General features: G+C 40.1%; 6 protein-coding genes, 2 long non-coding RNA genes and 1 pseudogene across 27 annotated transcripts; 3 read left to right on the forward strand and 6 right to left on the reverse strand.

The window, feature by feature from the left end:
• Window positions 1–27,016: 27,016 nt before the first annotated feature.
• On the reverse strand, window positions 27,017–32,045 carry LOC124209630. The gene is made up of 2 exons (XR_006881008.1): window positions 31,481–32,045; window positions 27,017–27,053 (listed from the first exon to the last, which is right to left on the reverse strand). It is a non-coding gene; the product is annotated as an uncharacterized LOC124209630 (long non-coding RNA).
• A 2,220-nt stretch (window positions 32,046–34,265) lies between these two features.
• On the forward strand, window positions 34,266–38,054 carry LOC124188297 (calmodulin). The gene is made up of 4 exons (XM_046580829.1): window positions 34,266–34,510; window positions 35,078–35,252; window positions 35,541–35,783; window positions 36,449–38,054. The coding sequence occupies exons 1-4, from the start codon at window positions 34,508–34,510 to the stop codon at window positions 36,475–36,477; spliced, it is 450 nt and encodes a 149-aa protein (XP_046436785.1). The 5' UTR covers window positions 34,266–34,507; the 3' UTR covers window positions 36,478–38,054.
• LOC124188296 (E2F-associated phosphoprotein-like) lies at window positions 37,706–39,204 on the reverse strand. Its single transcript, XM_046580828.1, has 3 exons — window positions 39,060–39,204; window positions 38,476–38,988; window positions 37,706–38,392 (listed from the first exon to the last, which is right to left on the reverse strand). Exons 2-3 carry the CDS (start codon window positions 38,973–38,975, stop codon window positions 38,143–38,145), a joined length of 750 nt encoding a protein of 249 aa, XP_046436784.1. The 5' UTR covers window positions 38,976–38,988; window positions 39,060–39,204; the 3' UTR covers window positions 37,706–38,142.
• Window positions 39,205–39,373: 169 nt separating this feature from the next.
• On the forward strand, window positions 39,374–41,176 carry LOC124188293 (protein MEMO1-like). 3 transcript variants are annotated; one of them, XM_046580817.1, is made up of 9 exons: window positions 39,374–39,471; window positions 39,539–39,621; window positions 39,704–39,785; window positions 39,896–39,964; window positions 40,032–40,144; window positions 40,202–40,313; window positions 40,399–40,615; window positions 40,672–40,776; window positions 40,836–41,176. In XM_046580817.1, exons 2-9 carry the CDS (start codon window positions 39,573–39,575, stop codon window positions 40,971–40,973), a joined length of 885 nt encoding a protein of 294 aa, XP_046436773.1. In that variant the 5' UTR covers window positions 39,374–39,471; window positions 39,539–39,572; the 3' UTR covers window positions 40,974–41,176. The 3 variants fall into 3 exon arrangements, with proteins under 3 accessions (XP_046436773.1, XP_046436772.1, XP_046436774.1); XM_046580816.1 differs by having other exon boundaries at window positions 39,403–39,621; XM_046580818.1 differs by lacking the exon at window positions 39,374–39,471 and having other exon boundaries at window positions 39,601–39,621; window positions 39,896–39,930; window positions 40,012–40,144.
• A 1,240-nt stretch (window positions 41,177–42,416) lies between these two features.
• Window positions 42,417–46,355, reverse strand: LOC124188294. 18 transcript variants are annotated; one of them, XR_006872275.1, is made up of 12 exons: window positions 46,194–46,351; window positions 45,683–45,896; window positions 45,399–45,532; window positions 45,134–45,320; window positions 44,880–45,047; window positions 44,615–44,820; window positions 43,855–43,927; window positions 43,735–43,788; window positions 43,446–43,642; window positions 43,212–43,382; window positions 42,843–43,142; window positions 42,417–42,768 (listed from the first exon to the last, which is right to left on the reverse strand). XR_006872275.1 is itself a non-coding variant. In XM_046580823.1 (12 exons), exons 7-12 carry the CDS (start codon window positions 44,662–44,664, stop codon window positions 42,592–42,594), a joined length of 825 nt encoding a protein of 274 aa, XP_046436779.1. In that variant the 5' UTR covers window positions 44,665–44,820; window positions 44,880–45,047; window positions 45,134–45,320; window positions 45,399–45,532; window positions 45,591–45,661; window positions 45,726–45,896; window positions 46,194–46,354; the 3' UTR covers window positions 42,417–42,591. The 18 variants fall into 18 exon arrangements, 9 of the variants coding, with proteins under 9 accessions (XP_046436779.1, XP_046436782.1, XP_046436783.1 ...); XR_006872272.1 differs by having other exon boundaries at window positions 43,480–43,642; window positions 46,194–46,350; XR_006872274.1 differs by having other exon boundaries at window positions 43,455–43,642; window positions 46,194–46,350.
• A 105-nt stretch (window positions 46,356–46,460) lies between these two features.
• On the forward strand, window positions 46,461–48,061 carry LOC124188292 (cytochrome c oxidase assembly protein COX18, mitochondrial-like). Its single transcript, XM_046580815.1, has 6 exons — window positions 46,461–46,783; window positions 46,846–46,983; window positions 47,051–47,198; window positions 47,252–47,487; window positions 47,553–47,728; window positions 47,808–48,061. The coding sequence occupies exons 1-5, from the start codon at window positions 46,478–46,480 to the stop codon at window positions 47,721–47,723; spliced, it is 999 nt and encodes a 332-aa protein (XP_046436771.1). The 5' UTR covers window positions 46,461–46,477; the 3' UTR covers window positions 47,724–47,728; window positions 47,808–48,061.
• A 2,152-nt stretch (window positions 48,062–50,213) lies between these two features.
• Window positions 50,214–51,377, reverse strand: LOC124209363 (annotated as a pseudogene).
• A 676-nt stretch (window positions 51,378–52,053) lies between these two features.
• On the reverse strand, window positions 52,054–52,931 carry LOC124209371. Its single transcript, XR_006880894.1, has 2 exons — window positions 52,156–52,931; window positions 52,054–52,084 (listed from the first exon to the last, which is right to left on the reverse strand). It is a non-coding gene; the product is annotated as an uncharacterized LOC124209371 (long non-coding RNA).
• A 2,695-nt stretch (window positions 52,932–55,626) lies between these two features.
• On the reverse strand, window positions 55,627–56,833 carry LOC124209377 (cullin-2-like). The gene is made up of 2 exons (XM_046607329.1): window positions 55,969–56,833; window positions 55,627–55,905 (listed from the first exon to the last, which is right to left on the reverse strand). The coding sequence occupies exons 1-2, from the start codon at window positions 56,277–56,279 to the stop codon at window positions 55,716–55,718; spliced, it is 501 nt and encodes a 166-aa protein (XP_046463285.1). The 5' UTR covers window positions 56,280–56,833; the 3' UTR covers window positions 55,627–55,715.
• Window positions 56,834–66,927: the final 10,094 nt, after the last annotated feature.

Below are 66,927 nucleotides of genomic sequence, written 5' to 3' on the forward strand. Positions count from 1 at the left end.
TAAACCAAATCTTGGATGCCGACGATAACATTTTTGAAAAAGTATGCATGTTATTTACAGAAGTGTCTTTGAATATTTTGATAGTTACGCTTTATTATTAGACGTTCTTGTTCCAGTCTTTTGTCCAATGGAATGCTCCAACTGTCTAAGTAAAGGGGAACAAAAATACCTCGCCGGTAATAAGTCGATTATGGTCATTACTTTTGATGGTATTACTGATTGTTAAGCAAACATATATTTTTTAATGAAACTAATTATTGTTTATTACGAAGGTTGATTTTATCTTTCAGATTCTTTAATCCAGTGTACAAAGTGTCTGCATAAAACAGAAGCCACGGTTGAGCTCTATCTCCAATCCGGTTTTTGGCCCGATCTCACAACGTCCTTGATAATATCTGTATTCGGAAGATGTTTTGGAATACTTGATTCACCTTGAGCATCAGCTACCTGGATCTTCAGAAAGGAAATGCTAAAAATTTGTGAAGTACTATAGAGAAAGAGAGGCAAGTAAGTTACAAACTAAAATAGATTTTTCTTACAAAATGTATCTGTAACTTACTTTATTGAAAATACTGAATTAAGATCTAAAAATCATATTAATGAAGGACGGCTTACTATAAAGAAATTTGATTTCATGAGTAGTGCCAAAAAACGTATGCTGAGTTGAGAGTTCTAGAAATTCCGCATAACCCGGTAAACCAAGACATAATCAAACAATATGGACCGGACCCCTCTAAAATCATTCGTAGAAAGCAGAATTCTCTCTCCACTTCTACCATTTATCAATAAAAAACTTTGAGAGACCGAATTTTAAATAATTGAAATTCTCTTTAGTTTTCAAGATTGCGTTATTGTCACGATATCTAAAAGATTTTGTACCAGAAGCTAGATTATGTTACGTTTTTTTTTTAATAAATTGTATACACGCTAGTAGGACATCTCGTAACGTATGATGCTACATATGACTCTTAAATATACTAGGTAAGCATCCATATACAAAAGGTTAACGGAGGGAAAGAGTTGTAATGTAAAAAGATGTGCGACCAACGACGCCCGTTGCTTCGAATCCTACCTAATATCACTCACTGTCCTGACTGCTAGTCTTAGCAGAAAAACGATCGAATTACGCTTTGCTAATCGTTGACGAGCAAACATTTATTTGTCTTGAAAACAGACGTACTAGTAGGAAGTTTTTTATACATTAACGAATCATAATTACAATAACGAATTATCCTATTGAAATAGACCATTGGTCAACGAGACCTTTAGTGATAAAACTGATAATGGGTGATAAAAATTTCAGACTCGTAACTTAAATAGAAATTATTAAAATATTATTTGTACATAATTTTACGTTTTTCAGCCTAGTTTGGAAATCCATTGGCTGCAAATATACGTCCATTTTTTTACGTTCATTTTAAGAGCAAAAAATGTACGACAAATGGACATCAACCAGGCTTGAAGCTAGAATTTTTTCTATCAGTTTTTGTTCAAAAACGTGGTTTTTGGGACGTCCAAAAACAACAAAAGTAACGTCCGCCTAGAACTCCAGCTCTTACTTGGTGGACGAGTTTATTAACAAGCGATCCACGAATCAAGTAGACCAAAATCCCGGAGCGGCTTTCCTGATCTAAATCCGGAAAAGGCATTAAAAATCTAAAAAAAATATAGCGATGTTCGTCTTCGCACGCCGGATTTACCTGCGTTTGCAGAATGACGATTTTCCCCCCCGTTTAGGAGTTATTTAGCTCTAAAGTTTGGTTTTTTTGAATTTTGTCAGAAAGTGGGGGGGCTTTGACATCCATTTTCGAAAAAGTGGGGGAGCTAGGGAAAAAACTAATTTTTTGAAAAGGTTTATTGCAATCTCAACCACCAAAATCCAAAAGGAATTTCCTTTCCGGATTTTATTGGTTGAGATATTACCAATTTAGTGAAAGGATTATTTAGCTAGTTTCCCTCCCTGGCTTGCAGCCATTTTTTCGTACGGTCCGCTGCGCTCCTGGCGGAAGCCAGCAGAAGGTCTTATACATCGGCCAATAAGAAATCTGGGTTCACTATATATGAAGGCCTGTATAAATGCAATGGGTCTAAAGTGAAGGCCGATATATAAGACCTTCTGCTGGCTTCCGCCAGGAGCGCAGCGGACCGTACGAAAAAATGGCTGCAAGCCAGGGAGGGAAACTAGCTAAATAATCCTTTCACTAAATTGGTAATATCTCAACCAATAAAATCCGGAAAGGAAATTCCTTTTGGATTTTGGTGGTTGAGATTGCAATAAACCTTTTCAAAAAATTAGTTTTTTCCCTAGCTCCCCCACTTTTTCGAAAATGGATGTCAAAGCCCCCCCACTTTCTGACAAAATTCAAAAAAACCAAACTTTAGAGCTAAATAACTCCTAAACGGGGGGGAAAATCGTCATTCTGCAAACGCAGGTAAATCCGGCGTGCGAAGACGAACATCGCTATATTTTTTTTAGATTTTTTATGCCTTTTCCGGATTTAGATCAGGAAAGCCGCTCCGGGATTTTGGTCTACTTGATTCGTGGATCGCTTGTTAAGCACTGAAATTTTCGACAGGATAAGCGTAGGTGTCAGTCACAAATAAACTTCTGGATCTAACTTGTTAGCTGCTTGTCAAAAACAGAAATAGGGTGGGTGCATGAATAAGGGATTCGTTTGAAAAAAATACCATTAGAATCAGTTTTTCACGCTGATTCTAATGGTATTTTTTTTAATTTAAAAAAAAAATTCCCACGTAATCTCATTTCAAAGTTGAGATTAGCTCCCCCCATTTTAAAACGGACCCTACGCCATTTTTGGTGGGCGGTCCTTAAAATGTGATAAATTTCCCCCTTTCCCCCCCCCCCCTTTTCACCCTTTTTCGTGCTGCCTATACCCCCTCTTTTGCCCTTAGGGCCGAAAGTCGAAAGACGAAAAGGGTGAAGTTTAATTGTTTTTAAAAACCTTTTTTTTATCTCCATAAAAAAAGTAAAAAATAGAACGTTTTAAAATTCCATGATGTATTCTCACTCAAATATTTATTTGTGTCCCGTAATTACCTGTATTTTAGGAAAGAATTTGTTTGCTTTTATTTTAATTCATTATTCAATCAACTTTATTTCGATTTTTACCATTACTCCCAATTAGATGACCTACCCTAGATATATTTTTGAAGAAATGTTAACCTTTTGGCCAAGCAGTAAGTAATAAATTATAATTAAACTTGGAATTCCCACTTAATGTATCCTATTGCGCCCTCGAGTAAGACAATTTCAGCCAAAAAAATGCCAGCCAGACAATGCGGAATGGTACTACGGTGAGAAATATTTTTACTCATAGGAGGAATTTAATTTGGAGACATTTATCACTGGGGAGGATTCTCACGAAGAAGAGGATCTTGGAGAGGTTCACTTCCTAAAAATACGCGAATTATTCCCTATCCTTTTCTCCCCTTGCTTCCAACCTACAGATCCTTGGAGGGCTTCCTTTTATTCAAAAGTCACACAAAATAGGTTTGTGATGAGTAGAAGTGGGGACAGGAATCATTTGCGGGCACACGGGCTGTGGGGAATATAAAAGCATCCACTTTTGTTGATATTTTAAGCATTCAACCAGTTAAGAATTTTGTTATTGTCGGGTAGTTTGCAAGTGAATGTTTCAGGGTAACTACCATTATAAAAATTTTCAAACGAACATTTATTTGCAATTAAATTGAACATTGACATTTTTTTTTTCATTCTAAAAAGTGTTTGTATTTGGTCTCACCGTTGTTTGTGGTACTTTCGTAGGGAAACACACACATTAATACCACAATTGTGAAAATGATTACTCTTTTCCTTGTCATATAAATCATCCAGAATGAATGTTTTAAGTATGGTGAACTTGAAACCTCAAGAGCACCGTCCTTTTGATGGAAGATCGTAGCAAAGTATTAGCACTATTAGCTATTAGGTATATAGTATTAGGACTTATAGGACCACTTAGAGATGAAGAGGATAATCCACGTAGATATGAAGTTTGCTTATCCAGAGCCTTCCCCAACTCAACTGTTTCGTAATAGTTTTTTGTTGGTACACAGAATCCATGGATTAGGTCCTTCATCTGAAGCTGATGGTTTAGACTAAGCAACCGTACCGTAGAAATATATCACAAATAAATTAAATAAATTAAATACATGGATAACTAAACAAATGACTAAACCTTACATTTGATGTTCAAAATACATGTCAATATTAACAATACATACAATATTTGATTTTCCAAATGTTTTTTTTCAAGTTAAGTAATGGAATTTACTAAAGATAGTTACGAGATTCAGATAACTTGGGTAATAACATGAGCAGGAATGAATGGGCAGGCAAGAGGTGGGTTATCTGGAGTCTGCTTTCTGAATGACTGACTGAAATTTCAGATGTTAGCCAATACGAATTCCAATAGGATGTAGTTTCTTTTGAATTATAAGTAGTTATATACAAAATTATGCCAATGTTTTGTACTGAGCGATTTACGTAAAAGTTTTCAGACGGCAAACGAATACTTATAATAGTTATCTTAATTTGTGAAAAAGTTCAAAACATGCCATTTCGTGGAATCTATAAGATCAATAACAAATATTTTGTAGTTTTCCAACGTGTTTTTCCAGACAGGAAAACAAAGGTTGTAATAACTTTTTAATTTGTGTAACAGTTGTGTTATAACTGTTGCTAACCACGTTAGGTAACTATATGTTCTCTTAATTAGAGTCTATCATCATTATCTACTGACAATAACGTGCACATCACGCAATAGCTTTTGCTATTATTTGCATAAGCCACGTCAACGTTTTCTGCAGTTTAAAAGTGGATTCTTTCCCCAGACTCCGCAGAGAGTACCATCAACATATGTACTAATATCCCTATATAATACACAGATCTATAAATGCACTCACTATAAAAACTTAGGCAGGACAAGTCGACGGCCAACAAGGTAGCGCAGAACACTGGCCCGTCTGGGCCATCTTTCTTACTTGGTGGGATGAATTCCCATTGAATTTAAACCAACAGTACTGAGGCTTGGAGATTGCTTAATCAATTAAATAAGTCTATCTCCCAGTGCCAGTCCCATGGGTGAGCGCTCACTTGCCACACCTGTTCACCCGCGGGCTCCCAATAAGGGGGAAATCAATCACAGATTCAACACGAGAGTAGATTAGAACACACCAGTAGGTTTTAAGTCAAACAAAACAGGATCACATAATACAATCACTATAAACTTAGACCAGTGGTTCGCGATCAGTATTTTGAGAAGGATGAGCAATACAAACTGAACTTCGGTGGGCTTCCCACCACTTTATAAATTGAAAATCAACATCGTATCTTTTACTACAACGCAACGTCCGAATTGTGTTAAGGTTAAGGTCGGTCCGACTTTTTTACTTTCTTTCCTGGACGTAAGACCGTAGTCCACTTTTAGGCTGGAACCTTTTGTAACCCTTGGGGTTGAATTGTTTTTACACTCTCTCACTGGTTTATACTCATTTACACTTGTACCAAAACTGGTATATATGTAAATATTAAAATCTAAATTACCTTTGGGTAATTTAAGAAACGTATTGAATATCCTATGAAAATTAAAAACTGCCGTTCCGTGGCATTTCCAATATGTGCAGTTGTGACTAAAGTTAGTTTATGCTACGTTTTCATTTTTTAATGAAATATCAAGAATTCCTTAAACAAACGTAAAAAAAATGCCAAGTGGAAATTTTTCAACAAATTTTATTTAAAAAGAAACAAGATAGTCAAAACGGCGAGTGAGAAACGTAAATTTTCTTTTACAAAAGTTTGAAAAATCAAAAGATCAAAATTTTAAAAAATCCTGTTATCAGGGTGCTGAACTGTAACAGGTGGAATATCTGGACCTGGGAGAGGAGCTTCTTCTTCTTCCTCCGAGGCGTTAAATATGTCAAGGATATCATAGTCGTCAATAAAAGGCGTCTAGAAAACCGTCCATTTCCGATTCTGGATATCCTATTTTTTTCTTTTACTTTGTCTTTTTTGTCTTTCTCTTCTTCAACATCATTATACCCATCCTTTGTTACTCCAGATTCTTGTTCAAAATTTCCCTTGACTGAAACATCCTCCTAATTTACTTTGTATTATTCTTCTTCGTTCACAATTTCATTTTTAATGTCAAACAAATCTGGTTTAGAGTTTCTTTATTGTCAAAAATTTCTGGGTAATTATTCATTTTTGGTGACTAGCGTCAAATAGTTAAGACCTGATCCAATTCCACTTATTAGCGTGAGACAGGTCAATAGGTCATAACAATGTCAAGAAATTAGCAGAACGAGACTCTTCTTTAAAACTAAGTCTTAAAACCAAGTAATACCTCTGTAGGTTTGTCTAGTCAACGTCTAGTCAGCTGATAATTCAACGTTAGGTTACAGATGCCAAGCTGCCCACGCATGAAACTTTCCTCACCAGATTAGATACTGATACTGAGCGTTTGAATACAGTAATGGTCTATGGTGTTCATTATTGGATTATATGCACTTGATAACTTTTTGTTTTTCGTCGAGGAATCCCCTTATTTTTGTATCCGCATCTTTCGCAGAAAAAATAAGAAAATAGTAATTATAAATCATAATCAATATTTCTTATATTTCATGCACAAGACAGCAGATGTATATAGTCTTTAATATTGATTGAAGTAAACTTATACTTATAAATGTACTTATAGTGAGTTTTCACCGTAAAAGAAGCGCACCTTTATTTCCATTTATTACAGTAACTACCTACAATTTCCTCGCAGCCGAGAGAAGCTTATAGGTGAACGGCTTTTTTTTAAATCGCAAAAAATCAAGTTTTCGTCAGACAAAAACGATTTTTGGACACGTCGTGAACAAGCTTCCGCATTTCTTCCATAGCCATTGGGCTGAGTTCAGCTACACCATCATGGATCGTCTTCCTGACCTCTTTGACCTGAATAACTGGCTCGACAACTGCGTCATGGCTGAATGCTGTGTTCGAGCCGGCAGTGATCGTGCTTTTACTCCCAACACTCATCTGAATGACCGCCAAGAGCAGAAGGGGGGGAGGTCTATAGCCAGTGGTCTTCATGAACTCGACACCTGGAAGAGCGTTGGTGAAGAAGGAATTCCTCAGTGTGACAAACCGCACTTTACAAGAGACTGCAAAAGATTCCAAGACAACTTAGTGGAAGAAAGATCAAAAGTGGTTAAGGAAAATAATGTTTGTTTTAAGTGTCTGGAATCATGGCACGCCCTCAAAGACTGCGCAGTTGAAAAAAAGTGCGGGGTAGATGGATGAAAGAGTGGACACTATCGCTAAAGACCACTAACCACTAAAAACATTATTTCTAGGGAGGCGACTTTGTTGGATAAAGAAATACAACGCATCAATCAAATCTTGCAAGAAACAACCAAAGATAAGAAACAAATTGAGCTGGAAGCAGGACGGGACAAAGCTTATTTGGCAAAAGTTATTCGCAAGTAAGTTGAGTTTTTATCAAAAATGGATTTGTTTTCTTAATGGTTCTAATTTTTTATTATTTTTCAAATAAGTACAATAAAACCAATGGAGACCTCATTCAAGCCAATAAAAAGTTCCAGCAGCTTGAAAAACGTTATGATCAGCTCAAAGAGTCCCTTGATCTATTAAAAGGTGGCATGGTCAGAGCTAATATGGAACACAAGGTAATTTCCATAGTCCCAATTAATAGTGCGAGTATAATATAATTTTTGGTCGCCGGCCGACCTAGTCGCTCCGATCGACGCCATAAAAGAGTACGGCAAAACTCTGGTGGCCGCAGGGGACCCTAGGGAGTGTTGGCGTCTACTGGAATATCTTTTTGAGCTACTATTCTTCCACCTTATCAACGCCCAAGCAGCCTTGGCGCTACTGGAACCAAGGCAAACACCACGGAAGGTGCTACAGGCAGCCAGACGCCTGAAGGACGCGGTCGCTCGGCTCCCCGAGGACAAGCGTAGAGCAATTGAGAGGGAAGACCAGATCCTCGCCGACAACGCCAAAATCGCCCGCGAGTCGAGGTTAAACGCCAGGGAGGAAGCCAAACGTAAGGCCATCATACACGAAGAGGCCCTCCTGGACCACGACGCCCTCGACTTAGAAAAGCGGTTCCTGGAACTTGACGCCAAGCGCAGACGCACAACAGACGCCCCACTCCTTGTGCAGGCCAACTGCGCCCCAACGCAAGGCGGGCTCATCCCGGCCAAGGAGCGCGTACTGGTCGAGGGCACGTTCATTGGACCACCAGGCCCCCAAGCCACGACCATCGGGAAAATCACAGCCCGACTCCGAGCTGAAAGAGCGTTGGAAGAGCGCATCGCTCGGACTGGAGCCATCCGCACGGGGATCCTAACTCCGCCGGTAACACCATTACCGCCACTACCAACCCCAGAGGAACTGCACGTCCCGTCGACCGAGACTCTTCCAACAACTCCCCACTACCGTCTACCCCTAGACGCCCGCGCACTGAGGAAGAGCTGGTACAGAGCCTGACCAAAGACGGTTGCACTCTCCGCCCGGTTTTAACTCGGATCGCCACACCGACAGAGAAACCGAATAAAGGAAAAACCCTCCGCAAAGGATCAAAAACCGACGCTGGGACATCACAGCCTGTACCATCATCAAGCTCGATCAAAGAAGCCGAACTCGAGGCGCTGAAGATTAAGGTCATAAGGGAGGGCACACCCAAGAAAACCCGAGAATTCTGCGTGATTGCACCAAGATCCAAGACTCCGGACAATAGGCGAAAAACTCCAACTGCAGAGGGGCGACACCGGAGCAGGTCAACCGGACAAACACCAAGGCAGCGGGAATTTTTCGGGCCAGAAGACGAGGAGGCCATTCTACGGGACCCACCAGCGGCAGCCAGTACTACTCCGGCCTCTCAATCAGGTACTAGGCGCCCTGCCACTCGGAGTCTCTCTCGGGTCCGCCGCATCTCAACAGAAGAACTCGAGATCCTCACCGGACCAAACGACGCAGAAGACCTGGTCAGCCGGGCGCTTCGACTTGGCCTTATCGACGACTAGTCCCGCTAGTCTCCACCTCGGCTTCGGCCACACTTGTTCTTCTAGTTGAAGGCTAAATTGCCAGTGTATCAGAAACAGCTCAAGGGAGTTTACATCGAAGAAATCCGGTGAGTTAATCATTCCACGAGATCCTTTTAACTCGTATTAATGAATTGTGTAATTCTAAAAACAGATTGGAAGTAGCGCCCTACGCAGAATGCTCCTCTAACGCTTTCTACGATTTAAGCATCAATTTTAGTCTCACTGCAAATATTAAAATCGATGAAGTTGCATCTGATGGAAAATTCATACGCCTCATCAATAAGAGCGAAGAGGTAAAAATGTTTTCTTTAGATAATATGTAATTTATCCTGAAAATGTGTCGTCAATTTGCAGGAGGAGGTATTTTTGAGTGCGTGGAGTTTGGTTCACGAAACCCCGAAAGACAGAACAGTCTACAAATTTCATCGGGGAATCAAAGTTGCTCCTGGCGGAACACTGTCTGTTTGGTCGTCAGCTGTAATTAATCATCATTGGTTTGGCACAAAACATGCAAAATTGAGGTTTTAATTATAGTTGTCTTTTCTTTTTAGACATGGGACAAAAACACGAGCCGCCTTCCACTCTGGTTATGGATAAACAGCGTTGGTACACTGACCATGAAATGGTCACTCGCTTGTACGATGAAAAGGAAATGGTAAGCAGTTGTCCGAAGTTGGAACCCTCCCATATTTATTAATTGTAATTTGTTTGTTTTTTAGCCCCACCGTAGGAAATAGCTAAGCAAGAGAGCAAACAAGAGCAGCTTAATACAAGCCAACTCCGTCGAAGAAGTAGGTCCACCCACAACTAACCCGCCCGAAACAATAATCGTGCAGTATGGTCCGAAAAAATCCGAACAGCGATTTTATTTTGAAAACCACCTACCCACATTGCGGGAAACTATGTTTAACTTTTGGTCCTAATATAGGGGGCTAGGAACAAAGCGAAAGGTGGGAAGAAAGAAAAATGAGTAATAGGCTCATTTAGCCTTTTTCTTCAATTTTTTTTTCTGGCAACGTCGGCGATGCACCCAACAATGTTATTCCATTTCCCACACTTTCCAATTTTGACAGCTAAACAGCTGTCGGAATTTAATGCCGCGAAGCTAAAAAAAGAGCTCTAATATAAGAGCATTAATCAGAATTCTGTAGGCAAACGACAATGTCGCACGTCAGCCAGAAAAAAAGGTAGTCAGTCAGAGTCAAAGTCAGTCAGAGAAAAAAACAACAACTAGCAGTGTTGCAGCAACAGAATCGGAAATATTGCAGCAACACTGCTAGTTGACATTTCTTCTGACTTTTTTGAGATATCAATAATTTTCGCTGCTGCAAAACAAGCAGAATGAAAGAAAATAATAGAGCCAAGATAATTTATGAAATTTTGAAATTGTTATTGGACTCTTTCTCGATTTATAGTTATAAAGGTTGCAATTATGCCAATTCCGTGATATATCGAGGTATCAGAATCATTATCACCAACATAATTTTTTGCATTTTGAGTTTTATTCAATCTGAATATTCTTCAAGATCTAGTTGTTATAACAATTGCAGCGAATTCCCATCTGATTTTTCAGGAGCTTTAGTTTTTTTCGGTGAAACTGTACTCTTTGTCAAGGATGTCATATTTTTTGGAGAATATTTTTTCTTCGTAACTCTCCTCAGTCACTATCTCTAAATAAGATTCTTCTTTGGAGTCTGAGGATTGTTCCCCAGATTCTTCATTAGAATTGTTTCGGATCGGATTCGTCTTCGGAATTTTTGTCTGCAAAAAATGTTGTTAGGGAAAATTACTTTTTTATTATTTTGTTTTAAATTACCTGTGCTACATTTTTCAGCCAACTCTTCTGACAATTTGTCAGTATCCAGTTTCATTTTCTTCTTTCGTTGGTTATCCAACCATCTCTGTTAACATGCTTGTCTCCTCAGCTACTTTCTTTTATGTTTCTCCTCCTTCCTCTGCGTGCCTTCACTTTCCTCATTTTCTTGTTCACTTTTCTTACCCTTGTCGCCACCTTGCTCATCTTTATTGCTTTCCTCATCATCTTCTAAACCTTCGTTATCCGCCTCTATACTTTCCCTTCTTCCTTAGGTGATGTAAGAAACTATCTTCTTCGCTGAGAACAGTAAAATAGTATAATTTTTTTAACAAGATTAAATGTTACTTAAGTATTTGTAACATATCGAGGTATAAAGAACATTTTCATTTTATTTTACAATGTGATACAGGATTGGTTTAATATGCTATACTTTCAACGCTCTCTCTTTTTTCCACCTTTACCATAATTTGTGTGACCTAATATAGTAGAATTATTTATATTATCATAGTTTTTTTGCAAATTGTTAAATTGGTACCTTCCAAATACAATCAGTACTACTAATGTCTGTCAACAAACTGAATTACATTTTTTTTTAATTCGAAATTCATTGGTTTGATACAACATAAGTACAAGGAATGGCATGCCTTATTTTACGGGTGCTGGTCGATTCGGCAAAAATTTGACTTGCCGAATCGACATTTTGCCGAATCGCCGTTACAATTCGACAAAATTTCAGAATTGTTTGTCAATTATAAATGCCCAAATACACATTAAAATTTAGAAACATCTGAAGGAAATTGTATATTATTTTCATACATATACATAGATATTATTTTGACACAAATTTACGGAGAAGAAAAGTTTGCAGACAATTATTCGCTGAGATCGTCTTTGTCATCATCATAGCATCTTGCATCATTTAGTTCGTTGATGACACTATCATAAATTTCAAAGACTTTTTTAGCAGTTGTTTGCAAGAAATGGATGCTGGATAAGAATCCCACAGTTCAATAAATTTTGCATTTACAACAGCTGTAACTTTACGACAACGTTTTAGAAGTTTGTCTCTACAAAGCAACCTTTTCTGCAATGGGATCATTTTGGCCTCCGAAAACAGTTTTGGGACAAGTTCATAAAAATTTATTTTTGCCCTCGCCCTTTCATTAATGCGATTGTGCCATCCTTCGGCATCGTTATTGGTTCGGACATGTTGGTTGAAAACAGACCATTTTACGGGAAGCCACACAGTTCCGGCAATCCAGTTCACCCGCATATACGAAAAAAAATTTGTAGACCAATACATGTTCATTTTTTTACGATAAAGAGCATTCACCTTTTGAAACAATTTTTCCATTTCTTTTTCTAAGTAGTTGAACATTTTTGGGATTTTTTCATGTGGAATAAGGTGGAGTGACATAACGCGTTTCAATATTTTATGTGCATACTCGTTCTGCTTATAAAGCTTTACAAGGCCAACCATTTTAAGATTTCTGTAAACAACTTGACACCAGTGAAATGCACACCCAAGAAATTTTACTCGTTCAGGTAGTGCGTTTTTGGCACCGCGTCAGATTGCCCGTTCAAAATTGGTTACGAATTCTTCCACGGAGCATTCCCCACCAACTATTTCGACTATCTTTTCAAAACCTTTTCTGTAGTCCCTTTCCGTCCGCCCAGACATGAAGTTAAAACAAAGCGGGATCTGTTTAAGATTGTGTTCCTTTCTTATGAAACCATTGATTGAAAAAAGCTGTGTGAATGGTTTGTCTGAGATGATTTTAAAAGTTCCATCGACATACCACCTCACAGCATATTTCAGTAAAGAAATGTGTTCTGCTGTCATGAAAATGAGATGACGCTTACTCCCAACCAGAACTTCCCCACGGTAAAAATCATTCGGAATGTGTACATGTTGGATTTGGAAGAAAAGATCATTCTGGTTTTTTGCGAATAATTTTGACTTCACCCTTGAAACAGCTCTGGCTAAAACGGCCGGCTCCATCGGTTCCCAATTAGGGTTATTTTCAAGCGTCTCAACGATAAGGGGTTCTACAATTTTCAAGGGGAGCTCCCTTACATTGTTTAGGGCGTAGGCCTTAGCACGGGAAGACAAAATTGTGTTGACCTTAAGATGTTGCTTCGGCTTACATGTATGCTTCCGCTTTTCGACGAAGTGGTTGCCAACTTGAGCGACGAGTCCTGGACAGGAATTTATTTTGGGCCGATAATTGCAGAGCCAGATGACCGTTCCACAATTTAGTGTATTTCGTTTTCCAAGTCCACGTTTGGTATCGTCGATGAGCATGGGATGACGTCTACGTAATAAATAATACAAGTGTTATTTGTTGAATTTTATATATTTTAAACATTTTATATATTTAATACATATTCTATATTCGTCTATATGCGTCCGTCAACATAAGTCCAGCTTGTAGTGAACGCATCATCCCGTCTCACACCACGTCGCCTGGATCGTCAAGCCACGCCCGCCGCCATCTCACCCAGTCACGGCTGCATCCCGCCGGATCACGACCGACCGCTTCACCCGCACCTAGCGCCAACCACAACTACCACCGCCTACTAGATCGCCACCTCCCTCACCTCACCGCCGTTACCCCCTTTTGTAACATGTACCAACAGTAAGTCCCGAAATTATTGTACCCCCGAAATTATATCACCCATAATAGCTAGCATCGCATGAAGCCTTCGTACCCAGACCTGGTAACTGTCGGCCGAAAGTAGTGATCATGCGGTCAAGCCTTTCGGGAAACAGGTCGGGAGACGGGAGAAGTCTTTCATATGTTGGCAGCAATCCAGTTTCCTTCCCCCCGAATTTTACTGGTCAGATCTATCAACCTATGGGACCGCCGCCGCTACCAAGGCAAACCTCGCTTATAGCTTTCAATTATCATGAATCCCCCACCCTCCTTTAAAAAAAACTATCCAAATCACTCAAGAGTTCCTTTTTACGCAAACACCCCGAGGGTGCCACCGGCACGTCCAACCTTCCCCCCTGGAAATCACGTAGAAGTTCGAAAATCAGCAACTGGGCATAAACACAACCAATCACTCTAACTGGGAGGCATTGGGTGCCAGGCCTAAGGTACCCAAATTTACAGCGTCACCCCCAACCCCTCACGCGCATCAAGGGAAAGAAAGAGCCGCTTATCAATATCTAGCGGAATTAGCTCAGCAACTCAAGGGGTACGACCTCTCACAGGAAGCAGAAAGAAGGGCTCTTTTAGCCAAAAACGAGACCCTTATCATCGAAGCCGAAAACACCCTGACCAATTCCTTCAACTCTCAAAAGTTCTTTCTGAACTACGGGAACCATCCCATAATAGACGTCCCACAGGACGAATTGTTGTTCGAAGTCAAGCACCATTTTCTTGTTAATCATAGGGAGCTATTGACTGACTCAGAGCTATCAGAGATACTTCGGGCACTCCTAATTACGCGACCCGAATTAGATACATCTATAAAATTATTGAAATATCTGGAGCTACAAATCAACTATTCTCCTCTACTGTCCCCAACAGCAATCACTTGAACATACTACCCCGCCTACCATTCATCATATTCCATCCTGTTCCACAGGCAACAAAGCAGCCGTACCGTTGAAAATCAACGAATCTCCTACAGAAAAGAACACTTCTTTTTATCCCTTTTCTCCCCCAGTAACTCACGTTTCGCCCTGTGAGACCACGACAGAAAAGGACGCACCTTTTGTCCTTTCTCTCCTCCACCAATAACGCAAACTCACGTACCCTCTTGCGAGCTTACGTCCGAGAAGAACCCCCCATCTCATCATTGGCCCACCTCCTCCATTCCTAACTCTCCAACAAGGGAAGCCCTCTCAGTAGACATTAAAAAAAGTGCCCCAATTCGACCAACGGCCCCAGTACTAGAAACCACTCCAACTGGCATCCTCCCCATCACGAAAACGGAACATACCTCCAAAGCGAATAGTAAGGTAACCTTTTTAAACCCCCCCCCCTCCACAATGCCGTACCAAGACATATTCGACGAGACTTACTCTCTGGAATTAGAACATTTGCTCGCTTCTGGCCTCAGCCACAAACTCGCCGTCTCAACTGCCCTGTCATTAGCTCAGACCGCAGTACACGAGCTATCCTCTTCCGCACCAGCTATTCCGGCCCAACCGAATCCCACGTTCGTCGACCATTCAAATTCCACCACACCTGATGTACTCCCATCTACGCAACAAACAGGATCTCTTCCCACGGGAGGATTTCAAAGTTGGAGATCTATTATTTCTCGTGCCACTGCCGCCTCGCCGAGTATAAATTGCCTGTCCACTTTAGGCAGTAACAACAATCAGATAAATACCAACCAGGTTACCACCCCATATCCAGCTACCCAACCGACCACTTCTCCTTCCGCAGGGGGTTTCCAAAATTTAGGATCTTCTACAATACCCGTAGTTTTCACGTCCGCGCCAGGACCGGTCGTTTCCCTAACACCCATATATGATGGATAACGGTCACCCTGCCACACCCCAGTAGAACAAAATGAACCATCACAAGACCCTACTCAAAAATTAAGCAGTTTTTTCTTGACTCCTGAAGAGAAAGCGAAAAATATTAAGCAGGCGCAAGCCATGCAGGCACTCATCTCGGTTACAATATTTTGTGATCGGGATACTTCTGGCCGCTTTGACGACTGGATAGCTCATCTGGAAGCCGCGTTGGCCTTAGGGGATTTTGATGAAAGTAGAAAACTGCAATTGATGTGTTCCAAGCTGTACGGGGAAGCTGCCGCAGAGTTTGATACTTTTAAACTCGACAACCCAATTAGGGGCAGGTCGTATACCGAGGTTAAATCTCGGTTAATGAAGCTGTTTCACTTTATGGAGACGAGGTCTCAAAGAAGTGTTGAATTTAATAACATGAGTAGGGAGCCGGAAGAGAACATGAGGCGGTACGCTAATAGAATGAGGAAGGCGTTTCACTTGGCCCATCCATTAAAAGGCACTCATCTAGACCCCACCACAAATGCATCACGAGAGCAAATAATGATGGACAGATTCATAGAAGGCCTCCAATCCGATATCCAGGCTAGGTTAAAACACAAGGAGTTCCCATCTTTTTAAAAATTAATTGACAGTGCTGAGTTGTTGGCTATGGCGTTGGAAGAAGCCGAGACCAGGATCCAGGTACATATTAGGACTAGTGAAAGTAGGGAGTTCTAGTATTCCACTTTCGTTTGAGTTTTGTAGAGAGTGGTTTCACATCTCAATGCTGCTCTTTGTGCATCATCCCAAGTAGAGACTTTTTGGAGCATTTGGTTCAAAACCATGAGTGTTTTAATCGGCTTCAGGATGCCTTTGAGGAGGATCTTGACGAGTAAATCATTTTTTATCGCTAAGTTATTGTTATCCGTGTCATCGTATATAGCGTTGTAGGAGCTATTATTTTTGTCGATAAACATTCGGACAGGTTGGTTGGGTTTTTGGGTCAGGTTCTCTAGTTTTTGTATCTGCTTGTCTCTGTCGGCTGGATGTTTGAAGTGGTCTTTCAGAGCTTGTTTCCATACGGCGTAGACTTCGTTTGGGTGAGCTCGAGTGCGCTGAGAATGCCATTTTAAGGCAGGACCTTTGAGTCTTGAAGCAAAATTTTGTTTTTTGATTGCATCGTCCCAATTATGGTTGGTGGCAACTTCTTCTGCTTCGAAGAGCCATGATGATATGTACTGGTCCGTTGCGTTGCCGCCAAAGAAGGAGATGGCCTGGATGTCTTCATGTCGGTTTAGTGCCGTGATAATAAGGTCTTGTAACGCGTCCGCATGATTGGAGAATTAGATAGGTTCGGGTTTGGTTGTAGGAAGAATGTCGATAGTTGAGGCTATGGTGAATCAATGGGTAATAGGGGGTGTATGGTTGGAGTTGGTAGTTTAATGCTGAGTGGTGTGGTATAATTCAGGGCTAATGCATCAGAACAATGTAGTGTGATGTCAGCTAGATTGTTCTTAACTCACGTTGGTGCGGGGACTGAAGACGCAATGAAGAAGGCGTCCACGATGTCGAGACAAGGGCTGTTTTGAAGATGATGGAAGTTTTGGCCTAAAAGATGTTGAAGATGTCAGCTTCACTCCAATCCACACGTTCACCAAATGTAACAGCACGTTACAGGTAGCAAAGACACGTACACGGAGTTAGAGAGAGCAGTTTGTATTGATAAGAAACAGGTCTAGATGATACATACAGTAACAGTGTATATCATATGGTCTCGGCGGAGTCTCAGGTGGGCTCCGCTTAAGTAGTGGTGAGTTACTGACGTGGCTGTGCCTTGCAGACACAGACTGGAGATCAGTTCCCAGACGCTCCAGATACGTGTTGATCTTGTGCATCTGGCTGGTAGCTTTACAACTACTAACTATTGAGGAGTGTGTCGAGCCTGTCGCTAAGTGAACGGTTAAGGAACCGTTACAAAAGTATGGGCCCCCTTTTTATCATACTTTCCTTTTCTCCCTTTTCTTCCCTCGGGCCGATTCTCTGTGGATTTGGTCTATAAAACCGTAAACATAACGGAAAACATTTAAATTTGACGGATTTTCTTTTAAATATGTCACATCAATTTATATTAAAATGTAGCTTGTTCAATTACCTTTCACATGAAATTATTCCATGTTGTCTTCTTTTAACTGAAACGTTTCACGAATATTTTTTCGCGACACCCTCTTTTCCCTATGCAAATATCGAGAGAAACACGAAATTGGGTGAAAACATGGCGGATTCCACAGCAGTGCGTTCACAAACCAGGGGGTAGGCGTCAGTCACTTTCTCTATATGTTTTAATTTCAATAAGTACACTATTCCTCTTTTCTATTTTTGAAGTATAAAAGTATCACAATAACTAACACAAAATACAAAGCGTGAAAGGGTCTGCGAGGGTCAGCGGGCGGAGCCCGCCACCCCCTCCCCTTAATTCAACATACCGTATCAGATTCATACATTTAAATTTTTAGTTTATCTTTTGATTCTTTATATTTATATTTTATTTCATATTTCATATTTCCTACGGGAACCTCGCACACCGGAACGGGATGCCAGCATTACGTATAGTTACTATACGTGCTACTATAGGGGAGACAGTTCCCACTTTGTACACCGTCCCATGTTATTCAGTGGCCTAAAAATATAAATAATCGAAATAAATTTTTGGTTCTGACAGGAAAGTTGTTTTTATTGTCCGCACATGGTGTGAAAATTGTAAACACTTACGACGAATATTTTATTAGTTATTTAAAAAATAAAAAACAGTAGGGAAAATTCGCAAAATTTTTTTCTCTTCTAGGTGAAATTTTTCATATTTATTATACAACTATTTATTCAGTTAAAACTATTTTAAAACTCTAGGTTCGCCATTAATAAATAATTCCTCAAAAGGAAATAATTTTGCTCCTTCAATTTTATTCGCAATCTTGATTTTTCAAAATGTTGTTTTTTGGGGGGGGGTCAAGTTAAACACTAACGAGGTGTGACATTGAACTATAGGTGGGCGTGTTAGGGGAGGGTCAATGTCAAAGCGCCAATCATGGCGATGGCCCAAAATCGATTTGAAAGATACCCGTAAGGTAAAGATCCAAATAAGTTAAACTCCTCCTTTTCTCTTGTATCCACTGTCAAAAACTTCAAGCATAAGAAAACTTTTTTATTTAACAATATTTCTTTAAGAAATTATGTTTTAATTGATAATTGTTCCTTACTTAAATAACTATCGGCTCAATTTTTTTGTTAATTTTTAAATGGACTCTTTCCCATTTTTCGACCCCGTCTAAAGTGGGACAGGCGTCTGACCAAAGTCACCCCGGTATACAGGAAAAAACACCCAAAAATTAAAATCGCTATAACTTCGGCAATTCTTATTATAGGGCTGTTCGACATCTTTTTTTACATGTTGCCATCGCGGCAACGCAGCATTTAAGTCAAGCTGATGTCTGCTACAATTGTCCACCCCATCTTTTCTGACCAATTGGCGTAGGTCACATGATGTCAGATTTTGTCTGACGTCATCTGACCTTCGTCAGTTGGTCAGACAAAGCCAGACAAAGCGGGGCCGTGCGTTGCCGTGATGGCAACAAATGTCAAAAAAGATGTCGAACAGCCCTATACCAGAGCTAAAGATGATGGTAGAACCACTACCTGTAAAATTTTCCTCTCGAAAATTTTTCCTAAATTTGCAGCCAATATCGCGAATCGAAAGTGGAAAAATGTGCTTAAATATCGATTTAGACCTAATTGTCAGCGCCAACAGCGGCCATCTACTGAAACTTTGTTAATTTTGGTATTGGAAAAAAACATGTGTTTCCCAACACACCCGCTGTGGCTCTGTAACTAAGGTCTCCAGCCAGAACACTTCCAGGAGGAAAATGCAATGAAAGGCCTTTCGGTTCTACCATACATCTATAACTCTGCCTATACAGAAACGAAAAAAAAAAAAACAAAAACAAAAAAAAACCAAAAAAAAACAGGAGGTGAGGGAGGGATAAAATTATTTGTTTCCAAAAAAGAAACGAAATCGTATTAAGGGTCGGGAGATAATGGGGAAAACCGGAGGTGTCCAAACTTCCAAAGTGGGAACCAGAGCCATTAAAGGGGAGGTCAGTCAATTCCATAAGACGGGTTTCCATAAGGCCACGAGACAGAGATTGCTACGAGTACACTGCTGCCTCTTTTGGTTGTGTGGTGAACTACCACCTACGAACGGGAAACTCAGTCTTTCTAGTCTAAGTCCTTGTAGATATCGCACTAATGTTTAGGTTACTGCAGATACGTAAAAGAAGCGTAAATCAAGTATTATTTTTTTCAGCTTAAATTATTTGAAAATTAAAAGACAAAAAATTTGAAAAAAAGGAGTGTACAATCCAAGATTAGAACATCTGTACTCTGGAGTCACAGACTAGGTCTCGAACTACTACGAAAGCCGATTGAATCCTGGTGACGAAAATGTTAAAAACACATACTGTTTTACAGACGTTTCGTTCGACTCTTTCCATCTCTTCACATCTTTAGCGCGAGATGGCAGGAATTTCTCGTAGCAGTAGGAGGATGGGAAGGAGGGGAGCTCGGAAAAACCGTCTCGCGGCCCAAGGGAAAATTTTCTTGGAATTGACTGACCTCCCCCTTAATGGCTCTGGTGGTAACGGTCTCCTACTATACTATGTGCTACTGTATATAGTAGCACACTGCACACTCCAACAGCTGTCACCCGCTGACAGAATATTTTCTATTCCAGTGCATAGATGGCTCTGGAGTATGACAAAATTGTAATTGTCATCTGGGTTCTTGCACGGTGTATAATAATAGCTATCGTTTCGCTGTTGCAGCCTAAACGATATGTCCTTATGACCTTATCCTTCATTTCTTCATGGCTGAAGTGTGCTCATTTTTCAAACATCACTTCATTATCGCCGGCCATGTATTTCTATCCGGTATTGAATCAACCTCAATTCATTATACCGTCTGCGGTCTGTCGTTGAAAATGTTAAGAACAAGCGAAAGCGACTACCACTGACGTGTGGTTATCACAGATAAAAAGAAGATAAAAGAAAAAAAATTATGGAATGTCCGCTGAAGAAACTGCCAGTGTGGTGACAATATTGACCACAATATCGATGAAATCTAATTTTCCTTTACTCCACAGCTCATTTCAGAATCGGTACACAAAACAAGTGAATGAAGTTGCATTAAATTCTCAATGATTGATTTAGTTGTTTGTCCAAAAATGGGAATTGTCGTCCCTGTTTAGTGTCTCGTCGATAGATGGGGACAATATCGTCGAAAGTCGATCGATAAAGAGGCTATGTGCTGTCGCATTAAAATTGCCAGAGGACACACGAGCGGAGAAAGTAGCGCTAGACCCCGGCGGGCCACGCTCTCTCTACGGAGATATTGATTGGAATGAAGCAGCCCCTTGGATGAGAAGAAGAGAACAAGAGAGATCAGATGAATGGAGGGGGCCACTAGAGCGGCTATAGAACCCACGCTCTGTCTCCGCATCTTGTTTTATACAGACACACCACCCCAGCTGCTTCTAGATAGTTGGCCGCACCTTGTTGCGGTATATTTGCCTGTGTCGCAGAGAAAAGTGTATTATGTAACATCCACAGACGATCAGTCAGCAACCACAGGTGGTCGACATCTTTTCAAGTCATCAGGAGAAAACGATCAAGATAAACAACACGTTACTATATAGCAGAGCTTTCGGGCGCATCATCCGTGTCAAAACTTGGCCGTTCAAGGATTCGTGATCGCTCGTGATCGGTTCCTCAATACATTCGAGCAGCGCGTGTTCATCCATAGTCTAAACTTTGAAAAGTTAACATTTCCCCCCTTTTTTGTTAACGTTTTGTCCATTTTGTCAAACTAAAAAAAAAAAAGATTGGGAGAAGATTAGATTTAGATGATTAATAATGTAATTTCTCTTATACTCGTATATTCTTAGCGACTAAATATCTTTTAAATTGAAATCTGAAATATGTATTAGTGTCATCGATTTCGTTTCGGAAGTCGTACGAATCCAGAACAATCGGATTTTGTTTAAAAATAGGAAAAGCCTTTGAGCCCATATTATGATATTCATCTCGTATATATTAGTGTACTGTATTATCATACACATCATTTGGCAGTGTATAATATCTATGTACATATAACATTTAGATAACTGCGCGGCTCATCTAGTTTTATACCTTCAGGGATGGACTCCACCCCGTTGGCGACAAGAGATGGTGCACGTTGGTCCCTTTGACGGCCATACTGTTGAGTCCGGAATTCCGTCCGTGACGGAGCCATTAGCAACTCACCACTCTCGTATACATTATGGTCTGGCACATAATTGGATCAATTAGAGCGCGCGCAACAAAAGGTTCCATCAACCGACCGAACGTAATAGCTGCATGCATGTACTTTTCTCGTCCCTTATTTATTTGCTTTAGGAAGAGAAGGCGAATAAAGTCCGGCCAGCACAGCAATTAAGGATGTGCGGATTACCAATAAATATCCTACCGTATTTGACATTGTCATTAGGTGTGGTCTTCATTTATCTGACCACATTATAGTTTAGTGTTGTATCCTCAATCGGCATCATCTGTTGACGGAGAAAACATTTCAGAAAATTCAAATGACGATGTTTAATTCGAAAGAAGTTTATGTACAGGACACCATTAATAATTCCAGATAATTGCTGAAAATAAACAAGCGATTACATTGGTGTGGTGAAATAATGATTTGCATTTCGAGTGTATCTTCCTTCGAATACTAAATGGAATGTTGACACGGTATTACCTCAGGCTAAAATTTCTAAAGAAGAAAAAAGAAAAAATGACGACGTTTACCGCATCTGAAAGTTATGAATTCGAGCGGCATTCCAATTACTACGCCCTCTAGACGGAGCTGTTCTTCGTCACCAAGATAATTATAGCGTGACAAAATAATCATTTCCACTAGCTCTCAACCTTTTATAGACTTTTGTGGGGACATCTGCATAGGAGAATTGTCATGAATTTGTGAGAAAACCACAAACCAGCACAGGAAACGCGTGTGAAGATTTGATAAGAGCACGACACACCATTTCGGGATCAGTGTCATTGCCGCTGTGTATCTTGATAAGGATCTACGTAAACATGTTGTAGCATATAGTACAGTCTATAGTTATATGGTGATGCGCTGGTGATGCGGAATTGGGCAAGTGGCTATGCTGCTGCCGCTGCCGCTGCTGCGGTCTGAGTCCCGCACCGAGTCTCGGGATATACGTTAACTCTACCGTGAGCACCATGGCGGCAGCTAGTGGCCGATTGACGTCATTGTCGATGTGTTATACGCTTGCCACCGTAATCTCGGTCTCCTTGCTCTCTCTCTCGTCTAGCTGTATAGCTCTCGAAGAGGATGGGTGGGTGGGGGAGAAAGGCGACGCATTGCGGAGGCTTTGCACGAACGCGTTCGGATCCAGGAGCGAGGGCCAACGACGAGCGAAGCCGGAAAAGGACATCACTGCCGCACACAACAACAAAAAATGGACACACACAACCCAGAAGAGAAAAGAAAAAGAAGGAAACAATAGGAAAAGAAGATTGAAAGAAACGGTCAGCACAACGACATGAACAGAAGAGCAGAATCCCCCCGGCCGGATAGCTTGATGCTTCACTCTTGCAAGGCCAGCCAAAAATCTTGGCTTCAACCTCCAACAACATAATGTAGATGAATAAGACAGGATGACTTTTGTCTTGTTGTTTTTCTCTTCTCTTTTTTGTTTGGATTTGGTGCTGGAGCCGACCGTGTTGGTTCTTATTCTTGATTTTCTTCTTTCTCCTTGAGCTGCCGCTCGGGAGGATCACCACTTCCCCCTTAGCTCCCGCTCCCGCGCTTGATCCTTTTAGATTTTTTAGTCTCTATAATACTATTTTTAAAAGTAATAATATTATATACAAAAGTGATTGATTTGACGCCAGCGCGGAAGATGAAGTGAGAGAAGAGGGAGCGTTCAATTCTTTTTTTTTTTTTTTAACCCCCCGGTATTATACAACTATACACGTCCAAAAAAATGGGCAATATAAGAAAGAAAATTCTGCAGATGCCAGAAATTTATTAGCGCATCTTTTGGCGCATCCGAGAAATTGTAATTCGATATCTTGAGCCGGCTGCGCATCTCCAATTGATTGTGAGAAATCACGAAACCTGCAAAAATGGAAATTCGATTTCTAGATGTTAGACGTACGTGGTACGTCTAATGGCGTCTGACGTGCAGGCAATCTATAAATATAATATACGAACATCAAAGATGAACTGCACGCGACTTGCGTGTCAAATCGAATCGAAATGTCGGCAAGGTCATTGCGATTTTTGCTAACGTTTTGTTAAAACGTACATTACGGACTGGATTCCACCACGTGTCAAGTTTGATAAAGTCGAGCGAGTGACTTATAACATTGTCGTCTTAACTAAAATTGGACAATTCTGACATATGGGGAGTGAAAATTTGTGCAATCATTTATTACACCATTTCCCTGTTGAAGTGTTTAATTTTACGACGTGGTTGATTGGATCTACACCGATACGACGATGGTGGTAATTGGCACTCGCTCGTTACATAATAGTCTGTTTTGTTTGACCATTTTCTCGATTATTTAATTATTCTCTTTCTACATGGAATTTCCCAAGAAAAGCCTATACAATTATCATTTCAACAGGAGTCATTTTGAATAACTATATCTGCCTGAACTTTCTTTTCTGAGCAAATTCATAGTACCGCCGAATTGCTTCCCAAAGTCGCCCAAATGATGGAAACAAGTTGGAAAATTAAAATTGACATTTCAATAATTATATTCCAAGAGCGTCGCAATGGGTTATTAACCGGCCAGTTAGAAAAAAAGTTCGCCTTGCATTTTTATTTTTGGAAGCTCATTTTTTTCCTCATTGACATCCGCCTTTTAGATTTTTATTTTTATTTTGTTGTTGTTGTTGCATCAGCCGTGTCGTAACAGTCTCGGCGGAGATTCCGATCCGACAATTGGACGGCCGTGCCCTCATAAAAGGAAAAGTTCAAAAGGAAAGTCTCTGCTGCTATTAGACATCCGGCAGTGCGGATTCAAAATCAAGCCACTATACACACATGGCCGCGGGTCTATAGGCTGTATAGACGTGTGTGTGCTGGGGGAATAGCTATTGCGTTGATTCCCGGCCGTCGTACTGTGTGTTGTGGCTATTGCTGCTCGACATGTCTGTGGGAGAGAGAGAGAAATCCGCAGAGAACGCGTCGACCAAGCAAGTAGCTGTCGACCATAAAAGTTGATCCGCGCCGGACCGGCCGCCGTTGGTAGGTGCTGGGGGGTCTGAAATGGTGATTTCTCAGTCGTAGTCGTCCGGCTGAACAATAGAGCAAACTGGCGTCGGTTATAAAGAACGCGAGCAGGTCGTTTGATATCTTGGTGTTGTTTTCCATCCGACCCATAATAATGCAGAGAAAAAAAGAGTCACTGCATACTCTATGTAGACGGACAGTGGAGATAGAGGAAGCGGGGCCGGGCAATTGTCGTGCGACACACCAACAAAATGTTGATTGTCCTGTGCTGCTGATCGCCCCTCGTCCAATAAAAACCGGGTGTGGCATTTGTGCGCTGCTGGATGAGGAGGCCGCCGGAAGCAATGATGACGTCTGACATTATAGCTGTATACTAGCCAGTGTGTGTCGTCTGCTGTAACATTCCGCTGTGGACTGCAGTCGTCGCAGCAGGAGGGTCTTCGCACACGAACATCTATAAATTGTCGTGAAAACGACAATGCAGATCGTTTTCAATGGCTTCTCCTCGTCGGCCAGTCAGTTTTCCGCAGTCGCTCCTTTTCCGCTTTGCAGATCATCGATTTTCCTCGTTGTGTTATGATTCACTCATCAAACGACCCAGCCAGCAGGCACCACCACAGCAACACGAGTGCGGAATGCCAATGACGTTTAAGTCGACGAACAACCCCCCCACCCCATCACGGTCCCCCCTCCCCCTTACTACCTTACTATACAATAAAGAAAAGAAAAAAAGAGTCGAATGGGCGTGTCATCTTGCCCGGCCGCGTCGGGAATCGTCAATCCAAGGATCGTCAGTCTCAGTCTAGTCACGGCTTATAACGACCGCAAACTGTCTACATCGCTGCACGCACTCGCCCCTGCAGAAGAAAAGAATTAAAGAAGATATCTTTCATTTTCTATATAGCCTATACACCGGACTACAATGATTAGAGAAAACCTGCCATAGCGATCATATCATGTGTAATATATATTCCTAGGAATGATGAATGATTTAGACGCTCAATGCATCTATATACCTTTTATCTATAACTCTAGTATAATAAGAGAGCTGCTGCTGGTCGGGAATGATTTGTCAATAATTATTAGCTGGAGCGATGCTGCTGACGTTTCGTGCTGGGATGTCCGCGGGAGCGCACACACAGCACACACGATTCCGGAAATCAAAGGAGATTTGTGCGCTAGCTGCTGGGTATGCTGGGCTGCTGAGTCGACCGAATAACATTCGATGAAGGGAAACTGAAATTGGTACAGCAGTTCACGGGGAGGGGACATTGGATATAGAGCGGAGAGAGAATAATATAAAAGAAGAGACAAAAAACAAGAAGAAGAAAATTTGAAAAATAAAGAAAGAAAATGGGAGAAACCATACGGCGGCGCTCTCCCTCTATAGAGACGCGGGATCGTGTCCAAGTGACTATACAAGATTTGGCAAACAGACATGGGGGGGCTATATGTTGGAATATATTCTATTCTATTATTCATTGTAGGGTCTTCTGCCTCGGAGCGGTTGGCAAAATTCAATAAGCGTTGACAGAATAGAGTTGGAAAGCAGAAAAAAAGGAAAAAAAAGTCCTTTTCATCTCAGCTGTGCTCGCCAGCAATCGATAGATATATATTTCCTGACGAGCTGCTGGGTGTTTGCGTAAGGCTACTCTGCTATTACTTTGGGACGGAATGATTGTTGTTGCCGGCCTTGAATTATGGTGATGGACATTTGATTTGCGAATAAATGCGTCACACACGACATGTAACACACACACACAAAATATTCACGTCTCACGACAAAAGAATAATAATAAAATAAAAGGTAAGATATTTTGTATTGGCAGCGTGAGAGAACTTCCAAAAGTTAATTAGCCCGTCGTGAGAGTTGGACGACTCAACTATCCGTCAAGGCAAGTTAAAAGACTAGCTAATTCATCTTAGGCACACTAATATCATCCAATAATGATTCGAATTGTTCAAACGAGCTACTACTAATTATGAATTTAGCCATTTTGGAAACACAAGCCGTCAGTGGAGATTAAGGGATTTATAGCCTATCTAAACTTTATTATTGAATCTCCGCCCTTCATTCTTTTGTGATCCGCCGTATGGCATATAGCTGTTGTTCCAGTCTGTTTGATGCCGTTCGCGTGTCCTACTAATTACATTAACTTTCCCCTTGTGCTGCTGCTGCTGGATGGGTCTGTTGCTGTCCGGCACACTGGACAATATTTCCGTTTGGTTGTTTTTCGGTTGTTGTGTGTTTCCACCTATATTTTCTTCTTCTTCTTTTGTGTTGTACGATGTAATATTTTTCTTTTTCTCTCTCTGCTATCCATGTAGATTCTAGAGGGGTGTTTCTATGGTAACGAGATAAAAAGCAGAAAGGGAATCATCGACCGTGTCGTCGTAAAAGTGCGCAACGCATCGCACACACACCGGCAACCTAATCCATAACCAAGTACAGTCACGGGAATATATCAACAAATAAAAGCTCATGAAATAATTAAAATGAAATAAAAGAGGGGAAGTAGAGAGCCGAAATCTCGACAGTAGAGAAAAACAGCAACAGCCACCAAATTGAGAAAATAAATCAGGCGGTCGGTCTCTCGTCCGGTTGGCTGGTCGGTCCGGAAACTGTTGCTCTGCTCGTGTGTACATTCACAACACATTAAACAGAAATAAAACAATGCGCCTCTTGCATACATAGAAAATATATATGGCCAGCTGGGCCGGGGGAGTTTCAGCGCTTCTCTTTATATCCCCTTCGTTTCTCTTTTGTTTCAATGATGCATGTGTGGTGTTTAACTCTTCTTTGTTTCTGAATCAAAATCACATATAGACTCGCAGTTTGGGCGTGTCACTATATACCAACAGGAAGGCAGCCATATAGAACGGTATCCATCACACCAAGGTCCGTAGAATATTCTATTTGTTATCTGGTCCTATAAGATCTAGTGTTGGAAGAAGAATGGAAGAAATGGCGCAGACATCGTTTATGCAACTCTAAGTTAATTCCTCTGAAAATTCAGTTATTCCTATAAAGGGGAGACGGGGAAATTTGAATTTGTTAATTGCTGATGTGAGTCAATAAGAAAGTGGAATTTTTAATGAGACTGTGTGTGTTGTTGTCGTCTGCGTTAATCCTCCATTGATTTACAAATAGCTACAGATGAGCGCAACAAAAGATCGGGGTCCCACGCTCCCAAAAGAGCGACAGCTCTCATTTGCATCGCATCCCCCGCGATCTCATCTAAATATTGTTTACTACGCCATTTTCAGATGACTTAAATCTGACACAAACGAAATCGAAATCTGAATCTCCTAAATGATTTGCCCGGCTCATACTAGTTATTCTCTCTTGACATTTATCGCCCGCTCGCAGAACGTTTATTTCTAAACATAAAAGCTCTCTTCATTTTGATTGCTCAAAGTATCGAATACGAATTTTTAACAAAACGAACAAATAATGCCAACGTTGTGTCTTTTAGGCTGATCCGGGTGATAACAAATCAAATGATTACGTCAGCGCGTTATTAGGAAACAAAACATCAGATAAGATCAAATGTCACAATCGAATGAAGAAATCGTGAAAGAACCCAACGACGTTGATTCAATTTATTAAATTACACATTAACTCTTATTCATTCGACTCTGTAAAAATGTGCGAGGGCGATTCTCATCAAAGATAAAAGTGCGCTAATTCATTGATGTACATCAACCTCCCCCGCGCTAGACGAGAGAGTGGAATATACATGTTTCGTTCATGAGCGAAAAGGTGGTCATTATAAATGTCGCCGTACCACTGCATCACACACACCCATACTGCGGAGGTGGACGTGTGTGTCTCCGTCATTCTACCGCATGACAGATATGATGCAACCAGTGCCGCCTTTCGCCTGCTGCAGCAAGGTGTGTGTGTTATTCAACAGCATAGCACAGTTGTTTGGGTGTAGCAGCAGCAGCCGTTGGCGCAGCGGTGAAACGAAGCTTATAGAGCTATAGCTAGCTGCTAGCGCACCCCAACCGACCAACTTGTCCCGAGACGTGTTCACGTTCGGCAGTAGGGTGAGGGGGGTTTATACTCTAATGATAATAATAATAATGCTATAGCATATCAGGGTATATAGTCACATGTCGCTGTAAAAGAGAGGGAGCCCACACTAGTGCAACTGAGCTGCAACAGAGTGACGCTAGCCGCTATAGATGACGCGCGCATCAAAACTTGGCCGCGCTTTTACTCGGCGAGCAGCTCTTATTTCTCATCCACGTACCGTATTGGCTGGCTGGATCTACTGCAATGCGAAAAGCGTCCCATCTTTTATCTCCGTTCCGTTCGGCTCCGCGAGACGCTCTTTGGATCGGTCACGATTTATGTATTATCAACGTACGTAACATACGGATAAAAAGGCCAAGAAAAAGTAAAAAACAGCTTTTTTTACCCCTGATTTGAGAGAGAAAGAGAAAACACACTTATTCTTTATTATCGCGCCTCTCCGTCAGAGTTATGGATGGCACTTATGGTCTATACACTTCTGCTGGGCTACGAATCTCCCATTTGAATGGATAAACGAACAAATAGGAAGCAGCGAAATTGCGACGAATTGGAAAAAGAAACAAATTTTTCACGCCAAAGGGAAATAATAACGTGAACGCGAAGAAAAGAAAAAAAAAAGGTTTAAGTTGATGGGTCGGATCCATTAGTCTTGTGCGCCATATGTTCAGCGTTGTGTCGGAACTGGCAGTTGATTCGGGACAAAAAAAAAGAAAGACAAAATAGAAAAGAAGAAAAAACACGCTGTTGTCGCGTCTTCCATCTTATATCCGCTCATACAAGCGACAAGGCAGAATACGAAAACAAGATGAATGTGCAAGGCGAACTTTTGACGCCAGGCATGACGTATTATAATACCCGCCACTATACTAGTATAAAGTATAGCGCCGCTACTTGGTATACATGTTGTTTTGATGATGACAGAAAGGAAATGTTACACACACGCTGGATTGAGTTTATATTTAGTACATAAGTATACCTTTGTTTCATCACGGCAAGGTCTAAAACATGCATAGACAGTCTCGAATAGGTTGTTGTGTGTAATCTGGACTGGGGAATGTCTATACTCTTCTTCTTCTGCTGACGTTCCATCTAGTGCGGATTATGACTGCATCTGCTGCCGGAAGAAATCGATGGCTCGTCAGTTCTATACTATACGTAGAGAGAGAGGAGACAAGGTCGATCACGATGCAGACGAGCGTTTGTCGTCGAGTGAGCGAAAATTTTTCTTCCTTTTTCTTTCTGATTTTTCCCGGGAGGAAATGGCTGATAGATATCGCGGTCGTGACAATGCTGTACGTAAGAACCGGCGTGGACAGTGTCGTAAATCGATCAGACGGGAATTGGGAATTTATTTCACTAATTATTTTTTCGGCGTCGCTCGCCTGTGGGTTTCCCTTGTAATTCTAAATCGTGTATAGTTGCCGATGCGCTATTTATTGACTTATTGTTTCAGCATCAATCAGGTTACAGCACAGGGCGGCTGGGAAAAAAGATGCTGCGTCAGTGTATACCGCCAACAATAAACCCTGATTATCTGCGGATGAATAATTTAAATGCGATGCGCATACATTATGTGTGCATATGCGGGCCATTTGGGAAGTGTCTCGAAGAAAAATGGTTGAATATTGTCTATAAGTAACTAAAAGATAAACCCTCTGCAAAAAACATAGACGAAGAGAAGAATTTATAGGATCTATAGAACCATCAGCTGGTATAGGAGCCGGCCCAGCCCGGCCCACCCAATACTCTCTACTAGCTAGTAGCTACTACTAGAGAGCACACACCTTGGTGGCAGAGCAGGGAGTGTGCGCCGGGCGGGACTATTAATGAGTTCCAAGTCTATTGATCGGGCCCCTCTTTTTGGCCCCTTCTTCTTCTTCTTCTTCTTCTATATTCTACACGCACACAACAGCCGCCCAGGGTCTCCTGGGCGCTCCGTTTTCTTTCGTCACATTTAGCGCAAAATCACAAGTTTCATGCCGTGATATTTTCTCAACACTTTTTCGTGTCGTTTTCTTCTTTTTTAAGGTTTTATTTTTATTTTTAAACCCCGGCCCAAACAAAAGATTGGCGACAAGAGAGAACATAAAATCAAACGACTTTTTCTTTCTTAACATGCTCTTCTTTTTTTTTAAAAAAAAAGCCATTTGTCACGACACAGGAACGGGTTTTTGCTTGTCTGCCATAGACATATTTGGGCAGTTTTTACACGGGAGACAGGTGGCGCTCATCAGCTCTTTTCTAAAACTCATAATTCCCTATCAATACTTCTTTTCGTATAACTAAACTAGACATCATTTCTAATTGTAAGAAGAGTTATTCAACGACAAAGACGTCGGTATATATTTTATGGTTGACATTCTCTGGGTCTGTCGGTATGTATACTTTCGCCGCCAAACTTCCATCTGGGCCAGCAGCCTAAACTTGGTGTTGTTTTTCTACGCGCAACGATATTATACCGAAACGGGCTTAAATAACAAGTGGCAAATAAATTCCCCGGGCTGCACTTTTCCTTTCCTGTCATCACCCACCAGCCACTTTGACAGGGAAAAACAGGGCCAAGGGGGCGCCTCGTGGCGACAGCGATATTACACACATCTAGCTATCGCCTTTTCTCGACTCGACTAAATAAATATGCGTTTACTTTTGATTATATTCATCGGGGCAAACAGCAGCACGCCACCCAAAGTGGAAAGACGTAAGATATAATAATAACCCATACAACAATACCTGTTGAAAAATAATAGGTTGCCGCTAGTAGTCTAGTTTTGCTTCTGCATGGCGTTCTTTCCTTTAAAGAAATGAGGTTCGGCAACAACTGGGAACGAGGTGCGACAACACGAGAGAGGGCGCTGCAAACAGACGAAACGGCCGGGGCAATGACGGAAAAGAAAAGAAGAAAAAACCTCAAACCAAATAAATAAAATTGGCACAACAACGGGACCGTGACACATTTTAGTCATTAACCAAACGGATGTGGATTCTTTGGCTTTTAAAATTTACTTTAAATATTTAATCTGGACATGCAAAGTATATAGACTCAACAGATGACAGAGATCAGATAGCCGATGCTAACTGTAATAATCTCCAAAATTAAATTCTAGTTCAATTACATTTTTACGACTTGTAAAACCAAAGTTTTCCCCCATCTTATCAGGCGTTTTATTTAGATAACAACTCGGGATTAGATTGGCATTCCTCCCTTGACATCATTCGTTTTTCTAAAATTATTTCTCAATTTTCTTCGTTAACCTGAAATATTTTGTTACGTGATTATTTCAAAACTGTGAACTAGCCGTCGTGATATTCAAGTGAGCTATTTTTTTTTTCTTAAAATTAAGTCGTAAAAGAAAATTTCTCTTTAGTTAAAATCTGAAATTGAGTAAATAAAAGGAAAGTCGAAAAAAAAAAGGAATTAAAAAGACGTTAAATCAAAATTTTTTAGCCGGGGCTGATAGTCTGGGTGATTCGCTCTCTGTTGTGTGTCGTCGACTCTGCATTGCAGGTGCCAGCCGACCAATAGGCGACGGCGGACCCCACCCTACGCGGAAGTGGGGGGGAAATGGGTGGAAAGTGAGCTGCGGGATGGGAAAGTAAAAAAGAAAAAAGAAAAAGGAAAAATAAAACGGGCGCGATGCAGTACGTTCGCCAGCCAACCAGATAGCGAGAGTGGTGGTGGTGGTAGCCTCAAGGAGTTGTGGTGGCGCTAGCCGACAGTCTAATGGCAGAAAAGGCGAGGTTGAAAGGCCCTATTATTAACCAAGCCTGCCCGCTGCTGCTGCTGCTGCAGTCGACATGGCTGCCGGCTGTGTGTGTGTGTACTATATAGCTCGTCGTAGTTATATTCCATTTGGCTTCGACAAACACACCAACAATTCACACACACACACCGGGCTCGCACTCGCTGGGATGATCGCGTGACTCTCATAATATTGAACGGCCCGAACAAAACGAGAGTCAACGGAAAAATAAAGAGGGGGGAAAACACTGTAGCTAATGGACATTTGCTCGACATGTCGGAAGTGCAGATGTTGGATTGGACGCTCAACAAAGAATTAATTGTATGAATTTCCAACTGAATCGTCATCTCTCTTTTCGGTTGACTCTTTATTTTTTGGACCAGCCGCCGTTCCCAGGGGAATTTCTAACGTACAGAGTTTTACAGCGTGTAACAAGAAGACCAGTGAAAACAATTTCCGTGGTGATCGCCCCCCACCCGCCCGACCCTTTTTGGTCTCGCGTCGATTTGATTTGTCCGCCGCAAATAGAAATTAGATTTTACCAATGACTTTTCCCATTTTATTGACTTGCGTGAACGAATTCGTCGCGTACCTTTTTTTTATTTTCACTGGCGCGATGTCGTACCAATGCGGAAAGTTAATTGCATTACATTTGAAAAGTCTGCAGCACCCAACACTTTCTGCACGATGATGGAATTTAAATATTTGACTTTACACTCAGATATTTCGGCATAATTCAGTTAACGGCAAACACAAGTTGCACATTATTCCGTTTCCTTCCCTTTTTTCCCCGTGTGTGTGTGTGCGCCAACTTTTTCAACTTTAGCTACTTTGTGCGGATTGATTGAAACGTTAAGTCGGAATTTGGTTTCGAAATGAAAATGAATAAATACGTACACACTTTACACAAAAGACACGTTTTGGGGCGCAGTTGAATAGATCCCATTATTCGTACTACAATAATAGCTTTCATTTGATGATATTTTCTCATTGAAACATCTCACTTTCGTTTTTGATGTTACATCTCCAAGGCGGATGTATAAAGTGAAAGTTACAAAATCAAGAATTTCCCATAGTGTGCGAGTTTACTCTAGCCTTTTGAAAAGGATGTAGATTTTCTATTAGTTTGGTGGCTAGACTTCTTTTATAAAAAAAAACCCCAACTTTACCCACAGGGGTGCCCTGTAACAATGGTCGAATTTATTTCCGGTCTGAGAGTTGGTACGAATTTATAACATTGGCAACCAATATAGCCCACGCATATATAGGATGTCTTTGAGAGAAGACATGTGTATAGTTTAGCAGCAGCAGCAGCAGCAAGGTCAACAACATTCCGTCTCGCACTGAAGCGTGTCAAGCATAACGCCGAGCCTTTGCAATTACGCCAAATAACATTCGCCACTCTAGCGCAATATCATTTCTATTCAGGGCTGATGGTCTCTCCATATATATAATAAAACCCGAAACTCATATGGACTGACGGTATATAGAAAAGCTTAGAGCTTATACTCATCATTCTTGACGTCTACTGTGCTGCATACATACTACTGCGACGCTGGGACGGCCATATGACAACTTGTATCGGAGTTGATCCGTCCCTGACGGTGTGTGTGTGTGTACCACCGCATTGCTCAATGACTCCCGATTTTGAAAGTCTAGAAAAAGAATTACGGTAAAAGAAGGAGAGAAAAAAAAAAGTCAACTTATTTTATTTTTTGAGGATTCGAAATAGTAAGAAGGTTGCGCTATACCCGGTCAATATACGTAGAGAGAGAAAAGGGCTTCTTCCTCCTCTCCGCAATGTGCATGTGGCGCCTCTAGTCGGGCCCCGCCTCTTTTCCCACTCTCTCTCTTCCTCCGAGCATTCGGCTCAGTTGGCTGTCGTCTGTTGTGCTTGGTGAACGTCCCCCGTCGCTGCTCGTTGTGGTACCGCCTTTGCTCTCTCTCCTGCCCCGTCGTCCAGGATAACTTAGTTTTTTTCCCCGACAACTCTCTATTTCATCCAATAATATCCACTATGGTAAGTACTTCCACGTCGGCATCCTCTCCCAACCGGCACACGAAAATTCCGCCATTTTTAGTGCCTAGCCTACACTTGACGGAAATATAGATTTTATGACTGGAGAAGAGTCGGGTGGGTCGGGGGGAGGGGGAAGTAAAATCAAACGACCTTTTTCTTTTTTTTTTTCTTTTTTCCTATTTTCTTCTCAGATAGTTGTCGCTTTTGACATTGCCGGCTCGTTGTACTGAAACAGGGGGCAATTTGGCCGTCATCGCCCTCGAAATGTCGAATGCTTCTTTCTTTTCTAATTTTGGAGTAGCTCGTAACAGCTTGCTGCTGCACACGTCAATTTAAGCTCGGCACACAACCAGACTTGAAGCTCTCAAACAATATGGTTGCACACTGACCAGACAAGGCCAGTAGTAAAGAGAAAGTTGGTACTGCTAGATTTATTCAGGGCAAATTTACACAGTCTGGTTTGAGCAATGTTAATACCAATCAAGGCTCTCTCTTTATTACTCATGTTGAAATGTCTTGGAATTCTCAAGACAATTATATTAACCAGAAACATTTGTACCTCTACAGGCTGACCAGTTGACAGAAGAACAGATTGCTGAGTTCAAGGAAGCCTTCTCCTTGTTTGACAAAGATGGTGACGGCACCATCACCACCAAAGAGTTGGGAACTGTCATGAGGTCGCTTGGACAGAACCCCACTGAAGCTGAACTCCAGGACATGATCAATGAAGTTGATGCTGATGGTACACACATTATTCAATTTTTCTAATTTATTGCAACTCCAATAGATTATCAAGTATTCTGACAAGTTTGTTTTTGCTGCTTAAGTGGCTTGACTGCTTGATTCTTGGCAGTCAAAAGACTTCCTGAAATATCTGCTCTCTGCTCGCAGAACTTTTCTTGAATGAGAATACTGGCTGCATGTTTTCAATATCAATGAAAATTGTTTTGAACCACGTTCATTTCTTATTGTTCATTTTGTTTCTAATCATACAGAAATCTAATGTAGTTCTTATCATTCTAATCCAAAGGTAACGGAACAATCGACTTCCCCGAGTTTCTGACGATGATGGCTCGCAAAATGAAAGATACCGACAGCGAGGAAGAGATTCGAGAAGCCTTCCGTGTGTTTGACAAGGACGGCAATGGTTTCATTTCAGCTGCTGAGCTCCGGCACGTCATGACCAATCTAGGAGAAAAGTTGACCGACGAAGAAGTCGATGAAATGATTCGCGAAGCTGACATCGACGGAGACGGCCAAGTTAACTATGAAGGTAAAAACTATGATATGTCATGCTCACCTGCATCCAATTTTCTTTTATCGCAGTCGACATCGTCTGTCCGCCTGTTAAACCCTTAGATTTTTAACTAAGCCCTGCATTTACAAATAGTCAGATATCCACATTTTTAGGGAGGTTCTTGCATGCACGTGCGGGTCCCATACTTTCCCAGATGGACCAAAAAATAATGTGGAATATGGAAGTAGAAATATTAATTTAAAAAGCTGCTTTTGGTTCCATGTGTCTAGAAACTATCAAAGACGCACCTTTAATATTCTGTTGGTACACAGACGCATAATTTCTAGACTCTGTGACAAATGTCAATGTGACAACGTAACTCAATTATAAATTTTCTATTTAACAACCATGGCTTAACCTAATCCGATTTTAATCTGATTTTGGAGGCATTCACAAACAGTTTTGGTGTTAGAAACATGATGATGCATCGATTTTAAACCGAAATTAGCGCGTTACCTCTAAAATATTCATCGTCTTTCGTCGTAAAGATTCAGTCCAACCTGGTCCTTTAATATGTGACCTGAATTCCCAAGACGTTTTAAAATTTGATAGTCGATGCAGGACAACTCCTATTTTCCCCCACTTTTGTCTAGTTTATAGTGGAATCGATGATACTAACACGATTTTTCTTATCTTTGCAGAATTCGTGACCATGATGACCTCGAAATGAATAAATCCTGCGGTGTCGTGCCCCTTCCCCAGTGAGCCGTGTGTAGCGTGGACGTGGTTGTGTTTACCGAAACAACAATCAACAACAAAACGTACCATACTTTTCAAAGCAACTGTTTGTAAGACTACAACAACACCCGGCTGACGATACGCAAAACAAGAAAAAGAAAAAAAAAAAAAGAAAATAAGCCAGTTGTCATTGATCTTTCGAGGGCGGCATCCATTTTGTGAAGGGAAAATAACATCACCAGATTTCTGTTTCAAATAGTTTTTTTTTTCCTTTTTTTTTTGCTTTTTTAAAAATATTTTGTGTGTAAAAAAAAACTAACGTCAACGTTACTGTCTAAAAACACTTTGGTTCCCATGCATATAAGCTGCGCTCGTCCAGTGTAGTGTTGTGAACTGCCGTGCTGCTCGGGGATGGAATACTGGACCAAGTTAATTTAAAACAGAATACGAATCGGCAGATTAAGAAAAGAAAAAAAAACATAACATGGGGAATTATTTGTCTTAAAAAAATAAGTGATTTTTTCGTCAGCTGTAGAAGAAATTCGATACATTCACCATCAACCAGAACCCTTCCTCTCGTTTTTACCCTTTCGTTCATATAAAAAAAAACTTGTTTGGTTCAACCTTCATCGTTTGTGTCTAGTTTTGCTCTTTTTCATCCCTTAAATTTTCGTTGTTTTTGAACCATCTGTACACAAAATCGAGCAACGGCTGAGCTGGGTAGTGGTGTGAGAGAATGGCAGAAAAAGAAGCCCATCATTCTTTGATAGAATTAGTATTCTAGATGAATCTGCCGAGTGTGAAAAAAAAAGCAGGAAGAATTTTTTATGTTTGGAGTCGGCCAGTTTTCTTCATTCTATTTTTGAATGTTTTTCTTCATTGTATTCCTCCTCCCCTCCGAACTTTTATCCCATAAATTAGAAAAATCCATCCGTTCGATGACTGAGACACATTCATCTTCGAGCCCTAGAAACAACCAAATTATTTTCAAATTCTTTGTGGTGTGTTATATCCGCCCAACCTCTTTCCTCGATAAAACACAACCAATTTTGTCCACTTAAAAAAAATTAATAGACGTGGACTTCCTCCCTTTCCCGTTTTTTCAATCTTTGTGCATTGATTTTTGGGTCTCGTCTTCTTTCGCGTTTTTCTTTGTGGGTATAATTTTTCGTTCCCCCCATACTGTTGATGCTTTTGCGTTTTCCCCTTTTTTGAGGCTATTTTGTGCAAATCTTTTCCAATTTCGAATTCGATAGGGATCTGGGATAGGGGTTTGATGGTAGCCGAGTCGATTGGATAACACAGACACACAGGAATTATTTTGAATAAATATTCCTCTTAATCATTTGATTCCCACCCGTTTTACAGCGTTTCACATCATTAATTAGTTTTTTGGTTAAAAAAATCCCATGTTTTGTTCGCACAGTGCGGAATATTACTTTTGGGTGTGTGAACCGTTGCCCACTGACCCTTCCGTTATTTTATTTTCTTTTCACATGAAAAGAAATTGTGACTTCCTCTCCTCCCCCTTTTGATGTGTGGCGATTACACAAAATTTTTGTCCTCGAAGACTCTTGATTTTCTTATTACAATAACTTTAAGTGCACACACAAGTTTAACAACACACTGACAAAAATAATAACAGACGGGACTTTATTCAATGACTCGTAACGACATTGAAAAAATGATACACTTCATCACTATCAAACATAGCCACATGTGTGTTGCACGTGGAACACCGTACCGGATGATAAACATCTTCAGACCCACTGAAAGTAGGTTCATCTGACGCCGTCTTCTTGGAACGGTTTTTCTGTGACTGCAGAGGAATTTTCATCACCTCACTCATGTCTACTTGACAATGAAAAGTAAACATAGCCCTGTACTGTGTTTTGATAGTTTCATGCCTACAAGGTTAACATTCAGTCAATACAAGAGATTCAGCAAAGTCTTATGATGTAATTAATTAAAAAGCAGGTCGTATAATTACCTCTGACAGTCATGGCATAAAGTTGTAAAACATGCAGGGCAGTTCAACACCGCATCACTGTTAGGTAAAAGTTTGGGCTTGGCCTGATTCTTGAATTTCTTTCTGTACATGTCTCGCTGCTTTTGTACATAGGATTCATCTTTGAGATCCATTTGAGGATCATAAAATAATTCCATATTAGATTGTGCTTGAGCTGTTGAATCTTCTGTTTCGACATCTTCTTCAGAATCAGTGTCAAAGTAGTGATCTCTTGACTTGCTTTCTGTTTTAACATCACTCCCAAATTTTGTTGGATCTTGAATTTTTTCTTTCTCAAGATAAGTTGCCACACGAAGCTCCAATTCCTTGTTCATTTCAGCCTGAAAATCTTTCAACGACTTTTTTCCCCCAGACTCTGATTGCTTGTAAAATTCTTTCATAACCATTTCATCGTCATCGCTCGAATCGATGCCTCCTTCATCGCTGAACTGTTGGACAATGTAGTCGTCATCTGAATCCATTTTGGAAAAAGAGCTGAAATCGGTGAAAACAAGTATTTTATATACAGCGAAAACTAGCTTCACACTCTTAAAAGTTTTACTCACCGTTATTACACAAGAAACCAATATTGTTTTCATCAACAAGCATTAAACGATGGTCTTACGTACGTATAACTAAGCAAATCAGCATGTGCCCTTCTGTCAATTCTTTGTTGACATCGTTATAACTCGATTCTTTCAGGCGATAGGCCGATAGCTGCCACTGATTTAAAATTTCATTCAAATTGATTTAATGCCTATAAAAAGCTTTAAAAAATCTATCAGGATTTTTAAAAAATAATTTAAAAATAAAAATCATGTAACTTTTCCTGGAATTTTCGATTTCTGTAATAGTTAATTTTTCGCATCGTTGATTGCTTTCGGTCGGTCTGCTTTCACCCCCCAATGGTCCAATCCTCAATCACTTGTGTGAGAAGGACGGCTGGTTGCATTGTGTACAGTGGTGGTACACTGCTAGGTGGGTTAGGAAATAGGACTATTCTTAAATAATTTTAATCGAGAATAGAACTGGTGATATCCTTTAGATTAAAGATTACGTAAAAAAGGGTTATTTTTAACATGTCCGTACGAAAAGCATCCCACGCTGGCAGCTGGTATTCTGATTCGGGTAATATTGACACATCTTTGTTCCTTTGTTTAAATGGAAAAACATCATATTTTAGTTGTTTATCATATTTACCCTTTCCTAGCTAAGGAACTTGGTCGTCAACTCGATGGGTGGCTAGATGCAGCCAATTTCTCACATGGACCAGCAAGGGCTATCATTGCACCGTAAGTTTTTTAAATGATTATTTTTTTTTTACTTCTATCAATAAAATATAAATTTGTGAAAGTCTCTCCTGTGCGAAAATTAACAAAAGCTGTTTATTATTTTACCACAGGCATGCTGGCTATCGTTATTGCGGATCTTGTGCAGGTTTTGCATACAAACAGATTGATCCTACAAATGTGTAAAAATAAGCCTCAAAAATTTTTTTACCTTTTATTTTCCCATCAGTGTGTATGTTGTTGGAACAGGAAACGTGTCTTTATTCTAGGGCCTTCCCATCATGTAAGGCTGTCTGGATGTGCCCTCTCATCTGTAGCCAAATACCGCACTCCATTTTATGATCTCACCATTGATACACAGGGTAAATTTATATTTCACAATTTTGTAAGGGAAAATATTTAGTCTGTATTATTTTTAGTGTATAAAGAACTACAGGGTACTGGCTGCTTTGAGTGGATGAATCTGGAAACAGATGAAGATGAGCATAGCATTGAAATGCATCTGCCTTATATTGCCAAAGTTTTTGAAAAGTATGTGAATTTATTGCAATCAGAATTCTTCACATGCAAATTATTGCAATGTTGTTCATTTTCAAATATCTTGCTGTTTTTTTAGTCACAGAGATTTTACCATTGTCCCAATTTTGGTTGGATCGCTGTCTCCGGAACGTGAAACCCACTACGGAAGACTCCTTTCCAAGTATCTCGCGGACCCCAACAACTGTTTCGTCGTTTCATCGGATTTTTGCCACTGGGGTCAACGATTTCGTTACACCCACTATGACAAAGCATGCGGAGAAATTTTCCAGTCTATCCAAAGGCTAGATCGAGAAGTATAATCGTTTTTCCCTTCTCATTTACTAATATTTACTGTGCCATAAATGAACAGGGTATGTCCATCATTGAAACACTGGATACGGCTGGATTCACCGAATATTTAAAAAAATACGGCAATACCATATGCGGTAGACATCCAATCGGAGTCCTGTTAAATGTAAAAAATCTTGTATTGTCAGACTAGTGAAGTTTTTTAATTGTTATCTATTTTTATAGATGATAGATCATATCCGTCAAACCACAAACGGCTTGAAAATGTCACTCAAGTTTGTGGATTATGCTCAATCGAGTCAATGCCGCTCCTTTAGCGACTCGTCAGTCAGCTACGCGTCTGCTGCTCTACTAATCGAATGAATAACCTTCAAGCATCTAAATTTATAGAGCATTGTGTTAAGTTAGGGAACAAGACAGCAATTTCGTTCTTAGTTAATTGGGAAAGGTTAAGAATACTATATTCCTGACTTCTTGAAATCCGCGCTATAATTTGGATTGTTCGTGAATAAGTTACATTTATTTACTTTAATCTAGTTTAATGAAAGGCTGGATTGCAATCTTAACAGTTGTCTATTCCTTAGTATTAATTCAAAGTTCTGAATCACTCGACGATTTGCGAATTGAGAGGTAATGCGTGTAGCGTGTAGCTTCGTATCTCATATAAATGCTGAATTAATCGGGAGCCCGGTTTTCACAAAAAAAAGTTTTGTTTGTCTTTCTGGCCACATAATTTTTTTCAGCTGATTTCTGTGTGATTATACATAATTTTTTACCTCGTTTTTTTATTCAAGCACTTCTGTTATTTCGCTTTGTTGGTGGACTGCTATCCATGACCGTATTATTAAGTGAGTAATTGCGACTAAATACCTTTGATCTTATTAGTCAACTTCTTGCAATATTCATTCTGCTTGGGTAGCAAGAATTGGCAAGGAAATATAGGTAAAAGTCATCAGCTGCGGGGATCGAATCCAACCCTAAATATAACAGTACGAATACTTTTGAAAAAATTCATAACAATTAGACCAATTTAAGTTGACAAATGTAACCTATTTACTTCCGGTTTGCGTCAATTAGACCCGACCCATTGAAAGAAGATTGAATTAATGAAATAGGCATGTTCTATAATGAGCGCTGTTAAAGGCTCACAAATTGAAAAACGAAATTGTGGTACTTATCATGAATAATTATTGGAAAAGTGTCAGGAAATGCATCTTATTGTCGTAACTTCTCTTCTGCCAAGTCCCAACCATGCGATCCGATGGGAATTTGCCACCTCCTCATTAGCCCAGGGGCAAAGCGTTGTTTCCGATCCGAAAATTTTCCTATTGCAAAGCCAGTGTTTCGGCTCGTCATCATCGCCAATGCATCACACATATTTTCTGATCGTGCTGTGTGCTGGATCAGTTGCTCTCAGATAACACAAAACGCCCAACGTTCGTGCGCAAAAGAAGGGACGAAATTCTCACTTAACACCAGAGGACCAGCATTTCGTGCAACTGCACGTCACGCCATTTTATTGCTACCCGTTGTCGTCTCCAAGATTTCGCCCATGAAACACAATTACACCTGATGCGTGAAGTTGACTAGCTGTTACATCCTGACCCTGCTTCGAAGGAAGAGTTGACCGCCGATGAATTAGTAAGCCTCTTTGCATTTGTTTATCGGTGTCGCAAGTAGAGGCAGTACAAAGCGGCAGCACAAAGCTCTGCTCAAGAGCGCAGCAATCACGCGTGACTCAATCCTACGAATTGCAGGGCCCTAATATTAAATCAACCCAGATGACGGTCTGATGGAAGTTGAATCCTTGTTCGAAGCTTTACCCGCTTTTCTTTTTGTATTTCAGAATTATTGAAAACCACATTTCGAGCCACATTTATCCTTTTTGTTTTACAGTGTGCGCCTTTTCCCACCCTTTTAATACAAATTTGTGAATCAATTAACATCATACATCCATTACCCAGTCTTTTATCTCACGGAACTATTTATGACTAAAATAGGTTTTTTGTTCGGTTTGGGTCCGCTCTCCTCTACTGAAAGTATGAGGGTTGACTTCGACGTTCAGTAGACTTATCGAAGGGAGCAACTTGCAATCTAAATGGTCAATAATGGAAAAGTCGTGAGGATTCACACCGAAGCTTTCCAGTTTTGAACGAATCTACGGTTGCGCAATAAGTTTAATAAGGGAAAAAAAGTTTTTCAAGTGTAGAGATTATTTAAGATGAAACAAACCTTGTTGATTTGTGGTTGATCCAAAGTCGGGCGACGGGAAAGGATGGAAGCGGAACGACGATGGCCGAATAAAATGCTTTGACAGCTGTATAAATAGCTCCATAATTTTCGTAATCCGTTGCGAATACTACATATAATCAGCCTTGCCTGCCAAACCTTTATTGTGAGCAATATTCCTAATTTGACTATTCCCGTTATGATACACAACTTTTGGTCACAAACGTTAATTTTCAAAAGAGATTCCTTACTCATCGGAAATCGCACACACATAAAGCCGGGTTGATTCGAATCAGGGACATCCTCTCGGTTAAAATAATATAAATAATTAAATTGACTGAAAAACAAATTCATCACGCAATCAGAACATACTAGTGCTCCAGTGTAACGATAATTGTTGTCTAGACCAATGGTATCCAGAGCGACATGGTTGCGTGACTGGACAATTTTTAGTGAATGATCGGAATTGTTGCCATTAAAATCGTATATCCAGCAAGAGGAAGCTGTTGAAAATTTCTGTATGACATACCAACCTCCAAGAAACTAGGAAATCAATCAAATAAAATATTATAAATCAGTTCCTATTCCTCTTCAGTATATATATACACGATATACACGATGAGATGTTTTCTAACTTAACCTTTGACATGTCAAAATCAATGACTGGCTCAACTCGAGGACAAGAACCAAGATTAAATGTATGACTATGAACGCCGTTAATGAGCACCGTCAATATGAATGCCATCACAGCTGCGACAATCAAAATTTTCCGATCCATTTTTCAAATCGACAAACTTTTTTGCCTTGAATAAAACATTCCAATCACTTTTCATTATTTAAAAAAAAATAACAATAACCAAAGAGAATATGAGATTGCAGGAAAAAAATAACTTACCTTTGGATAGATGCAACAAGCAAAATACGATGTTGTCGAGTGCGAGAACAACGGCTATTTAAAGAAAAGACGCTTTGTGTATTAGTCCTCATTTAAAGGCTTCAAATATCAAATGAATACCGAGTTCAATGTTCTTTTTCGCCACAGGCCTTGTCGCCCTTGCGTCATCTCTTCCGCCTTCTCCCTTTCTTCACTTTTCGTAATAAATAAAAGTAAATCAATACAACAAATAAGCTGACGATATATAAAGTCAAATTTTCCTTGATTACTAGAATGAGAATATTCCTCACAGGATTATTCAAGTCCATACTTTCTTATTTTAAGCGATTTTCTTTGTCTTTTATAAAATAAAATTCATGCTTAAATAATAAAAATACTTAATCAACTTGAAACGGACGGAACAATTATACTTTGGCACTTGATTGTACATAACAAGAAATTGAAAGTCTTAGCATAAAATGTTCGTCTTTTTTTGTTTGTGAAAAGTAAAAATAAATCGTTGCGTCATTGTGCCGATGGCTGTTTCACGTTGTTTTGTTCGGTTTCATTTTATGGGGAATTACCTCGGTAAAACTATATATTCCATAAATATCTGCACAAGTATTTTTCTAAAAGCATCTAAGCTGCTAAGCTATCATCTAAGCTAGCAAGCATCCTCTTACCGAAATAATCGCAAGTTCTACATAAAGTAATGCATCATGGTGGAACGGATTCCCTGTTTTCTAAGCTCAGCCACTATGTTTTTTCAGCTGATTTCCGTGTGATTACAAAAATTGTTAAACTAATTTTTATTCTTATTGAAGCGTTGCTGTTATTTCACTTTTTACTAGTGCTATCATAGTATTATCAAATGACTAAATGGCTAAATGCTACAAAATACCTTTGATCTGCAAACTTTTTCTGGTTGACGAAGTTCTGGTTTTGCCCCATATTCACAAAATAATTTCAAAGTGCGTACTGATCCTTGCTATTTTAATTCTGTAAAACAGATTTCTGAATAAGGTTGAGATACGGAAGCAAATGCGGAAGTGCGGAATTCATTGGATAGCCGAGTGCATTCTTCATTAAGCCCCAAACGTTAGGAATCTAAAATATAAGTTATGATTATCAACTATATTTTTCTTAAAAGATTTGGCAAATCTTACATTCATTTGGTGAACGTTGGCTAAACCGTTGCTATTAATGCGCATAATTTTGCCCATTTTGGACAAAACGCGGATGCTATTCCACGACGACACTCCTTCCGGTGATGTCACGCAATCTGGCTCGATAGGCGTATTCCGTTAGGGCTTCCATATAGCAACAATGCTCTCCTGCATAGAGAGGAAATCAAAAGTCAATCAACTTCTTTTCTTTATCGGTTGCGCGGCGAGAAGCGAAATATTCGTGAAATAGTTACGTAGATGGAGATCATGCGCATCGTGTTAAAATGTCCAAAAGACTTGCAGTCATCCTCGTCGGATCCGTCGGTGCTGCAATATCCGCTTTCCCGTTACAGCGCAGTCGCAGTCTTTGTGGAAACGTCTGGTCAGCAGCCAAGCACGGCTCGACGGCTGGTATCCATTGCTTTAATCATCCACAGTTGCCTGCAGAATTTAAATTTGCGTTATGCACTAAATCAAAAAGTTACAACCAATTTTGATATAATACGAACGTGAACTCACCAGTGTCAGGGTATTGACTGATTCGAGCGTCGGCGAAAAGCAAAAGTTCGTGGCAAGATTAAAGGTCCATTTCGGGTCCGCTCCAGGATTATGGCTCCTTTAAAATATTTCGTCCGTTCGGCTTTCAATCCCACCTAGCCAAATAATCATTTCTTGTTAGGCGAACTAATATTCATTTAATAAAACTGGTACTTTCTGAAGGGTTCAATTTGTAAAGCGCTTTCAGTACTCATATGAATCAAATTCCAGCAGAAAATGTACTTCTAATCATTAAAGTAACTTACCGTGAAGTTGAGACCAGTCGAAAGCTTTTTAAAAAGAACCTACCGAGGATCACATCAAAATGTTCGAGTAGGATTTCCTCGTTTGGTGGACAAAGACAAACTTTCGATTTGGGTTCGATCTTATAAACTCAATTTTATCGAACTGGGGAACTGTTGTTGTTGGTTTGACAAGAAAACCATCAGGCGAAGATATACGAGACTTGCATCCGTAGAACTAATTTTTAATGAGAAAAGAAATAAACAGTTATTAGACGTCATGTACTGCAGACTTGTACCGTGCGTTCTTTTTTCTTTTTCCTGTTTTTCGTCTTATTATCCCACAGCAACGAGAAACCAGTGAAGCTTACCAACTAGTCACGAACTCACGCTCTGTTCCTGTTCCTTTGTTTTTTTTATTTTATTTTTCTTACTTGATACTTCGGATGGCTCGGGTGCTTCAAAATATCCCCAGCCCTCACCGTTAACCCAGAGGCCAGGTACAATGCCAAGGAAATTCGATTGAAAAACTCACCATTAATTCACCATCTCGATGGTCGATGCTGCCGTTAATAAGAACTTTATTCCAATGAAACTTGGGCCTTTTTGGTCTGACGAAATGATACACACGGCGCGCGGCACACGGCAAAATGACACAATAATGCTGTTGTTGCAATAGATCACACAATCCTGGGTTACTGCTGACTGTCGTCTGCTTCCTTGATTCCTTCATTTTTCGTCTTTGGCTCTTTGGTCTTTGCCTCTTTGGTAAGGGTTCGGCAACTCTTCTAAGAGTTTCTTGCCGAATAAATCAAAACAATGTTTCGAATCAAACCTGTCGTGTTGTTCCCTCCGGCCTCATTAAAGAAATTAGTTAATACCACTCATTATTCGCCGAGATCTCAATTAATTTTACAATCATGTCGGGCTGCCAGCACTGCTACAGGAAATACCACGTTTTTGAGCCAAATTTATTCAGACCTTTCAGGATCCAGCTGGGTCGTGAATACCCAACATCTCCTTGAAACTGTTCATGACTACACACACCTGCCTTGGTGGGCCACAATAGTTGTCTCAACCATCTCTCTAAGGTTGGCAATCACATTGCCTTTAGCTGCCTATCAGGTACTAATTTAGTTTCTTAACATCCAAATATTTTCAAGATCTTGTTATTTTTCTACTTCCAGCACATCATCTATGCCCGACTGGGAAACCTAAAACCAGAAATGGACGCCATTCTCAAAGATCTCAAGAAAGAGACTGACCGAGCAGTAATCATGTATAAATGGGATGCCAAAAAAGCCAAACTAGCTTTCCATGTTTCTGTACTGCATTGTCACATTTCAACTGAAATTTTTATATTTTCATTGTATTGGTCTCTTCCTTGTACAGGCCAAGAAACAGTGGAATCTACTCATTCAGAGGGACAATTGCCATCAATTCAAAGCCACAGTCCTACTCTGGGGTCAGATTCCTCTCTGGGTCTGCATGTCAGTAGCACTCAGAAACATGGCCATGATGCTTCCTGTACAGACCATTGGTATGTTTATACAGTTAGTCCTTTCAAACAGTTTTTTCCTAACCAAATTTTAGATGCTCAGATTCTCTACTTGTCTCTGAGCACCGGTGGGTTTGGTTGGATCCCCAATCTGACCGAAGTGGACCATTCATTGATTTTGCCAGTTTTCATGGCCCTTACTAATTTGGCCATCATTCAAATCCAAGTGATGAGCAAAGTGGGACCCTCATCCCGGCTGTCCAATGCAATGATGAATGTTTTGAGAGTTTTTTGCCTTGTTATGGTCCCCGTTGCTGCCTATGCGCCCGCCGTACGTTTAATTCTCGTATGAATAATACCCAAGATAGTATTATCAAGTCTTATTCTATAACCCAGGACGTTGCGCTTTACTGGACGGTATCATCGGTTTACGGATTGGCCCAGAATTTAGTCTTACTCTCGCCAAGCTTCAGGAGATTTTCCCGGATACCCGTGACACACGGTGAGAGGCCTCAGCCTTATCGGCACATCGTCAACCAAATAAAAGATCATAGACTGTTTCAATAACCTCGGTAATGTTATGTTGTATTATTGCTTTAATATATTATTCGACATGACTAAAGCTGCTTTTAATTATTTGGGTAAATACAGTCAAATTTAGTCTCATGGATTCAATGTCAGACCAAGATCAGAGATCATTTACATTTTATTTGCAGTGAGTTCGAGTGTATTTATATAAATAATGTAAGTCTCACTATAACTGACTGGGTCGACTATGTAAAAGTAAAGATATGTAATCCATTCTGTGTGTTTTAATATGTTTATTAGAGTATAAATTTGGATGCTATGTTGCAGATTTGTATAATATGTTTTGCATTTCCATCAATAAAAAAAGAAGAACTGGAGTAAACTGATTGGCAATTTTACAACTTTTTACAGCTGAAGGAAGAACTGGAGCTCTTCGTACCGTCATTTATTTACAGTCTCACCTATAAGTCAGCATATCCTTCGTATCTTTATACTTTGCGCATTATCAATTTTGAGTTGTTCTTTTTGACTGCCTTTGATTTGAAGCCGTTTTCAGATCAAAAACAGGCAAAAGTGACAACTTAAAGTTGGACTGGCAAGTTATATTTTCTTTTTGAGGCATGCTACTGCGTTGTGTTGCTGTCTATAGTTTCGGGGAAGAGAGGGTCTATGAAATTTCCCATGTGAAAATTTTTCCTTTTGATACAGACAATTGCCAATCAGTAAGAAATACACATGTAACATGTGGGAAAGCATAAGTTTATTAGAAACCAAGCCTACGTAACAACAACTCTTTCTCAACAAGTTGATCTTTGTCATTTTGAATATTTGTTGCATCATAGGATTTCAGCATGTATTCGAAATCGATTTTTCAAAAGTTGCAGCTTCTGAATTCATTTGATATTTTTACGGCTGACGACGAGAACGGACTTCCCGTCGGAGCCTTGTTTTTGACTTTTTGTTGTTGCTGTATAGTGATTTTGCGATGGTGACGTTGACATCCCGATTTTTTCAATATTGAGTCAAGAAAGAAGAAAGCAATTAACATTGTTAAAGAATTTAAATATATTTCTGAAAAATTGAGGAAATGTTGGGACTTGTGAAATGGCCACTGTTGGTTTGCGAGCTAATTTCAAGCTTGCGAGAAATTTGCAAGTAAAGCAATTCCTTCTGATTGGTACCTAAAAAATAATAGCGTAGTAGGTATATTTCTAATATATTAGCGTGGTTCATGTCGAAAAAGTCAATAAAGTTTTGGAGCTGTGAATATTCCCGTTTTCAAATCCATGGCATTTTTCCCTCGTTGACTAGGCTAATTAGTTGGCGCAGATCCGATATGACCTGTGTTAATTTATTCCGGATTTATAGAATAAAAAATAAGTGGACGGCGGAAAATTTCCGGAATTAATTTCTAACTGTTCCTGATCAAGACGATTGGCACTACACTCATTTCACTGGTTTCATTCTAGATGAAGATCTTTACCTCAAGATTTTCTTGTCTTAATTAAAACGCTTAATATAATATCAACCTTTACCTTAACTGAGCGCTTCCTATTCGATTATTCAAAGCGGATCACTCGTTTATCCGTGTTTATCCCATGTTCCACCCCGGTTCCTATTTCCGGTTTCATCCCTATCGAAACGCAATCACGCATGCCCTAATTATGCGTTTGAGATGACGAATGTTACTCACTACAGAAAAAGCCATTATTGCATTACTTCAGCCTAATTTTATTAATTAATATTCATATGAATTATACAATTTTAGAAAATAATTCATTCAACCCAACGTGTCTTATTTAAATTTGATGTTGGTTGTTTTCTTAAAAGTTGCCGCCAATAGCCGCTAGGAGATTCTGGGTAGTGTAGAACCAACTGTCAAGGCATTTTTACTTTCAAATTTTTTAAATTTAGAAATTCGATCAACTGAATTCAGTTATTTTAGCTTTAAATCGGTAATAATTTACAATGGAGTGCAGGCTGAAAAGGTGCACTAAACTCTAATACAGTAACCAAAAATGCCATTAAAGATACCCTAAAATGGGTGCGGTACGCAAGTCCCAGTCGTCATTGGTAACTTGCGACATAAGCACCAAAAATTTAAAAAAACGTCAAAAGACCCAAACGTAAAATTTCCCGTGTTATTTATGACCCACACGTCATATGTCCCAAATGTTACAAATTCCATTGTTTTTATTTTTTTCCATTTGTCCCAAAAGATTTATGTCCTGGTGTAATAAAATCCAAAAGACACAAGGCCCGGTGTTTAAAAGAACCCATGCAATTATGTCCCATAATGGTAAATGGCATTAATGTCCATTCGTCATTTGTCCCAAGCTATTTATTCTGAAATTTGGCATCCCTGCAGCTTAGCGGCAGAATTTAAATTGGTTTTCTTCAAATAGCTAGTACTGTGCGTGAATATCAATCGGTTTTACCTCATTTATTTCTGTTTTCCCTTCGTTTTGTTAATATTTTGACGTATAATTTTTAAAGAAGCACTAGATATTATTTAAAAAAAATTTTTTTTTAAAGAATTCTGGCCACCGTATCAGTTAATAAGCCGAAATGGCCTGGCTCTCGTTAAAAAAAAATCCGTCGTCGACGATGGTAGGGACGTTGTGCTGCGGGTTGATTGTCATGAATTCGTGGTTCATCAGGTTCAGCAGCTTCAGATTGAGGTCCAAACCCGGCCCAATACGCCGTCATCATAACAGCCCTACAAGGAGGACTCCGAGAAATGTAGTACAAATCGATCGGCATTCTGATGGCAGAAATAACTGAATTGTCGAAAAGAGATGAATATCTTAAATCAACGTTATCATAGAGAGTCGCTAAGGTTGGCTTTTCCTTTATCACATCAGAAATAGGCTTACCGTCCGTCACTCTAACTCGGCAGACAGACGTCACCCATGATTTTATTTGTAAATAGCTGACACCTTGTCGATATCAAACTAAAGTTCGTTGTTGCCGTATTCTGCTACCGATAAGTCGTTAGATGTGATGAATTGCCTTAATTACCTTATTTTAAACCCAAAAACTTAAATTATATTTTATGGCTCAACACGCAAATCATAACACGTACTACTCAAGTCATATCTATAATTAGATATAGTGAATGAATGATGCCTTGCGTTCAGTAGCCACGTCAGCTACACCTTGATCCATATGAGCCGCTTCTTGACGTCGTAAGGTATGGGCGAGGTAAGGGGCATCTGATCGACAGTGATCTTCTCTTTGCCGTCAAAGAAACTCATCGAGAAGTCGTGGTTGTCCAGGAGAACGTCGATGACGCCCTGACTGTGCACGATAATGTCGACAGTGTTCCACGGCGGCGGATTCAATTCCATTTAGAGCAGCAGGCAATAATAAAGGGCGAAAGAGGTGGGATCCCGTTTCAGGACTTAGCCGCTTCCGTGCTGTTAGTGGCAGCTCCCGGCAGCTCCAAGGAGTTTGATCATCTGGAAGACTTGTAGCACGGTTGAACCGAGAACCGGAAAATGCCTATGATGCTTCAGAATGCCAAAAAAACGATAATTCATTTGAATTTCATCCACAATTGGCATTCATTTTGGCCTTTTAATACAAGTTTACATTACCTATCTCGTTCCAGGGCCGGATAAATACGGATAAATAGCTCGCCAACCGTCCATTCCGGGTTTAGCAGCCAAGTATTCCATATTCTCGCCTCTCTCGGCCACTCGACACCAAGTAGGCAATTTACTCCGCATGAGGGCCACACCGGCGGCACGCTCAACTAACCAAAGAAAGTGTGACAGTTAAACGCAGAGGTGGTTGGTAGTTTTTATGCCGATGGACAAAGACAAAAGAGAGATTAAGAGTCATATTTATTTCGTCAAGCTGGAGGAATCATTGACTGGCCCAATAGGACAGGCAAAAATACGCCTGGCACAGGAGCTTAATCCACTGGTTGGGGGTTGCATGCTATTGAAAGAGCACCTGGAACTTTGGAGCGTAAGTCAACGAATCAATCAATCACCGGTGCCATACGTGCTTGGATAGCGCTAGATTTTTATCGATTTTTATAATTAGCCTATTAGATTTTTTGTTCAACGAGACAAGCGAGCCACCTAAAACCGCCTAAAACAAACAATTAAATTGTGCTTGATGCGCTAGGTTCCATTTAGCGCAATTCGTTTTATCTTATGATTTCCGGAACGCGCAAGCACGCGCGCATATACGTAATGCGCATCGCGTAAGGAATCCGGCAGCTGGATCCATTTATTGTGAAAAAAATTCGGATAGACCGTAAAAACAATTTTGTCATGACATACAGTCCTAAACTCCTAATTACCCGAAGGGTTACTGGTCAAAGTTTCGTTTACAGTATGGTTTACATGGGCACCCTCAGTTCTCGTAACACAACATAGATGGCTGCACTAGTTTTTGGCAATTATTGATTGTAATCAACAATTTAATTGCATTTCAATGGCAGCAATCGGTAGCTTACAATTTTTTACATCTATTCTGAAAATTTGGCTGCAATCAATTCAGGCGTTTGATCAAACGGAGTTCTTGTTACTTTTTGACAGAATTTCAATAGCTGTTAGAGCAGACGATAATACAGAGACATGTGACAGGATGACAGCATCGTCTCTATTGAATATGACCAGCATGACCCAGGATCGAAGAAAAAGCGTAGAGTACCGCCGTTGATTGTTGGACCATCTCTAGCCTGTCTTATTTTTCTTTTCAAAATTATCATCCTGTTGGAGTAATATTGTAGGCTTATGATAGAATAGAAGTCACTGTATGTTATTACCTAACCGCACCTAACGCTATCAATCTCCAGTAAAAGAAGTGCTGATAGGTAGTTACTTACATTTAATTTTAACAACATCCGGTGTGACGTGGGGTGGCGGGGCGAAGCCTCCGCCGCACCAAAGTCACGCCTTACCCTTACGCCGCGCCATATCATATTAGGTTTTTGGGAATTGAATTTGTATTTAATGTTTGGATAGAAACATGCGGAAATATGCTTTTCATGTCTTTCTCGATTTCTGCATATTACATTCTTCCGGAAACTAAGGGCATAACATTTTTGTTTTAAATATTATTAATTAATCTTAATAATAGGCCTACCTTTATAACAGAATATTATTTTTATTCTATAACTATTCTATAGCTCTGCCTTTATAAAACTATACCAATACAGCAATTCTACTATTCCAACTAGTATACCCTTAACATCCCCTTCGGGTACCTTGCGGCGTACGTACGCTGCCTACAGTCCTAAGCTCCCTTGCAAAATAAAACCGAAAAAACCATGCTGCTAACTACAAAATCATGTATGTAAAACTGAACGCTAGATGGCTACGTATTAAAAAAAGTCACTACATACGATGCCAGATATTCGATTTTTAACATTTGGTACTTGTGTCGTTTGGAAATTAATTCGTCGGGACCTAAGTCGTTTGGAAATTAAGTCGTCGGGACATAAGTCGTTTGGAAATTAAGTCGTCGGGACATAAGAGCATTGGATCTTATAACCACAATTACCGGAATTTAAAGCAATCGGGTACATTTACTTTCGGTACGCGTTTGACTGTTTGAGTTTGAGACTTGTTTGAGCCATGTTGCCATGTCCAATTGTTCATGCGCTGTTCTGCACGAAACACAAGAATCAGAACAACGAATGGCGTGCGAGTCGAGGCTGAGTCGAAACTTCAGATGAAGCTAAAAAGTTGTCGGTTGAATCGTAATGGGATGTTTTGAATACTCAAACCGTAACGAATTTCCTGAAATTTCCCAACCTAATTTCCTGAATTTCCTTATTGCTTAGCTTGCCCTTTTCAAACGCCATTGCCGATAGAGCATTCAGCATGGTATACCATCAAGTGAAGTCAAAATTCCTCTCAGAAACGGTAGCGTGGTAGCATTGGAAAATTGAGATTTTAATTTAAAACTTTCATCGCCGTCTCCCGTCGTTAACTTTTAACTGTCAGTCAACAGTATCAGAATAATGTTTTACAGTCATCTGTCTGACAAGAAAAGACTTCAAATAAACTAGGATAACTAGGAAATTATGTCGGATTTATGCGTTTTTTTTGCAAGATTTTGCGGGATTTTGAAGATAATCGTGCAAGATAAAGTGCAGGATTTAAAAAAAAAACGAATTTTCGGGACGTTTCCGGCAACCCTGCACGACTTTATTATTTCAGAAGTGGCAGCACTGCTTGACGGATGCCATAAATCGATTTGTTTAATCTGCATACTTCGTTTTCACGTCCAGCGGTGACGTAGCCTTCTGGCTGTGAAATGTATATTTCTCAGTCGACTTTTCCATCGTTCTCAATAGAGAAATGCGGTTATCACAATTATAACATGGACGACGTATTGGTCTCGTCTTCTACAACCAAAAACAGTTCAGAATTGAAAAATTTACAACTATGCACGTTACTTTTATGGACAGACAATTGTTTCTTTGTTTTAAAGATTTTCTTGCACAAGTCACATTGCACTGTCTTTCCTATAAATTAAAAACACGTTTTAAGCTTGATTATAACGAAATAGTTTTATAAAATTTACCATTGCTGTGCACAGTTCTTTTATGTTCACCCAAGTTTTTTTTTGTTTTAACAATTTGCCAATGAACGTATGGGCAGTAATGGTGGCATAGTCCAATTTCTGATTAGATCTTTTAAAGGGTGACCACCAAAAGAAATGAATAACTTACGTGTAGAGTTTGTCCAAACGGGTAATTCTTTGGGTATATTGCTGCCAAAGCTTGTAGTATTCTGTGAGAGTCTCTTCTTTCCTTTTGTCATTCACTTGAATGAGAAGAGATTTAACCTGGTTCTCTAAACACATTTTAGTTTTGTCGTATAATTGCCAAGCTAAAGTGGGATTGGCCATGCACAGGAATTTCACATGACTACATCCACTTTCCCATGCAGTAGGAGGAACATTTCCAAGTGTAACAATACCTTTAACTATTTTCTCTACATTAGACCAAGTTTTTTCAAAATATTCAGATTCTGGAGCCATTTTGTGCAGTTAAACCAGCTTAATTCAAAAAGTAGATCATCGTAATTTTACAAAAAAAGAGAAATGCGGTTATCACAATTATAACATGGACGACGTATTGGTCTCGTCTTCTACAACCAAAAACAGTTCAGAATTGAAAAATTTACAACTATGCACGTTACTTTTATGGACAGACAATTGTTTCTTTGTTTTAAAGATTTTCTTGCACAAGTCACATTGCACTGTCTTTCCTATAAATTAAAAACACGTTTTAAGCTTGATTATAACGAAATAGTTTTATAAAATTTACCATTGCTGTGCACAGTTCTTTTATGTTCACCCAAGTTTTTTTTTGTTTTAACAATTTGCCAATGAACGTATGGGCAGTAATGGTGGCATAGTCCAATTTCTGATTAGATCTTTTAAAGGGTGACCACTTTTCTTGTATTTTGCGCAAATTAACTGATATATGTCGAGGTTACAAAAAGATCCCAAGTGGCCAACATTTTGGCACCAAACTCCGTGGCTCTCTATATGTGGTATTGAATTGAAGGTAGCACACCGTTTACCGGAATCTGATAACCATTCGCCTTTTTTGGTAACAGTGATACAGTACCGCTGTTGCCCGTCACTAACAAAAAAAGGATTTAATGTAACATTTACCTTCATATACATATATAATTTACATGTAATATATACCACAACCCATAAGGGTGCAGTTAAAGACAAGAAATCATTCATGACAAATTCATAGGAGCGAATGATTAATCGTGTGAATCCATTAAATTGGTCACTTGTTATGGAAGTTGTTGAAAATGAACTTACAAGCATAATAAACAGATTTGAAGAAATGGTTTATGTCGTCACACTTGGTTTCCCGTAAATCAGCATCCATGAATTGTGTGCCAGAACATGTCTTCGGAGATGGATATTAGGGCGTTTCATTCCCAACGATTTTTTTTTGTTCACAAGGGCGTTTGTGGATCGGGGTTCTTTGATATGTGAAAACTCCGTGTATTTTTTATTTCAAGGGGTAAAAAATATTTAAGGGTCGCGCCGCGGGAAAAAACGTGAAAAACCATACTTTTTATTGGTTTTTAGCCCGTGATTTATACCTAGTTCTAGAATTTCTTTCCTTTCTTCAGGTTCCTCTTCAAAATCCCCCCTCTCGAAAAGAGAAAGGAAGTCTGGTTCCGTAATTTTTGGTCTCCATAAGTAATTTGTATTCAAATGTCTGTATTTGAATAAAAAGCATGCATTTACTTGTTTCATTTGAGAAAAGAAATGAATAACTTACGTGTAGAGTTTGTCCAAACGGGTAATTCTTTGGGTATATTGCTGCCAAAGCTTGTAGTATTCTGTGAGAGTCTCTTCTTTCCTTTTGTCATTCACTTGAATGAGAAGAGATTTAACCTGGTTCTCTAAACACATTTTAGTTTTGTCGTATAATTGCCAAGCTAAAGTGGGATTGGCCTTGCACAGGAATTTCACATGACTACATCCACTTTCCCATGCAGTAGGAGGAACATTTCCAAGTGTAACAATACCTTTAACTATTTTCTCTACATTAGACCAAGTTTTTTCAAAATATTCAGATTCTGGAGCCATTTTGTGCAGTTAAACCAGCTTAATTCAAAAAGTAGATCATCGTAATTTTACAAAAAAAGTGCCAAGTTCAACAGAGGAACACCCCGAAATCCGATTCAGAACAGAAGATTAATAGATAAAGCGATTGTGGAGCAGCTGAGCTGATGGTCCGGCACTTGTCCGGCACTGGTCCGGCGTCAGGTCCGATAGGGAATAACGTAACCCTTATATTTTTCTCGGTTCTTGTTCTGATGGGAGGCGCCTCGTGAAATCTGTAGGTTAAACGCACTAACGCAGGCACAAATTCTTTGTAGTCTGAATGAGAATTGAGATATTTATTTCAATTCTTTATTTCAATATTTTATTTCAGCATCTCAAATATAACTATAAATTAACTCGTGAGCCAAGATCTTCGCCCTATTCAAGAAATCCTATATCCTTCATCCCATCCCTAACATCAATCAAACGCCACCTTTGGTATTTAACTGAAGAACTGGTATTTTTTTGTTATTCAATGAAGAATTGGGATCATTTACACAATCTGTTATGGCAAAAAAAACTTTTTTCAACCCCGCGACCGGACGTTTTTAATGTTAGAAAGCAAAAATTTCCAACTATTGACGATAACAATCTTTCTTTTTTATCATCTTTAATAGGGCCAAAATCTTGGCTTGTTTTTGCTTTGCTTGGTCTCACTTCTAGTCAAAACTGGCTTCAATTTCCACAAAAATATTGGGAGAAAATGTTTGATTACTGTTTTGCAAGAAGTTTCTGTGTTTACTTGCAAGTTGTTAATGACTGTGCATTTTAAGTATTATGATTAATAAATTCTGACCGCGGGACCCCTAATTTTGATTTGATTTCTTCAATTTTTCAGGTTAATGTTACTGATATAAATATGTAATTGCAGTTAAAAAATCAATGCAGTAGAACTCATGTTTCGGCTATAATAAGCCGTTTATTAATATTTTCCCGATTTTTCTGAAAATTAGCATATATTTGAATAACGCGCGACCTCTAAATTTTATTTTAAATAGATGATATTTTGGGAAAAGCTAGCTTATAACATCATCTTTCATCTCCCAAAACGCCGTAATTTTCATACATACGGTTGACGAGCTGCGGGCTAAAAACCAATAAAAAGTATGGTTTTTCACGCTTTTTCCCGCGGCGCGACCCCTAAATATTTTTTCCCCCTCGAATTAAAAAATACACGGAGTTTTCACAAATCAAAGAACCCCGATCCAAAAACGCCGTTGTTTACAAAAAAAAAATTCGTCGGAATTGAAACGCCCTAATGGATATTTCTTCAATCTGGCTTGTTTCTCCAGGAATTCTTGAGTTATTAAACTCATCCTTTTTGCCTGTAAGCAAGCGAACAAATTTGTCTTGAAATGATTTTCTTAAAAATTATTTCTTTGTCATTGCATTCGTTGAAGTGAATGCAATATTGATGCATTCACAATAAAAAGAATAAGAATAAGAAGTAAATGTCTTGTGCGGATGTTATTGAGGTTTCTGTTATTTACACAGTTATTGCATTGTTATTGCGCGCAGCAAACAGCATACAAGTATTGACGCAACGATAGTACACTCACTTTCAAAAATAACTGGGCCAGTGAAAGCGCAAAACAACGCACCTAAGTTGGCCACAGTGGTGTACAGCCTTTGTTGTTTGTAATCGAGAGGGAAGGATTACATTTTTCTCAATGTCAGAAAAGAGAAGTTTGGTTAAAGCCAACATTGTTGCGTTGTTTCGCGCTTTCCCTGGCCCAGTTATTTTTGGAAGTGAGTGTACAATGAAAATTACCCAGAAAGCCTGCCAAATATTTTGGTGTATTTATTTCAATACACTACGCATATTTACGTTTAGCATTTACAAATTCTCTACTGTGTTGAAACACATTGAAGCAACTGAAACTGAAATATTCTTTTCTCGTCTTTGAATAAGAAAATATGCGTGATAGGGCATAAAGCCATATCATGCAGTCCCGCGGGGCTCCTCATTTTTCTTCCACTAGCGTACACCATGCGTATTGATGTCTTAATGGTGTGTTGAATCCCAGAATAAAGAATACATGACAAGAGAAAACCCTCAAAGCCTTTTGGTTTCTCCCATGCCCATCGGCAGCAAACGCATATGACTTTGAACCCCCATAAACACCTAAAGCGCCCATACAGTCAAATTCCGCACGCTGGCACACGGCCAATTCGTGTGGATACACCCCACCCCAGGAAGAAGGGCTTTTCGAATTTTTTGCTGGTAAAATTTGAAATTCTGGCCGGGGAGAAATTTCCTTATAAAATTTTGAAATTGAAGCTAAATGAAATTGTATAACAAAAAAAATCTAAAAAAAAACTTACCAAGTCATGTATTCTGCATTTATCAGATAAGAGATGTAGTGGTCGAAGCATTCGGCTTTGGCTGCATAGTAATGTTCTCTTGAAGAATTCATGATGTTTTGTTCATCGCCACAAATCAAACTCTGGAATCCACCCACGCCAACTGTCTTTTAAGAAGTGACCATTTTCGAGAAACGATTGGTGGCACTCGTCAGAATCTTCCAATTGATTCAAGAATTCTCATGACTGAGCAGATTCGAATTGAGTACCATGGGTGGGCGTAGTTTAATCACACAGGTGCAAAATATCTGCAACCAGTTTTGTGATTTCAAAGCACTAGTTGTCAGCGGTCAGTTTGGTGATTGTATGGAACCTGACAACCATCAATTTGAAACCGTAGCCGTCGAGTTTCAACATTCGGTCATTGGTCTAGAAGAGAAAATGATTTCGATTGTCAGGAACGCCCTCACTGATGCCACAAACCTATGAATGCTTACCGAGTCATTTGTCAACATCTGGGCAGTTTTCTCGACAGGCCGGCCATGATGCAAAAGTCCGAGAAAGTTATCCTTGTCTAGTGTCCTTGGCCCTACAAAAAATATCTGCCTGTTCCGATTACCCCAAGAGCTTACTGAATGCTGTTGAGTCCCTGGATTTGGTCAGTTCTGTCCGATAAATTCAGCAAATCAGCAGGCGGATCCGTTGGCATTGGGCCGCTTGTAACATTCTGGGAATTTAAGCGATGGGGTCGGTATGAAAACCCTGTAGGAAAAACACAAACACTTGGAAGACGCTGTCCACGTTAAGATGAATCAATACCTGGAGTTTTGTACAGCCCATACGAATCGTATAACTATTCATCGCCCGGTTTTTAACCGTCGTTGAGGCAGGAAATGGGTGGATACAGAACGGAGCAGAAAAATCCATGACCCGAATGGTTACCAAGTGCCACCAGCTGCAGCAGATTTTGGATTGCTCTACCGTTCCACCCAGCTGGGAATCCTGGACGGTCATTTACGGTTTACTCAAGATCAAGATGAAGTTGGTAGATATAATTGTCAATAATTAAGTGTAGTAAGTGAGACAGTAACTAAGAGGCTTCTCCTTCAAGTACTTTATGTTAGATATTTCGTAACAGCAGCTATTGAAAACAGATTGATTCCCAGATCTGGGGCGAAAAGGACGTGCTGGATATAGTTTAATGATGATTTTGAGCTATTTAGTGTAGTAAAAAAAACTACGTCTACTTCTCCAAGCACCTTTACACTAACTCCGTTGATTCCAACAATCGACTGAGATCCTGGTTTAATAGGGGCAAAAGGTTTGAACATCCAACGTTGACTGCACAAGTTTACTGTAGCACTGGAGTCGGCAAACCAGTACAAGTTGGTTCGAGCTGCAAGAGCAATAGCCTGATGTCAGAAAGGAGTAGCACCTTCAGCGATTTTTCCTTGAGGTTGAGCTTCTTTCTTTCCAATACGACAGGTTTCGACTTAGATGACCTGGAGCGTGACAGTTGTAACAAGCTCCGTTTTCGAAATCAATAGAATATTTTCTGTCAATTGCAGTTTAATTGCTTTGTCCTTGTCCACTTTGATTGTTCTGTCCTCCACCCCGATTACCTCGGCGACTGCGATTTCCCAAACTTCAAGTTCCACGATTTACGTAACCACCTCGTCCCCTAGGATACGGCGAAAATCTGTTATGCAATGTGAAAAACGATGAAAATACTTTGTCGTCTTTACTTCTATCAACGTCATTTATTTTTTTTAGTTCTGGATTCTTCTGGAATAAGACGTCTTGTGAGCGAATCAATCTTGCGATCCACAGCTGGCACACTTTCCCAAGCTGAGAGAAAGTTATGGAAGCTTGGAGGAAGAGATGTCGTTACTCTGATAATCAGATTTGATTCGGTAACAGGAGCTTTAGCATCCTCGAAATGCTGAACCAGAAGCTTGATTTCCTCAATATGATTCTTGACGTCATGTTGAGGCTTAAACTTGTAATTCAGATAAAGAGTATGAAGACTTTGTAGTCTCTCCTCGGTACTTTGCATATATCGTGTAGTTAACGACGTCCACATAGAAAATACAGTCTTGCATGTAACTAAAGCTTCTTGCTGACTTTTATCACTAGAGTGATAAGGAAACTGCGAGCAAGGTACCCTCTTTTAAGCCAAGTTTTTCTGGTTAAAACATTTGCAGTAAGTACAGTTGCTGTTCCTTCCGTCACCTAAAATTTTGGTGGAAACCCATATTTTTTTGTAAGATTTTGCCTCAGAATGATAAAACGAATAATAAAATTCATCTCATCTGGAATCCTGTCCGTTCTTAGGACTATCTCTTTCAATTCATCTATTTGAATGGGAAACCAAAAGCTTAGATTCCAATTCACAAAATTGATTCCATCAAATATTACAGAGCATTTATTATTACAAATGCTCTCCTGAGCTAAAGGATTGGCCATCTCGTTAATTTTAATAAAGCGTGAGCTGGGCCCACAAGCTGTTAGATATAAACGAGGAATCAGGTTTACATTTAATTATTACAATGAGAATTTTTATACTCTTTGTTCCAAAAAACTAACGAACAAATAAACTTCAACGTCATGAGGAGATAAGCCGACGTTTTTTTTCGATTGAGGGACAAAAAGCATTCCTTAGTTTAAAACTTCCCCTTAATCAAATTGATTGGAGTAAAAATTAAGACAGGGTGAATGGGGTAGAGAGTAAGTTTTTCTACCGGTGCATAGATCTCGGGCTCGTTGTAGTCGATGCCTGCTACTCAAGAGAACTCTTTAGCTACAAAGCGGGCTTTTTTGTTGTAGATTTTTTCTCAATTCTAGCGTTCGGGCTTTTTTGAATGTCCACCTGCTATCCATGAGAGAGCGATTGTGATGAAGTGGTACAAAAACCCAACTACCGTTGTTTATAAGCAAATCGAATTTCTTGTTGGCTGTAGTCAACACTCGGGAGCTTGTTTAGACGCCATTGCATCTCTGTATTGATTCGGTCCAAGTTCCTCGGAGAGGAGAGATTCAGACATGGTCATATATTCCCTTCATTTCCTCGAACGGTCGGGTTGGCGATGCAGAGCAGGATGTGCTCTTCCTAAAGCCTTACGTTCTTGAATACGAGCGGATGTTCGAAGAAGTACGCGACTATGTGGAAGTTTTGAGCCGGGTTGTTGATAGTGTGGCAAATTATTTTGAGATTAGTTAGTTGTTGCTGGCCTGATTGAGAGTTATCATCCACGTTTTCTGGTTGCACGGTGACATCGTCTGACTCACGGACCGACAGAGGTACCATAATGGCTGGATGAATGGTGTGTCTCTCTGAAGCAGGAGCAGGAGTTTCTGGTAGAATGTCGTTTGGATGAAATACATCGATGCCTTTTCGTCAATCGGGTTGAGGGACGTAGTGATGCCTGATGGGTGAGACATCTCTACTGATGTTGATCTTTCCGCTCATTGGGTCCCAGTACCGATCGCCCTTTTGATTATAAGTGTTGCCGACGAAGAAACATAGCCGACTCTTAGCATCGAGTTTACGTCTCAACTCTTTGGGAATTAAGACAAAAAATTCGGACCTAAAAATTCGAAGATTGAAGATATCCGGTTTATGCTATACCAGGTTTCGAATGGGGTTTTCAAATGGAAGACAGTTGAAAGAGACGATTAATAACATATAATATACAGTTGATGGCTTCCGCCCAGAGCTGGAAAGATAGGGCCTTGTTAGAGTAGAGAAGCGTGCGTGCACCTTCGACTATCGTGCGATCGTCTCGCTCTGCCTTGCCATTTTGCTGCGGCATAAAGCGAACGGTTTTTTGTACCGAATTCCCTTTTTGTTCGGCCAGGGATCGTGCGGCAGGTTTTTGGTTACTCTATATGCGCGGAATAAAACAACCGATTGACTACTTTATGTGTGCAGAAGGGCAATAAAGTTTATACAGCATTCTGGACTTCGGTTTTCTCTTTGATGAAATGAAAGACTCGAAATCCACTAGTCATCTCTGAAGGAAAGGTAGAATCGTGCACCCTTCAAACTGTTCAATTTTCAATGGTGGTTACAACTTATGAAAAGTATAATTTTCTTTTACGTTCACTAACGTAAAAACGTGATTAAAAGTTCTTTATAATCACGCATTGTAACTATTTCTCTGTCAGATAAATAGGAGGTTCCGAGCGGGTGGTTCACGTCCCGGCAAGCTATGGAACTTATTTCAAGAGTTTATTATCAGCAGTATTAGTTTAGTAGCATTTGTGACATTGAAATCCGATTGTTAATTGAGAGATCGACATATTAAGCGGTCATAGTTTCAGACCTCAAACCCAAAGACGTTTCAGTTGCTTATCAGTTGCTCCATTGACCGCGGCTGTAGTCGCTCCTCCTCTCTTCCTGGAGGGTTCCCCGTAAGGTTTTGCGTCATACCCCAATGTAGATATCAGTTTTTTCATGTCGCAAAGTGTTCCGCTATATGGTATAGCTTTGTTCGGATTTGGTGTGTTCTTTGGGGTACAAGAAGGGACCATGTAACCGGAATATGTGGGTCCTAAAATAGAAAAAAATTGATGGTAAGTTTAACAGGGCAAATCTTGTCGTCAGGTTTTGAAGCAACAAACCTCTCACTTCCCTCCAAATACTGATAATTTTTTCCGCCATGAAATAAATCTTGAGATGTGGGGATGGGTTTGATTTGTAGACGACTTCTTTTCCCTGTTTAACTTGGTTATGTCACTAAACTGCTTGACAGTGTGATACTCCAACGAAATTCTCCAGATTTTTCTCGAGAGAACGACAGAAGCTTTTAATCCGTCTCATGTTCGGGTCGTTAGAGATTTGAATAAATTTTGGATAGGATCTCTTCAGTTGTGTAGGCAATCAGGCGACACGTGATTAAGAATGCTCATTACAATTTCCGCGAAAGAGCAATGATATAGTCTCGTGGGTGGTCAGTGATTGTAGCATACGGATGCGGTTGGCCTATTCGTGTGTGATTGCTGAACTCGACCTTCATATACTATCTATTTTCCAGCATCACGAGAGAGAGATAGGCGGCCAACTGTTTGTGATCGGCTCCAAACTCTAGTACGCCAAAAGTTGTCTGGTGACTGTTGCTTACTTGAGTCTTTTACGGACTTAGGAAAATAGTAATGGGCCGCATCTGTACCGACAGACAAACTTGACTATCATGATCGAGTTCAATAATGGAGGAGGATGAATTGGCTCCAGTGCTCTGGTTTGCCATAGTTATTAATCTAGAATTGGCGATGAAACACAAAGTTTACGATGAATTTGCAGCAGACGACAATTTCCTAATTTGTCAGAATGTTTTTTTACAAAGCATTTGTGACTTATCTTGATTTTATTTAATTGAAAACAAAAAGGTAGAAAACAAGTGGGAAACAATAAAAACATTGATGTATTTTAGTGTGAATCAAATTCGATTGCAAGAAAATTATATTTTACGCTTCCTGTGCTGAGAGATTATCTATAGTCGAATTTGTTTTGGATAATAAAAGGTTTTCGATCTCTACAGACTTAAAAAGCCACTAGAGACGTCCTTCCTTGTCGAATATTTCGAACCCAATTATTCGCGGTTCTCCATTCAGGCTCAAAAAGGTTGGATTGTTGGCCGAACCGTTTGAACCGCTAGCCGGCGAACGAGCAGCTGACGTGGGAGTGCAGTGGACAGAGTTGGAATCATCTTTGGATCGTCGGTCTAATTGTTACGGACATGCGGCCGCCGACTGGATGGGCATCGAAGCAGAACTCGACGATATTCAACAATGGTGTTTGCTTAAGTTAGAGTGGGCCCAACACAGCGTCACACCTGGCGAGGAGGACGAAACCTTGGCACAAATCCAGGTATGCAACTTTCCGTTTTTTTTCGTATGTTTATTGTCCAAGAAGAACATGGTCGTCCACGATATTCGTGGACAGATACACGATTTATTTGTGCTGCCGCCGTGTGCTGCTGACTGCGTTCAGTCATTGAGTGTCGTGACGACGATTTCAAACTAGCTCTTATCACGGCAGTTGAGAAGAAGCCAGTTACCTGACTCTTGGCTTTATGGTATCATGTGTTCATGTTCATTTTTTTTGCGGTTTTTGGCGGCTCCCCGTGTGCGACTAGAGACTATGGAGTGGCGGTTAGAGTCCCCACTGCCTTCCACCTCGAATCAAACAAAGGGAATAATGTAAAGTACCCACCCAATTTTTTTTTATCTCAAATTTTTTTTTATTTGTTTCAATTTACCTTGAGGGTGTTGAAGCTCTGGGTGACTGGGCGAGAGAACTCGGTGGGAGGCGGGCGACGATTCGCTGATTCTTTGGCCCATGTGATTGCTGGCCGTTTATTGTAATCGTAGATGGGTTTATGGTGTTCTTTTGGCCTGTGGTGCTCCTGCGGTCTCTCCGGCTTTTCCGGTTGGTCGTAGTTCAATCCGATTTCTTCCGGACGGTAAGCTGGCGGCTGATGATGGTAGGGTAGATCAGGATCTTCGCGCTCCTCTTGGTACTGTTGTATCCGGGGACTATTTGCGGGGGATTTGAAAAGAAAACAAAGAATTTACAACCAGAGATAAACAAAAACAAGAAATTCTCTGATAATGGAATTTTCTGTTTTTTGTCTATTTATGACAAAAAGGGGAGTTATTGTTTGCGACTAAAGAGCTAGAGAAAATGGAAATAAAAAGCGGATGGACTTTTTTTTCTCTCTTTTTATTTGTGTTATGATGATGATTATGATTGTGTGTGTGTGTGTATGCTCGGCCTGAAATCAAAGAACAGGAAGGGGATATATGCGGCCCGGCTTTTCTTTCCCTTTTTTCCACAGTTTTTTCTATTCGAAATAGGAGTGAGGCAGGAAATCAGTTTTGTAGAAAATGTAGCCATTTGTTTGTGCGTTGTGATCGGAAACCTTGTGTCTTTTGCTATCCGTTGTGTCTGTGTGTGGGTAGGTAGGCAGTAGGTCTCTCTCCCATTTGTCTCTTGGCCATTGTTGAACGCCGTCCAGTTTCATACACGGGACCAAACATTGTGCGTTGCGTACTTCTTTTGATTCATAAACTCACACAGAGTAGGTCGAGCGTCCATATTGTCTATTCAAATTATTCGACTGGTTGCGGACCTGTTTATAAATCCGTGAAAAACTCGACATTTCCTCTGCGTGAACTACTTTTCTTTTGCCCCTTTCGTTTGCCGGTGGCGTTAGTAGCGAATTCTGACCCACAAAAAAAAAAATTCAATTTCAACTTTTTGATTGGATATTTTTTTCCCCCCGTTTAACCGAGTCCCTTAATGGATCACGAGGGAATCACGAGAGACTATTGTGGCAATGGGCTTACTGGTCGATGACTGTCGGGTAAAGTGAACGGAAGGTTGAGAGAGGGGGGTTGAGGAAAAGGGTGAGGGGGGGGGGTCGTATACGATACTAAAGGGTTTGGAAAAGTTGACTATAGCGTGTCGATAGCCTTTGATATGGAGATGGACATATACTATTATATCTCCAATGATATAATAATATATATGATGGGATAGAAAGTCCAGTTGATGATTTGCCCGGTGCACACACCACCGGCCGACGCCGGTATTATAAGGTGGACGCCAACGGTCGAACGGCTGGTTTCTGTTGTTGTTGTTTGGTGGCAAACTTTTTGGTTTTTTTCTTTTCTTTTTGGTTTTTATTCTGTTTCTTTTTTCCGGCGTTGAACGGGTCCAGCGCATATAGACAGCGGGAGCAGCGTGAGAGAAAGAGAAGTTTTATGTGCCTCTCTATGCGATCATATATATATATATACATAACTCTCTTTATGTGAACTGTGTGTTAGTGTACAAGGGCAAAAAACATGGACATGCTGCGGCCATTCGACAGTTGAGCGAAGGGCGATTCTTTTCTTTCTTTTTACCTTTTCTTTTCTTTCGTTCTAATCAAGCACACAGGGCCAGGTGAAGAGGGTTTTCAAAGTTGGCTAGATAGAAGTGGGGGGGGGAGTGGGTAGTTCGACGTTAGTTCACGGAAAACAGACGGGAAAAAGACACAGCAGACGCAAAGTTTTCACGAGCTGACCATCACGCCACTGTTGTTGTCTCTCTCTAACATTTTCTATTTTTATTTTATTTTTATTTTTGTAAGGCCCGGTCTGGGGTGCTTACAGAGAGTACGCGGAGATGAGTAGCAAAGGGTAAGCGCTTGTATTGCGTGTCCTATCGACAAGGGGGAGTACAGCAGAGAGAGCGACACATAGTGATACATACAGATTATATAGGGAGCTTGATCGAGGCCGAAAGTGATCCCGCTGGATCATCTTCTTGGTTGAGCTG

Source organism: Daphnia pulex, chromosome 2 (assembly GCF_021134715.1).
Source record: "Daphnia pulex isolate KAP4 chromosome 2, ASM2113471v1".
In the NCBI taxonomy this organism is placed as follows: domain Eukaryota; kingdom Metazoa; phylum Arthropoda; class Branchiopoda; order Diplostraca; family Daphniidae; genus Daphnia; species Daphnia pulex.

Excerpts from the sequence above, each read along its gene's own strand:
- LOC124188297 (XM_046580829.1), top strand. Across the intron at positions 35,253-35,540 it reads CAATGAAGTTGATGCTGATG|GTAACGGAACAATCGACTTC; the intron begins GTACACACATTA and ends TCTAATCCAAAG. Across the intron at positions 35,784-36,448 it reads CGGCCAAGTTAACTATGAAG|AATTCGTGACCATGATGACC; the intron begins GTAAAAACTATG and ends TTATCTTTGCAG.
- LOC124188296 (XM_046580828.1), bottom strand. The coding sequence starts at position 38,975 with ATGGATTCAGATGACGACTACATTGTCCAACAGTTCAGCGATGAAGGA. Across the intron at positions 38,393-38,475 it reads TTATGCCATGACTGTCAGAG|GCATGAAACTATCAAAACAC; the intron begins GTAATTATACGA and ends TTAACCTTGTAG.
- LOC124188293 (XM_046580817.1), top strand. The coding sequence starts at position 39,573 with ATGTCCGTACGAAAAGCATCCCACGCTGGCAGCTGGTATTCTGATTCG. Across the intron at positions 39,965-40,031 it reads CAGATTGATCCTACAAATGT|GAAACGTGTCTTTATTCTAG; the intron begins GTAAAAATAAGC and ends TTGTTGGAACAG. Across the intron at positions 40,145-40,201 it reads TCTCACCATTGATACACAGG|TGTATAAAGAACTACAGGGT; the intron begins GTAAATTTATAT and ends TATTATTTTTAG.
- LOC124188294 (XM_046580820.1), bottom strand. The coding sequence starts at position 44,664 with ATGGGGCAAAACCAGAACTTCGTCAACCAGAAAAAGTTTGCAGATCAA. Across the intron at positions 43,789-43,854 it reads GAAAAAGAACATTGAACTCG|CCGTTGTTCTCGCACTCGAC; the intron begins GTATTCATTTGA and ends TTCTTTAAATAG. Across the intron at positions 43,143-43,211 it reads ATCGTTACACTGGAGCACTA|GATGTCCCTGATTCGAATCA; the intron begins GTATGTTCTGAT and ends TTTAACCGAGAG.
- LOC124188292 (XM_046580815.1), top strand. The coding sequence starts at position 46,478 with ATGTTTCGAATCAAACCTGTCGTGTTGTTCCCTCCGGCCTCATTAAAG. Across the intron at positions 46,984-47,050 it reads AACTAGCTTTCCATGTTTCT|GCCAAGAAACAGTGGAATCT; the intron begins GTACTGCATTGT and ends TTCCTTGTACAG. Across the intron at positions 47,488-47,552 it reads TTGCTGCCTATGCGCCCGCC|GACGTTGCGCTTTACTGGAC; the intron begins GTACGTTTAATT and ends TCTATAACCCAG.
- LOC124209377 (XM_046607329.1), bottom strand. The coding sequence starts at position 56,279 with ATGGCTCCAGAATCTGAATATTTTGAAAAAACTTGGTCTAATGTAGAG. Across the intron at positions 55,906-55,968 it reads CGTTTGGACAAACTCTACAC|ACATTTGAATACAAATTACT; the intron begins GTAAGTTATTCA and ends ATTCAAATACAG.